General features: G+C 37.0%; 1 protein-coding gene across 1 annotated transcript; it reads right to left on the bottom strand.

Annotated features, from left to right (window-relative positions):
• Positions 1-12770: 12770 nt before the first annotated feature.
• On the bottom strand, positions 12771-60425 carry LOC149804605 (protein-cysteine N-palmitoyltransferase HHAT-like). Its single transcript, XM_089942345.1, has 11 exons — positions 60131-60425; positions 56717-56894; positions 48419-48483; positions 43081-43191; positions 36444-36638; positions 32182-32598; positions 24358-24680; positions 23408-23443; positions 21883-22084; positions 16511-16655; positions 12771-13528 (listed from the first exon to the last, which is right to left on the bottom strand). Exons 2-11 carry the CDS (start codon positions 56862-56864, stop codon positions 13416-13418), a joined length of 1755 nt encoding a protein of 584 aa, XP_089798471.1. The 5' UTR covers positions 56865-56894; positions 60131-60425; the 3' UTR covers positions 12771-13415.
• Between the last annotated feature and the right edge of the window lie 11664 nt (positions 60426-72089).

Here is a 72089-nt window from a genome sequence, read left to right as displayed (position 1 = left end):
TTCGGCAAGAATATTAGGAATTTCCTCGTTGATTTTTTTTATTTTCTCGCTGAGATCGTCATGCGATGTTTGATCGGCTTTTTTATCTGATGCGAAGGAAGTATCACTGGATGTTTTTATATTCTCGTCAAATTTTTTGCTAAATTTATCTAAAACATCGTCAAGTTTTTTAAGGTCGTTATTTAGCCTATTAAGTCTTTTTGTCATTCTGTCCTGAAGATCGTCGTGTAATGCTTTATCGGCCTTCAGGGGTAACTTTGCTATAATATCGGCGATATCAGCAACAGATTTTAATACCATCTCCGATTGGCGAGTAAATTGACTAATGTGATCGCGATATTCGTCTCGCTTGATTATATCAGTTATTTTGACGTTGCTAGTTTGTAATCGCCCTTCTGCATTTTGAAATACAGCAACTTCGCCAGGATCCACCTCTGACAGCGATAAAAGATTGTTAATATCACTCTTGGTTGCAAACTTTGATGTATCGATGTCGACTGCGTTTTTTTTTTCTTTCCTAAAGAGAGACCTACCGTAAATGTCAACCATGATATTTATCTACGGTATATTCAAATAAAATTTTGCGATAAGGATTGGATGATTTTGAAATTGCATCAAGGACATTAATTGACTCCGGGCCGCATATTGGTGGATCTGCTAATGTTTGTGTTGGAAGTGTTGAATACCAAACCGGAAGTTTTAGTTTTGACACGTATTTGATAAATTCATTTGGCGGTGCTAATCCGTATGAGTCAAAGTAAATGATTTCACGAGGATTAATCGCGTAAGCAACCCAGTGAGTGCCAGGACCAGAATTTTTATCGAGATTTATTATTCCTGTCTCGGTGGGATTTGGTTTATCTGGTAGTTGATCTCGCATAAATACGCCTCTGAAAAATTTTATTTTCTTTTGTTTTGCTTCACTGATTAAATCTAAATTTGAGGCTGGTAGGCTCGACTTAGACCGGATCCGTACGGGGGTCGTCTTAGGTAAAGGCCTGATCCTTGTTGCGGCTGCATCAATTTTGTGAGAAGGGGGAGAAGAGGGAATATCCCTCCCTTTTTTTTGCGATATCTTCCTCCGACGATCTTCTTTCCTAATACGGTACCCATCCCACTAAGTGCACCTAATCCTATTGTTTTTGCAATCATGGGGGCCGCTGCAGCTATCAATCCTGGAATAGCGGCGAATAAAGGAAAAATACCACCTATTTTGATCATATCTCTGATTGCGCCTATTGAGAGATTTAGACGAATACCAGTATTTGCTGATCTGGCTCTGGTGAAATGTCCATGTTGATTTTTAGTTAACGATAGTTTGTTAGGTCCACCGTGAAGTTGGTCATTTTTCAAAGTTAAACTTAAACCGTGTCGCGCTGTTGTTGCCGATTGAAGTTTTTTCACCTGACCGGGAGTCAGAGTTACGCTGACGTGATCGTATGGCATATTAATAATCACTTTATCTAAATTTAGAATTTATCACATGTTTTCTACGGGAGCGTCGATGACTCTCATTCTACCACTGATACCTTCCAGGATCATTGTTCTATCACTAAGAATAACTGCGATGGCTCTTGCATTTCCTCCTGTGTTAATTCTGGCCTTAAAATGAATATCAACAACTGATTGTTTTACCAAATCGAGATGTTCCAAGGAAAAGTAATAGATAGGATAAAATTTATTAAAATCCAACTGTGATATTTGCAATCCGGTATCAATATTTTGATCGCGTCCCATAAAACTTAATAATCGATGATAAGCTCGTGCCGTAGAATATTGGGCAAAATTGATGGCTATTTCTTCAGTTGGTTCTTGTTGACCGTTTATTCTCAGCGAAACGTTTGTTGCCTCGAATTGATCAAATATCATGTGACTATGTAATTGATCGTATCTATTTACGTCCTGGAGAACTACAAAGATGTGTCTGGGTGCGGAGGAGCCCTGTTGTGAAGCAATTCGCCAGGTAAAAATTCCGTTAATATCAATATCAAGGGAGTCGGTCATTGTTGTCAACCAAGACATAACGGATTTTCCTCCTTGATTCATAAATGACAATAATTTTTCTTCTATGATCATCGACGGTGTTATTGCTGGCATCCATAAGGTAATTCTTTCAAGGACAACTTTTCCAGCATCTGGACCAGCTTCTCGCCATAGGGCTCTATCATCATTTGCATCCCGAACAAAAATTATAGTGTGTTTCGCTCCGTAAATAACTTTTCTAAAATGTCTGCAAAATCCAAAAATATGAGATAACGGAATTGCACAGGAAAATCTTCGTTCACCTCCAACTAACATTTTATTTCGTGTTGCAAATCCAAGGTTGTAATTGTCATTGATGCTAAGTGCTACAGGGACGGCGGTGGCGGGGTTAGCAGCAACAGCAAGATTTGGTATACCAAAAGTAATTGAAATATCATCAGGATGATCACTGTTATCCTTGGCGAACATCATGCCAGGGCCGGCTGATCTGGTAAAATCATCCGAGTATCTTGCTAGTCCTATGATCGTCGTTGCTAAATCAACGTTGTTCGTGATTGATTCAATCTCCCTTCCATCGATCATGTAAGTGGCGTTCTTGAATAATGCCATGATACCATTGTTAACAAATCCTATCTTATAAGCCGCCGCAAAGTTGGTATTGTCGGTTTTTACAATTCTCCCAACAAATTCGATATATGCCTCAGATGGAAGAAAATATCTTGTTGTATCGTGAACTTGAATTTCCTTCCGATTTCTTGAATCTGGCTCAATTGTATCGTACGAGAAATACTGAAAATCTCGCACTGATGTATCCCTACCTACTGGTTCATCCATGTCAAATACTTCATTTGACACTTGTGTGAACATTTATTATTAATAATATCGTCTAAAACGAAGACCATCACCTGAAACAAAACTTGTATTTGCTAGATTTGTATTAGCAACATTCTGCGCTAGATTTGTATTAGCAACTTCCTGCGCCAGATTTGTTATAGCAGCTTCCTGTGCTAGATCATTTATTTTTTTATTTGCCGCATCATTTATGGCCTTACTGACTTCAGGTGGCATTTCGCTGGTAATGGGTAATTTGACGGGTTGCTTTTTACGTACTAAACTTAATATTTTATCTTTGATAGCGTTGAAGCCTTTACTGGCCAAATTACCGATACCAGAAACAGCAGTCTCACCTATCTTTCCTATCGCTTTCAATCCTAGTTGTTTTACCATTGGTCCAATTTTAGGTATTACTCGCGTGACAAGACTTCCAATGATATCGCCGAATCCATTGCCGTGAATATATTTGTACACTGGCAATCGAGAGTTTACTATGCGGACCTGATTAGGTCTGCGCTGATGTTTATGAATAATCATATTATTTCAATTGTGTTGATTTAATCGATGAGTTCATCGACAAACTCCTTGTAAATGTGAGAATCGATGATACCACCACGGAATAATCGCTGACAAATATCTGATGCTTCGTTGACTATCTCACGGGAATTATTTCCGGCTCGCTTTCCTCCGATTAATACTTCAAGGCGAGATACATCGTTGACAACACTGTCAGGGCAAACTGAATATCCACTTCCTGTTTTTTTTGTTTCTGGAGATTCCAATGGCGTTACGTAGAATACTTCATCTGACGGCGTTGAAGATGTCCCTGATGACGATGACCTTGGTGGCAAATCCCCTATAGGAATATCTTGTTTAGATTTTATTAAAGATAATGCTATTGCTTTTCCCTCTGATAACTCTATTCTGTAATTACCAACATCCGATGAAAATTTCGCAAAACCTTCATCAGAATATCTTACTGGTTTTCCTAAACTACCAAAATACATTATCGCATACCAATCAAGTATGTTAACTTTATCAGCATTAATTTCTTTTCGTAAAAAGAATCTTTTATTTTCCGTAGAATCATTCGCAGCCATTTGAACTACTGAATCATAGTGGCTAAGTAAATAAAATCTTCTTGGATTCAAATAATTATCCGCTGTTACACTAGGATCAATTTTAAACACACTACTAGCCGGTGATGATTTATATTCGGGTACAACTATCGATTCATCACTCTGATCTTTTTTCTTTTTCGATTTTCTTTCTTTTTTCTGTGGTGGAATATCTTCCTTTGGTCTAGCTCCTAATTCCTCTGGTTGAAATATTGGCTCCTGTGGTTGAATATCTTCCTGTGGTATTACTTTTCTTCCTCGTGTTTTAGTTTTTTCTTTTGGTCTAGCTCCTAATTCCTCTGGTTGAAATATTGGCTCCTGTGGTTGAATATCTTCCTGTGATGTTTCTTTTCTCCCTCGTTTTTTAGTTTTTTCCTTCTTCTCCTGTTGTTTTCTTTCTTTTTCCAGTTGTTTTCTTTCTTCTTTTTCCTGTTGTTTTCTTTCTTTCTCCAGTTGTTTTCTTTCTTCCGCCTCTTGCTTATTAAATCTTTGTGTATCTCTTGCTGTTTCTAAAAATCTTCTGTAACGCGGATCCGTTGTCTTCCTTATTGATGTTGTTTGTGTGTAAATTTTATATACCATATCGTACCAACTATCGCGAGTTGCATATCTTTTTTTTCCCACTGCAGTCAAATATTCAGTTCGACCACTAAAATATTCCTCCGCAAATTGGCCAACCTCATCTATGTTATACAATGTCGAGAGGGGCTGCGATATTATTTCCCATCCCTCATCGGTGAAATTTTCTCTTAAATTATCGATATTAAACTTCCCTTTTATCATTGAGATTTTTCTTCCTCCCGGTTTTCCATCTCCAGGTTTTCCTCCATCAGTAATTGCAAGTTGTTGCGCCGCTGCTGCTATTGCTAATCGCTCGGGTAATGTTCGTGATTGATCCTCAATACCTTTCAACATAGGAAAAATTCCACGTTTTCTAGCATCTGGATCTTTTTCGTCGCCATATACAACCTGCTCAATTGTTCCGGTTACTGGCTTCAACCATTTTGCCGAAGTTTCTGAAATTCCATGTTGCATATCTTCGTAACCACGAACATTTTTCTTAAATAATCGCTTCGTCGGAATGAACTTCTTTAATGCCGCTAATTGCTCTCGCGCTAATCTAGCAGATTGAGGTTCTCCAACTGTGCTAGTTTTCCGACTCATCTTATTTTCAACGATATTGTTTTAATGTGAAATAAAATTAGTATCCGCAGTCCGAATTTGCAATCACAAATAAATTTTACAATACCCCCCCCCAAAAAATGCTGTTTTTTTTTATGTCTGAAAATGCACTTTGGGTCGAAATTTTGCGGATTAATTTTCGTAGGAGGCGTTATTTTTGAAATCTGAGGCTTCTACGGAAAAAGTTTGTTTGGGAGGGTTATTTTAGTCTGTGCCACCTGGTCTGTACGACTTCCCTGCTGCTATCCTACCTCCACCGGGGTACCTTCTAGGGAATGATGGCTGGATTCCCCATTTGAACGATAACCCGTTCTCCTAATTTCATCAGCAACACAGCCTAGGGTCACGTGATATGTGACCCCTATATACGGTTAAGAAGATAGTTATTGAAATCTTCTTACCTATGAAATTTCACTGGCGAATCCAGCGAAGCTGATAGGCTGTGCTGATTGTTTTAAATGGGTCTGGTGGTCATCTGGGCTGCCGACACCGGACCTACCAGATTCAAGGTTTGCCTTTGAGAAGCCAAATCTCTGAGATAAAAACTGGAGAAGGTTGACTCTGCATGCCAGCCAACAGCTTCTATCTCGGATCGAAACATTGCGTTTGAATGCCAGGCTTGCCGAGATTGCTCTAATCTCATGAGCCGTAAACTTTATGAGGCGACTCTGATCTTGTGAGACCTCAGAGTACTCTGAGCGTATAACCCACTTCAGCTATGAAACAAGGGCTTGAGGGGTGATATCCCGTTTACCAGCTTTGACCGGAAGAAAGAGGTGCTTACGTGTGTCCCGACACGCCTCTGTGCGTTTTAAATAGTGCTTGAGTGCACGAACAGGATCTTGCATGGCTGCTGCTCTTGACTTATCTATGGAAGAGAGTGAGCGAATGACGATTCTTTGATTGCCAATGGATGGTAACCTATTTTTGGCTACAAAGCCTGGTTGTGTCAGGAGGGCACCGAATCATCTCATCTGAACTGAAGAAAGTTTGGGTCACTGGAAAGGGCATGTAACTCGCTCACCCTGCATGCTGCAGCTAAGGCTATCAAGAAACATATTTTGTATGATAGTAGCTTCAACGAAGTGTGGGCTAAAGGTTCAAATTTGTCTGAATTGAGCCATGTTAAAACCCAGGACAGATTCCATTTTGGAAACAGGGTGAGGGATTTTGGTCGATTGAAATCAAAATTGGCTAAAAGATCTGATAGATCTTTGTTATGCCCAATATCACATCTACCATGATAGCGGAATGTGTCTGATATCATGGAGCGGTAGCCTTTGATAGTAATTGGGGCCAACTGTTTCTCCTCGAAAAGCCAGAGAAAAAAGTTGGCCAGTTGAGGGATTGAGACACTCAAAGGGACGATATTATTGATATGGCACCAGTCCCTGGAAACACGCCACTTTCCCTCGTAAGCCTTCAGAGTGGAGGGCCTTCTTGCTCTTGAGATTCTCTCCACAATCGAAGGTTTAAATTGTTTGTCTCGCAAGGCTGCCCGAACAAGAGCCAAGCGTGAAGAAGAAGACGGTCCGAGCAGGGGTGGAACACCCGTGACCGCGGTTGTTTGAGAAGATTTGGGCTGGTTGAAATCTTCCTGGGTAGATCTAACGCTAGATCGAGTAGATCGGTGACCCAGAACTTGTTCCATCTGAGAGGGGCAATCAGAATCATCCAACAGTTCTGACCCCTTAACCTCTGGATTATTTTTGGTACCAAAACCGTGGGAGGGTAGGTGAATGCCCACAACCCCTCCCAGCTGATTGACAGAGCGTCCACAGCCCAAGCCTCTGGGTCTGGAACTGGAGAGATGAAGGTGGGCAACTTGCGATACCACCTTGTCGCAAAAAGATCGATCATCGGACGCCCCCAAAGTGTGCAAATCCGAAGAAAGACTGATTGATGGAGTGACCATTCCATGTGAATGACTTGACCTTTCCTGGATAGAGTGTCGGCCAAGACATTGAGTCTGCCGGGAATGTGTCTGATTTGTACGCTGATGTGGAGGTTGTTGCACCAACGTAGAAACTGCCAGATCAAAATGCACAGGTCTGGTGATTTGGTGCCCCCTTGTTTGAGGAGGTAAGTCACCACCACAGAGTTGTCTGACATAATGAGGACAGTTTTTCCTGAGAGTTGATCCTTCCAGAAATGAAAGGCATTGATGACAGCCCTCATTTCTAAAAGGTTGATGTGGAGAAGCCTCTCCCCTGGCTCCCACGTGCCGCTGACTGTAGCGAAGTCCGGCAACAGGTGGGCACCCCAACTGTAGGTACTGGCATCGGTACATACCGTTATCTCTGCTTGGGGCATCTCCAGAGGAATCCCTGTGGACAGCCAACTGGGGTTGTGCCACTGACTCAGGAATGATCGTATCTCGGGCGTGATCATTATTGTTTGATTGAGGGGACTTGAAAAGAGGCGCCATTGTGCCAGTAACGTCATTTGTAAGGGACGCATAAAAAGACGGCCAAGTCGGATCAGGTCCGCCGCCGCATTGAATAATCCGAGGAGTTGCAAGAATTCTCTCGCTGAAATCCACGTCCTGTTGGACAGAGATCGGACTTTTTCCAGTTCACGAGAAAGCCTAGATGATCTAAAAGTGCTAAAAGATCGTTTCTGTCTTTGAGCAGATTTGAACTTACCATATGTTTCTGGAGGATGTCATCCAAGTACACTGCCGTCCCTGTAGATGAAGTCGAGCGGAACAGGGTGACGACGCAATCCATAACCTTGGTAAAAGCCCAAGGGCTGACGTTGAGGCCAAAGGGTAGGACCTGGAACTGATAAACCGCGTCGCGGTAAGCGAATCGGAGAAATTTCCATGACGCGGGGTGGATAGGGACGTGAAAATATGCGTCGGTCATATCTAGACTGACGGCATACTCGTCCCACCGGATGGAAAGACGGATTGATCTCGCCGTTTCCATCTTGAATTTCGGTGGTAAAATGTATTGGTTGAGGCGACTCAGGTTGATGATCGGCCTCAACTTGCCGTTTGCCTTCTGGATAAGAAACAGCCTGAAATAAAACCCCGGCGATTGTGGTTTTTTCACAATCTCCACCACCCGTTTTTCTATGAGCGACCGTATCTCCTGTTGTAGAAAGGTATCCTTCTCCCGATCGGACGGTACGTCCGTGAAGAGGGGAGAGGAGGACAGGGGAGGGGGTTGGATAAATGAAATCCGAAGTCCCTCCGAAATGACCTGGATCACCCAATCGTTCTGAGGAAAAAGGTGGTCCAGTGGTCCTGAAATTGCAGGAGGCGGCCGCCCACAGGTACGCTGTCCGTGGGTGGTGGAGAGGGTATGTCAATTTTTAGAGTTAGGAGGCTTGAAGACGGAAAAACTTTGTTTCTTACCGCCTCTGTATGGTTGCCTCCTAGCTTGATTAGACTGTTGTCTCCTGGCATTGGGTTGGGATCTATACTGCACATTTGATTGTAAGGATCCCTCGTCCCTGGTCCACCAATCATCCCTCCACTGTGGCAGGGGCTGATTTTTTTTAAATGCCTGCGAGGGTTGGGCGGCGAGGTGGAGGGGCAGTTCCTGAGCTGCCTGCTTCCGAACTTCTTCAATTTTTCCTCCAAAGAGTAAAGGCGACCCAAACGGAGTCATCCGTAAAGCCAGAGTATGATGGGGCTTGAGCGACGTGGACCGCAGACATGCGTCACGTCGTATCAGGTCTAAGTTGGCAGAAGCAGTCAACGCATTAGCCATGGAATGGTGAGCTGTCCTGTTAATAACTCTAGCAATCTGGGCCATCGCTTCCCAAGCGTGGTCATTGTCGGATTTTTCTGCGAGTTGGAAAATGGCTAATGAAGCCAAGTCTAACATTGAAGATGTAGCGACTACGTTCCTGACTAGCTTTGACGTGGCATGGAACACATTTTTGTCCACTTTGTAAAACAGTGGAGCGGACATGTGAACTGCTGTCATATTTTTGTCCAGGGCGTCTGAATGAGTTTTGTACCAGCGACCCGAGAACATTGCCGGTACTTGGCTTTCTGAAAAGAACGCCTTAGCATTCCCCGGATCACCTATTCGTCCTGATAGACGATCGCTATCTCTTTAATTTTTGCTGACTGGGGAAGGAGCCAGAAGGATGGCGTCTCTTCCTCCCCGTCAAGATCTACAGACGCCTTAACTCTGTAGTCTTGAGTGGCAGTAGGAGGTGGAGGGCATTCTGAAATTGCCAACACCCTATAAATTTCTTCCACTGCCGCCTTGAAGCCAAACTCAGTCCATTCCATGGTTGGTCCGTGTACGGCTGATTTGCAGGAGTTTCGTCACCCTCACTGTGTGCCGAGTCGTGGTCTGTAATAGCTTGCATTTCTGGATAGAGCATACCAGGTGGCATAGATGACGCGATTCCGTCATCCTTAACACTGTCACTAACTCTCCCTTGTGGATAAGCCGTGAACATATGGACGGCCGGCCCTGCCAGCTGGTTTGTCTGGCTTGTGGTCGGTCTGAATGTTGGCGATGGTCCTGCTATCACCGGTACTGGCTGCTCCAATGGCCTGGCTGGACGGACAGATTTCTCACTAAAATCTCCGCCATAGTATTGGTATGTTGCCGGCGGTACAGCTTGACGGACGGACTTATCACTAAAATCCCCATAAGTCATGTTTGGTCGGACCTTTTTAGCACTAGGGTCCCCATGTTGGGACAGTTGGACGGCCGATGATGTAGAGGTTGTATAAAAATATGGATCCGATGGATCCGGTAAAAACCCCACACGTCCTGACTTACAGACCCGAAAGCCATGCTCGGACATGCGGGGGGACTTACGCCCACTGGGCAGCCTAAAATTGGGGGAACATTCCCCCAAAGAGTCAGAAAAAGCTGTGGAAGTGAGCGAGGGAAATAAGGGTAATATCTGGCCTGATGTCAATAGCTGCGTCGTCGTTTCCTGGACCAAACAACGCATCTGTTCAAAGTTGGACTGTTGTACCCTGTCAACATTATTTTCCTCCATTGCCGCTGATGTTACTGTGGCTGACGGTTGCAAACGACAAACTTTAGGTGGAGGGGGGACCCCGACGTCCACCACAAGGCTCGCAATGGAGGCTGTCTTCGGATGTATACTGAGGACATCAATGCTATCTTTCTTTGACTTATTCCGTCTATCCCTCCCTTCTGCTGCCTTCTGGACTACATCAGCCCATGTTTGCTCTGTCCAAGTATTACACACGCTGCATGGTATAGATGATGTACACTTGGTACATACAATACAAGAGTCATGGTTGTCTTCTTTTGCTTTGAATGTTTTGCATTTCATGCATTTGGTTGACATTTCTACTGAAACGACACAAGAAAAGAAAACAAAGCACAAATTATCAATTCAGCATGTTATTAATTCACTAATACCACAACTGTTACTAACGGAGTAAGCGAAATTAGTCAGTGTCGCGTTAACTCTTAACTGACAACACGAGTTCCGCGATAGCGTGTGTAACATGGTCTTCAGTAAACGAAATCCGTAAGGGTGACAAAGTCACTCAATTTTGAGAAAAATTGTTAAAATAATGTATACAACCTGTAGAAGAATGATTGTCCAACACAATAAATCCAAATTTAACTTCGGATGGTCCAATTTAACACTAAGATGGCTTGGATCGTTTGGAGGTATAATGTACGTGTTATCCATACAAGCGAAGCTTAAAAACTAGTGATACCTGGCGGTGGCAAGGGGAGGTAAGGGGCAAGAGTTATTGCCCTTTGGTCTATATGAGATAGACCGAAAAGACGAATTTTCGTCTTTTAGTAGGGCTGGATTCGAGAGGTAGCAGGCTTATATCCCTAATGTTAATGTGATCGGGGAATGTATTTGAAGGAGAAATTTAGTATTTTAACACTAAACATGTTAAAATAAACAGTAATTATTGCTATCTTCATATAATGTGCATTGTTATACTCTCCTTAAGAGGGCCTCAGTGGAGAATAGTCCTTGACTAATAAGTAAAGCATTATTATTATTATCCTTATTATTATTATTATTATTATTATTATTATTATTAAATAAGTTATCTGTTGAATTTGCTAAATTGTTGGGTTTGCTTCTTTCTGTTGCACATTTTAAGACCATAGTGTGTTTGAGTGTTTGTGTTTTTTTAATGTATTTTTAACATAGCTTTAACAATTGGCAGTTTATAATGATGTCTAGCACTGGGGCATCATGCTGCAGACATGTAGCATCATATCCTACCCAGTCACATTATTCTGAAACCAGGCCGACCAGTCCGAACACTATTCTCTTAATGCTGAGTGCCTAGCGAGGCAGCTATTGGTACCATTTTTGTAAGTCTTTGGTATGATTACGCCAGGGGTTGAACCCACAATGCTCTAAACACTAAACACTAGGTCACTGGAGTGGTCTTAAGACCATCCAGTCATAACATTACACATCACTGCCTTGAACAAAAATGGTTAAGCCATGTGCATTGAAGACTACTTGCAAGTTTGTGAACAGCAGCAACATTTCTAGGAAATTGCACCTTACTCCAAATACAAAACACAATTCATGGTTACTAAAGTTGCCAAAATAGAGTTCCAGTTTGATTAAATTCTGGAGGCAAATTTGTAATGCATTTCTCAAGATTTCTGGAAAGAATAAGTAAAACGAAGCAAACCCCAGCAAAACTAAATGTCAGAACTCCTGATTGACGGAGTTGTACTCTGCGAAGCACACCTGCAATGTAGAGCATGTAAATCTTCGCACATACTGCAAATAAAATATTGACATGTCATTCTGGAGTGTATGACATCCTTTGAAATAGCAGCACCATCTGTTATGTGTCTGACAAACCAAAAACATATTCATCATGCTAACTAAACATTCACATTCACAATTCTCATTATTACTATTTGTCATCTTAATCTTTTTTAAATACAAACTATTAAATGACCCATGTTTTTCAGGATGATGCTAACCATGAAACAGATTGAGTTAACGACCATAATAAGCACTCACAGATTTGCACAGTTTATTTGTGTTGATAAAGTATTAAGACCTATACCAGACAGACATGATTATTACTGCTGTATTACCCATAAGGCTATATTTTGGTCATCGTTGAACTTGAACAATGAACAAAAAATAAAAATCAAGGCCCCCATTAAATCTGAAAATATTAGGTCCCCCTCCCCCTTTCCCCAATGAAATTTTCAGTTTCAAATGTGATGTAAAGTCATTTTTCTATAGAGACAAGCATATATTGTGGTCGAACTGCATTGGATACTAATGTTATGGCCATCCAGTCTTTATAAAGTGCAGTGATGACACTTGCATTACCTTTAAAACTCTTCCTATTGAGAACAGCAAAGCCTGTATCTAATTAAGTCTATGTTTTGTCATCCAGTTGATTTTAGAGAGAAAAACTTGTATATGTTTTCATTTAATTTCAGTACTGTCGTAATCATGCAAGTATTTGCATATATTTGTATAGGGATATTTGACAATGCTAAATCTACCAAATATTTTTTGTGGGTAAGTATTAAATGCTTTATAGAAAACAGACAAGTTATTTTCATTGCCTTTTTTTAGTCATGGCCACGGACCTCCTTGTGATCTCAAGACGCACTTTTTTGAGTCTATAACACCCTCCAAAACAGTCTGGAAATACGAGAAGTATATAGAAGGACTACAAAACAAAATTATGAAATTTAATGGTCTGATAGTAAAATGTACTATTACAAATCTGAACCCTGTGCATTGATAGTAAAATGTACTATTACAAATCTGAGCCCTGTGCATTGATAGTAAAATGTACTATTACAAATCTGAGCCCTGTGCATTGATAGTAAAATGTACTATTACAAATCTGAGCCCTGTGCATTGATAGTAAAATGTACTATTACAAATTTGAGCCCTGTGCATTGATAGTAAAATGTACTATTACAAATCTGAGCCCTGTGCATTGATAGTAAAATGTACTATTACAAATCTGAGCCCTGTGCATTGATAGTAAAATGTACTATTACAAATCTGAGCCCTGTGCATTGATAGTAAAATGTACTATTACTATTAGCCCTGTGCATTGATAGCAAAATGTACTATTACTATTAGCCCTGTGCATTGATAGTAAAATGTACTATTACTATTAGCCCTGTGCATTGATAGTAAAATGTACTATTACTATTAGCCCTGTGCATTGATAGTAAAATGTACTATTACTATTAGCCCTGTGCACCCAAATGGATTATGTGCCAGTCCAAGTAGATCCCAACATTCTACTTTAAATGCTCAGCAATTCTGATTTTGAATGTTTAGTTAGGTTTTCTGGCAGCATTCTCTTCAGTTCTGGTTTGACTTATTCGTCTGAGCTTCTTGCCACTTGTTTATCTCCATGGCATTCATAATGGCACAATAAAGAAAAAAGGTCAAAGTGATCCATGTTGTCAACCATCCTAGAAAAGAAGATAAATAACTATAATAATGGACTGCCAAGGCACAGAAGACAGTCATCAATAAACAAGAAATATATATATTATTATTATCGTGGTAATGCAGTCTTTATTGCTAGATCATGTTAAGTTGTCAGCGAATGGAAGATCTCTATCATTACGAGATGTTAAGCATCAACTCATGATCCAGATTTTCTGATTCTGACAAGTCTTGATTTACAATACAAGACTGAACTACTATGATAATAATATTTTCACTATATACCTGTCAATATTCAGAAATTTTTTTAAAGTCCCAAGACATACCGGTAACTAAAACATAAAGAAATGGCTAAACATTTCCACCTTTCTGATATAAATTTCAACTAAAGTCATAAACTGAATTTAATTTTGAACATCTCATATGTGCACGAATATAAGTTTTATGAAAGAAGCATGTATAACACAGTCACTAATTTTCACTACTACTACCATTAGTAACACAAGTTCTTCTAAACATGGGGTAGCATACCCATACATGTGATTTACAGCTATTGTGCAATTGTCACATTGTGCATCATGGACAATTTCACCAGCTGAATAACAAGAGGCCTGGTTGCAGATAGCTGAATAACAAGAGGCCTGGTTGCAGATAGCATCTGAACTGTTTCTGGCAGGACACTGTGAGAGGCTCCAGTGGGAACCTGGCATGGGAATGATTATTCTGACAGTTATATATAGTAGGATTGAACAAACTGCTGGAATTTGATAAAGATTTGTTAAAGAGAATGCTACACATTTCCATTTGCAGGTCAAGTGAAACTACCACATAGGTATTCACATCTGTTCAGCTGTAGCAAGAAAACTTTTAGGAAAATATAATTCCAGCCTCATCTGAGAGTCTGGTAATACTGAATAAGACTACAAAAATACTGTTTTCCTACTTCTGGGATTCGATGGTCAAATTGCGGCTCTTTATTTGGAAGACAATTGATAGGGATATAATAAATCCAGTTATAAAATCAACCAAAAATTCAGGATATTAAATCTGATGAATGTTTTTAGAAGGTAGAGGAAACTGCATCAAGGTTGATGAAGAGTAATGACCTGATTAATTTTCGGTGAATAACGGCCATCCAACTGAACAGCACTGCTGACTAGATCAGGCATCCCTTAATGGCTGGCATGTTAGTTTTGGTTGATAATAAATTTATCAACTGCTAGAAATATGATGCAATACACCCAGGTCTGCAGCCTAGGTAGATATTATTTTCTGGGGTTGATAAATCATTGTATGAACCTTATCAAAAGTAACTAAATATATGACTTCATATATTACTTGGGTGCTATGTCCAAATCGGGCAATCTTCCTGTGTTAATTCATGTTCCTCTTGAAGGTTGACAATACAATTCTAAATAGCACAGGAATTTGAAGAAAGTAAACAGGGGATGCTGTGGTAAGAATAAATATCAGAGATCAGTAGCTTCCATTAAAGAAATTGTTTAGAAGCCAAAACTATTGCAAGGGAAATCCCAGGCAATTGACTTTTAATGCACCCCTGCCCCGTGGGATGCACCTATATCTATCTCTCAATAGACAGGTACATTTTGCTGCAGAATCAATTATTTTAACACATGGACTACAGCCCCTAAATTCCTGTAGGTGAAAATACTAAATTTACTTGGATATTATTTCTCACACTGTCTCAAAATTCTACAAATGCTATAATTGAAGAATTTTTCAAAATTAATCTTGGAAAATTAAAATGAATGTTTCCCTGTTATTTTTGTAAATATATTTGGAAGTTTTAAAGGATTTTATCTGTCATCAGAGGGGGCCCCGAGTGGCCAAGTGGTCTAAAGCGCTCTCCGTTACGGATCACTGCCATCTCACCTCTGTTTCCGTGGGTTCGAGTCTTGTATTCGGCCAATGTGGGTATGTGAGAAAGCTTGCCAGTAGCTCCTCGTGGGTCGGTGGTTCTTCCCAGGGGTTTTCCCGGGTTCTTCCTCCACCATTAATACTGGCCACCATGCATAGCCTATCGTGTGCTGAAAAATGACGTTAAACCCCATAACAACAACAATAACAATAACTGTCATCAGAGTCCAATGACCAAAAGGGACAAACACCAAGTGAATCACTTCTTCAAAAAAGCAAGCAAATCTGAAAAAGGGACTTTTTTATTGTTTGGAAGGCCAATGAAGGTGTAGAGATAAAGTTATGGATAAACAAGAGTAACCAGTACTGACTACATGACTGTTTAAGATTGTGACACACAGTTCATTACAAAGCTACTCAAAACTTTCTCAGATAATCACTAAATGTCACTTGCCAAGATTGAAATCAGATTGGTGTGTTCTAACATTACCACGAAACATGCAGGAATTATCAAACAATCATTTCTGGTCATCTGCATCCAGAACGGATTATTATGATATTGGTTACAATTTGTGGAAGAAAATACCCACAATTCAATGTCATTGCAGTACTCTGACTCTAACCATAGTGGTAGTGTCAAGCCTCAGGGTGGCACAGCATTATGTAGGCTACACCAACATGATAGCTCTCTATTTTAGACAAAGTCCACTGTCACTTGGAATGCCCTTAGGTTTTTCTCAAAAAAATCGATCAACAAAATACTCTGATGGAGTAATACAGCTTAAAACAGGAGCAATTTTTCAAAAGGGCCCACAAAAAATCAGTTTACACACTAATGTATGCAAGATAAACTTGTACAACATACAGAAAATAACTGCAACATTGTCTTAATTTGTTTACCCTTATAATTGTTTTTATATATACATCATCAACCCACAAAAATCATATGTATTTCTTGTGCTCTTATTTTCTGACAAAATCCTTTGCTCTCATTAAAATTTGGCAATTTTTAGTTCTTAAGAATAAGTGTAGGTTTATAATTAATATTTTCAACCATAATTTATTCATGTCTGGCAAATGATAATGAATAAGTATACAAAAAATTGCAGACAATATGTTACACCAACCTTTGATAATCAGGCGCTCAAAGAAAATGTATCCCACTGCACGACCTCCAAAAAAGCAGAAGATGGAGAAACAGGATATAAGGAAGACAGGGACTGCCAAAAGAGCATGAATCCTTTGAACTGTGGCTGGTGACAATTTTTCTGTCTGTAAAATAAGCAGAAATGATAAAAGCATGTTTTATTTGTCCCTGAACTTTTCTTTGAAAAGTTACAACTATACACACACACACACACATTTAGCTAAATCTATCAATTTAATTTTTTAACCAAAAATATTGAATTTTGAGTTTTGTGCTATGACTGATATGGCTTTTTAAAATAGGCACATCCATAAGCAGTGTTGCACCTGTGTGGAGCTGTCAGGACACTTTATGTACCTCCTATAATGATTAAGACATGGAGATATGGTAAACTTAGGTAGACCTGGTCAGATTGGGGTGGGAAAACAAGGTGCCCCACTGTGTCTGATATCATTTCTTTGCTGCAAGCACAGTTGCATGACACGTAATAATTGATTTGAAACGTAATGCCTTTGATAAACAACTTTGTCTTGAATAATGTACAGTGATTTCAAGTAAATTTCAAAAGCTTAATGTATAACTAACTCTATTCATATGATATTGAGAGATGAAATAAAATGACAGAAAAAAATCAAATAAATGTATTTTTACTGGTAAACTTTGATTTGTTTTTCCTTATATAACTTTGAATATCACCATACTAATAAAAACTGTACCATATAAGAAATTTATTATTACTTTATTAATAATATTATTTATTATTTCCTAATTTAATAATGATCATTTATTCATTCTTGATTATTCTTGTATTATTTACTTATATAAATTTTCATATTTATTGTGATTCTATGTTCATCTTAGGAAGATTAATGAAGAACAATTATCTCATTTAAAAAATTGAGTATATTAATGAATGAACTTATTTTTTTCAAACTATGTCATTACCATTTGACAAAAATATAATGGTGTGCAATGTATGTGCTCTGTGTTAAATATTCAAAAGATGTGTTTATTTCTGGCCAAAATCGCATTTTTCAGCATTCCTTCAGCACATTACATCAAGTCAGTGGCACAATGTAGTATAATTGTTGTTGTTGTTGTGGGGTTTAACGCCATTTTTCAGCACACGATAGGCTATACATGGCGGCCAGTATTAATGGTGGAGGAAGAACCCGAGAAAACCCCGGAAAGAACCACTGACCCACGAGAAGCTACTGGCAAGCTTTCTCACATACCCACAACAATGTAGTATAAGCACACTTCAGTATACATACATTGTAGTGTAAGTACACTGTAGTATAAGTACATTGTAGTGTAAGTGCATTGTAGTATAAGTACATTGTACTGTAAGTACACCATAGTTTAAGTACACTGTAGTAGAAGTACATTGTAGTATAAGTACGCTGTAGCATACATAGACTGTAGTATAAGTACATTGTAGTTTAAGTACACCATAGTGCATTGTAAGTACACTGTAGCACAAATACATTGTAGTATAAGTACATTGTAGTATTAGTACATTGTAGTATAAGTACATTGTAGCATTAGTACATTGTAGTATTAGTACATTGTAGTATAAGTACATTGTAGTATTAGTACATTGTAGTATAAGTACACTGCAGTATAAGTACATTGTGGTATAAGTACATTGTAATATAAGTACATTTTAGTATTAGTACATTGTAGTAAAAGTACATTGTAGTATTAGTACATTGTAGTATAAGTACATTGTAGTATAAGTACACTGTAGTATTAGTACATTGTAGTATTAGTACATTGTAGTATTAGTACATTGTAGTATAAGTACATTGTAGCATTAGTACATTGTAGTATTAGTACATTGTAGTATAAGTACATTGTAGTATTAGTACATTGTAGTATTAGTACATTGTAGTATTAGTACATTGTAGTATAAGTACATTGTAGTATTAGTACATTGTAGTATTAGTACATTGTAGTATAAGTACACTGCAGTATAAGTACATTGTGGTATAAGTACATTGTAATATAAGTACATTTTAGTATTAGTACATTGTAGTAAAAGTACATTGTAGTATTAGTACATTGTAGTATAAGTACATTGTAGTATAAGTACACTGTAGTATTAGTACATTGTAGTATTAGTACATTGTAGTATAAATACATTGTAGTATTAGTACATTGTAGTATTAGTACATTGTAGTATTAGTACATTGTAGTATAAGTACATTGTAGTATAAGTACACTGTAGTATTAGTACATTGTAGTATAAGTACATTGTAATATAAGTACATTTTAGTATTAGTACATTGTACTAAAAGTACATTGTAGTATTAGTAAATTGTAGTATAAGTACTCTGCAGTATAAGTACATTGTAGTAAAAGTACATTGTAGTATTAGTACATTGTAGTATATTGTATGTACACACTAGTATAAGTACATTGTAGTATTAGTACATTGTAGTATAAGTACATTGTAGTATTAGTACATTGTAGTAAAAGTACATTGTAGTATTAGTACATTGTAGCATAAGTACATTGTAGTATTAGTACATTGTAGTAAAAGTACACTGTAGTATAATTACATTGTAATATAAGTACACTGTAGTGTAATTACATTGTAGTATAAGTACACTGTAGTATAAGTGTGTGTGTGTGTGTGTGTGTGTGTGTGTGTGTGTGTGATTTGGATTTTTAATGTAGCTTTAACAATTTTTCAGTCATATCACTATGATGTCTGCAGTGTGGCAGTTTATAGTGATGTCTAGCACTGAGGCATTATGCCGCAGACATGTAGCATGATATCCCACCCAGACATATTATCTTGACACCAGGTCAACCGATCCTAACACTAACCTCTTAATGCTGAGTGCCAAGTGAGGCAGCTGTTAGTACCATTTTTGTGAGTCTTTGGTATGACTCGGCTGGGGATCGAACCCACGACCTCCCGCATCCAAGGCAGACACTCTAACCACTAGGCCACCAGAGCGGTCTATATTTTAAGTACACTGTAGTATAAGTACACTGTAGTAAAAGTAGACTAGTATAGGTACACTATAGTATAAGTAGACTGTAGAAAAGTACCCTATAGTATAAGTACACTTTATTATAATTACGCTGTAGAATAAGTATACTTTAGTATAAGTACACTGTATTATAAGTACATTGTAGCATAAGTACACTTTAGTGTAAGTACACTATATTATAAATACACTAGTATAAGTGCATTGTAGTACACTGTATAAGTGCAATGTAGTATAAGTACACTTTAGTATAAGTACACTGCATTATAAGTACACTGTAGTATAAGTGCATTAAAGTACAGTGGAACAACACTATAACACAAGAACTGGAGTCCAAAAAATTGATTCACGTTAGAAGCAGGGTTGTGTCAGTGTGGGTTTTTACAGTATTTTACTTTTTTCAGAGAACAGCGCATTGGCACATAAACGTTTATTAATGTCTAATGTACATCATGAATAGGGTATCAACACCATTTACTATTGTGCCGTCGTGGCATGCAATTCATCCATAATGTATGTAATTCCATTGAAAAATCGAACACAGATTTAAAATATTCAATAATTTTTTCACAGATCATTGTGTCTGAATTCAACATCTAATAAATAGCATCAGCAGAGTATTAACACCATTTACTTATCATCTGATATCATACCGTCATGGCATGCAGTTAATCCATAATACATGTAATTACATTGCAAAAATTTCATACAAATTTAAACTATTCAGTAATTTTGTCATAAATCATTACGTGTCTGAACTCAATGGGAAAAATTAACAGCAAAATTAGGTTAAGAAAGAACGGTTCATTATGTTCCAGGGTCTATGAACAGTGTCTTTACAAATTTCATCCTGCTAAAAAAATTATCACGTGTTTATGTGACCTTCTGTCTATTGTAAATTTCCAATAATTAACACTTGTATGCCTATTAATTTGAATGACTACAGCAAGAATAATTAACAAACAACACATGCTTTCAGCATGCATATAACTTTTACTTCAGATTTTGTGAATATCGAAAGAAACATGTGAAAAATATTTTTATAAAGATTTTTAAGCTGAATGCATGTACAATTTCATACCCATTCAATTTCCAGCTAATAGTGTGGACATTATTTACTGGTCAACTGATTGCTTCTAATAACACCGCCAAGCCCAGCAAACATGTTGGCAGCTTTCGTTTTTTGATGTTTATTAAATTGTTAGAATCTTTCATCAACCACAGCATTGTCTGCTGCTTGTTTTTTTATGCAGTTACAGAAGAAACACATGTCGGCTATTGTTTGAGCAACGATTGTATACAGAATAAATTGAAGACAATCACAAAGACGACTTACTGGCTTTACTCATGGATCAGAAATAAGTAACATTTCCGATAATGTTTACTTTGGCAAAACACTTCAAGAATCTGGTGAAATTGTTAAATTTCAGAAGCCACACCATCATCATATTATATTCAAATTCATACGCGATCTCTTCCCCCAAATGATAATAAAAATTTTACACACTATTTCTCATACTTTAAAAAAATATTTTTCTGGGTAAGCAAAATATACATGTACTTAAAATTTCATGAACCACGCCATGCCACGATCATATTATATTCAGATTCATACACGATCTCTTCCCCAAAATGATAATACATTTTTTATACACTATTTCACGTACTTTGAAGATTTTTTTTTTCTCCATGTGTGAATGAATATATGAAATTTCGGGAGCCATGCCACAACCATGTTATATCTGAAATCACATTATCACAGGGCAAGTTATAGCTGGGTCTTACTGTATAAAATAAATCTGTGGTGTTACTAGCTGACATGTGACACATATAACTGTACATGTTTAGGAAGTCTTTCTCTCCCAAGATGATTATACAAAGAGAGTTGTTAGTATAAGCAAAACATACTATTTTCTGCATATAAAAGCTAAAGGTTGTTCTCTGCAACTTTTAAAATTATTTTAGGACAATTCTAGCTGAGACCAGCTCATCGAGGGCAGTGATTAACTTGTTGGTGATGTCATCTGAGCTAAGAAATTTGCCTGGTGAAGGAATGAAAAATACCTTATATCTATCAGCACATTATTATGGTAAATCCATGGCAAATTGGCATAGTGCCTTCTCTGACTCAATCTTCTACTGTACTAATTAAATCATTTATATTCTCTACATAATATGATTTACTTACCACACTACTGTGTTACTCATCACTTATCCGACATTAGGGTTGGTGATCAATGCATTATACTCAAGTGTTCCAAAAACAGCTACATCAAAAAATCCTACTAACACAGAGTCATAGAAATTCATATTTAACTTAAGTATAAATATTTTTAAGTTTTGAACTTACTTCAAACTGTTTCACAAGGGGTAATTCTAAGATAATTCCTCCTAAAACCTCCAGAAATACTCCCACAAAATTGAGCATGGTCCAGAGGAAGATATAGTGTTCTGCTCCATGCCAGTAAAATATGTACAGGAAACACATAACAGACCCCAGAAACTGTCGCAACCGGCCTGCATGAGATCCACCAACTGGGATGTAAATATACCTGTGAGGATAAAGAAATATGACAATTTTGTGAGTTGCAGTAATTTAGCATTATAAAATGCAAAGAACAAAAACTTCTAAAATATCAAACTAAAAAAGGAAGCCAAAATGTCCTCGAGGCTTTGATGTCTTCAGTACACAACTTTCCCTGGAAAGAAATCTGTATATACTACATATACCTCCTAATAAGTCAGGTCCAACAGACCCAGATCTGCTTTCGCATAATGCACCAACATATCTGAGTCTATGCAGATTGTAAGGAGTAATCAGTAGAGTTCTTGTTATGGGGCTTAATGCCATTTTTCAGCACAATGTAGGCTATATATAGTGGCCAGTATAACTGGTAGAGGAATGACTGGGAAAACAAAAGAAAGAATCACTGACCCACGGGAAACTACTGGAAAGCTTTCTCATGTACCCACAATGGCTGAGCCTGAGACTTGAAAAGAGGTGAGATGGCAGTGATCCATAACGGTTAGACCACTCAGCCAACTGGGGCCCCCTAAAATGTAGAACAACATAAACCCTAACCTGCTGACCCAATATATGAAGGCAGATCAGGGATCAGGGTCTATGTTGCTTGCACCTGGACTCAACTTATAAGTGAGAATACTGTATTGGTTATAAAATGCAGACACTCAAAGCACAATACTTAAAGACATGATTCGAGTACACAAGGTGCATTGTCAGTTGAACTGACTGTGTTTCTTACTCTCTGATAGTTGTAGTGAATGGTCCTGAAATATATCCTGATAACACAATCACCACAGACAATACTTTATCTATATTTACTCTTCCCACACATGCATGGGCCATTGAAAAATTCTGAGTGAATTATATATCAATACTTTTATTTTCATGTAAATATCATGCAAACTAAAGATTAATCTACCTGTATAATATTCACCTCAACAGAAATTCCATGTCTTGAATCAATAATGCAAATGGTTTCAAAAGTAATGTCCCTTGATCAAGCCACATTGCAGCCAATAATGAGGCTATATGATTTTGGACTTTTGGGTTTGATCTTTACTTTGGACTACAACCATCTGGAGTATGCAATGTCATGTACAGTTGCGTCGATGCAAAAATCCCATATTTCAATTCAGTAAAATAATAGATGTCATATTGACAATATACTTTTCAATGATCAGTTTAAAGTAGATTATGGAAGTCCTACATTTTTATTTCTGCATTACATTTCTTTCAATAAAGAAATAAAGTTATTTTTATCTAGTAGCATGTTACAAATTTTAATGTCCCAGTAAATTTTAATTATGGTATAGATTATCAAAGTTTATATAAACAAAACTGCAAAACTTACCTTTTCAAAAAGCTGTAAAGGCCTTGATCAAAATACCTGCAAGATAAACACAAATAAGAATAAAGAGCTGAAAGTTCTCAATCTTTAATTTCCATGTAGCACAATGAACTTTAGGTTAGAATGTCAGTCATTTATTTATTAACTATTTATTTATTTACCAACTTATTTAATATTTTCTTATCCATTTATCTGTTTATTTATCATTATCTATAATGTTAATGAATGCAAATCTATATTAGTTGCTAACCTCTTCCCAAATATATGACACCAGATATTTTAATATACATGTAGTACATCTGTGTAATATCTTTTAGTCGGATTTAAATGACTAATGTTGTATTTATAGGGTTTCAACGCTATTTTTCAGCACAAGATAGGCTATACATGGCAGCCAGTATAAATGGTGGAGGAAGAACCAGAGAAAACCCCGGAAAGAACCACCAACCCAATGAGAAGCTACTGGCAAGCTTTCTCACGTACCCACATTGGCCGAATCCGAGACTCAAACCCATGCAGACAGAGGTGAGATGGTAGTGATCCGTAACAGTGAGTACTTTGGACCACTCGGCCCCTCAAGGCCCCTTCAATGAATAAACAAATACATTTGTTACACAATTAGCTACCTAAAACATAAAAATTCTTTGCATTAAGAGGAAGCAAGTTTAGTAATATTTCTTTTTGTTGTTCTTTACAGTTTCTTTTGAGTGGTGGGGTTGGTTTGAGTGGTAATATAGAGTTTTTAAATTTATGCATAATCAAAATAAGCAAACAATCCATATACAAAGAGAAAGCCAGATTGCAAAATAATTTTCACAATTTTCTGTAATTATTTATTTTGTTTACTGAGGGAGGTTTATGCAATGTTTTAGCACAACCAAAAACCAGCAACAATAAGAAAATAAGGATAAGCCAGTGTATGCAAACAATTTGACAAAATAACGGTTACTTACTTCCACATATCTGAATACAGATAAATGTAAGATATGCATCTTGGCCTAGGAGGAGGATCAATTCCATCAATCCTTGCAAATCCGGCTGGGAATCCAAACATGACCACATATTTATTCATGAAAAATTGTCCCTGGCAATAACCAATGCCAGCTAAAGTCCATAGAGATACTGATTTTATCACAGTCTCATTGTGCTGTAGAGCACTAAAGTAAAAGTAGTGCAATATGAACTCATTGACGAATGCCCAGAATATCATCCTGATGGTGAACAGCCCATGGGAGATAACTCTTGTCCATGGCAATGGGACATCTAAGGAGTTGAACTGAAATGAATCATGATGATGACATACAAAATTATCATTATATTTTAAATGGAAGTATATGGCAGATATTTAACTATCCCATATTTACCTGGCAAGCCAGTGAAACTTTTGTATATTTTACCTGTAAAATCTCTACAAGAAATGTGTAAGACAACAAGACAAAATATTTAAAAAATATTCAGTGTTGCAAACGGATCACATGCTCACAGAATACCTGCAATTTTTTTTCCATGTCTATCAAAGTTTGACCCTCTTTGGTTGACATTTTCATCCAAAAAAATACAAAAAATGCCTAAAACTTTCGTCAGTGGACGTCAACCTATATCTACGTTGGTTTTATCAATGACTGAAGTTGCAGAAGGTGATAAAACTGATAACAATGGATATCAATATTAGAACAATACATCTGACAATGAAAGCATTCACAACATTAGTGTAATGTATTTTTGAGGCTGAAGTCACTCCTATGACAAAGATGATTTAATTTATTTTGAGGTTGACAACTAAATTCATGCAAATACACAATTTGTCATGTTTTTAATGAATTGTTATTTTGGAAAGAAAAGTAGTTCAGAACACCCATGTATTTATTAAAATAAATGCTGGTAGATAATGAATGTACCCTAAAGTTAAATGAGAGAGCAAGGTCTGGAATGGAAAATTCCATGGTGCAGCTCATTGAGGTTTACCAGATAATGTTTTGATGATTTACTTGTGCACCAGATAAAACTTTCATTGCAGTAACATACGTATTCAAGGAAAATAAGATAGTACAGTGCAGACCATACAAATAAGGTGACAAAACTGTTGAAGCAACCAAGATTATCACATTTTTAGTGCATTACATACTATTATTTTTATGTGTCCCTCTAACATGGTGTATGTCCCTCAGATCTGGTGGATGGGGGTTATGGTGTCCTCTGCACTTGGGATCCTATATGCAACACTGAATATTATTCAAGAAACCTTGATGGTGCCAAATAATCCTACATAAAAATCATTCTGAGTCATTAATAACAACATTCTCTGAGAATACAGCGCTACTCTATCCCACAGGAATAACGGCTTTGATACCTCTTAAAACCAGTCTTATCAGAAAGACAAGATTTTTCTCCTTCCCGTCTACACATTGAATATATGGAGAAGAAACTCTTATCCATTACTTCCTTTTTCCACCACTAGGTGGCTATTCACCACCTGAATGTCACTTTAAGCTGAGGGGAGGAGTCGAGGATTAACAGTAAAGAAATCATCTGAGTATTCTCATAAAAACATGATTTACTAAAAAAGTGTACTTTCTCTGTCAAATACATTCCCTGATCACATTAACATATGGAAAAAATGTAACAGAAGGAAATGCATCAACATCTAACCTCTACTGCAAGTAACCTTCAAGATAAATATCACTGAAATCCCTATATGAAATATAAAACTGCTCTTTAACATGAAGGCAGCTCAACTGATGGTCACATAACATGTTGATACACATATAAATGAAACAAATTGTTTTCTTACCGAGAACCAATCCAGGTGAGTTCAGTGAAGGTGCTAAACTCACACCTGTGATGAGATTATGGAAGCTAGAGAAGGCAGACATTACATTCAAGGCATTATCTTACACCAGGCTGACCAGTCCAAACACTAACCTCATAATGCTGAGTGATTAGAGAGGTAGCTGTTAGTACCATTTTTATAAGTCTTTGATATGACTTGGTCATGTCTTGAACCCGTGACCTCCTGCATCCAAGGCAGATGCTCTAACCACTAAGCCACTAGAGTGGTCATCAGGCTCATGGAAGTCAATCTTATTTTCTAAGCTGAAATCTAATCCTGTGATAGTCCAGAGTACGCTGATTTAATAACTCCCTTTAGTCAAGCAGCCAGCACTTGTGGCATTCCTGCCTTCAACAGTAGGAATGGTCTTGTACAGTTAATGCAGACATTTTCTGTGCATCTCAGTATCATCTGATTCTATTCTGGGTCCTGCAACGTTGCTTCTCTCAACAGACTGATCAAGGAGAGGGAACATATAGTCATTCATTGGTTGATATCAACTTGTTCTTATCATATGTAGCTCTGCATACTATAGTGTTATCATACACTGAAAGTCAAGTATGATAGCTGCTTTAGTGACACAGGAAGACAGTGCCTCAAATTTAATTGAGTTTGGCCATGTCAAAACCTAGGAGAGATTCCATTTGGGAATAACGTGAGTGAGCATGGTCTGGATATGTCATAATTCGACTACAAGGCAGAGATTACCTTGTGGCAAACATCATGTCTTCCATGAACATGTCTGAGATATGGATCATTATCCTTGATTGTGATACATGTTAACTTCTTGTCTTCAAAAAGAGAAAGTAAGAATTTCACTGACAGGGAATGGGTTCTGAGAGCGGTGTGACATCACTGATTTGACACCAGTCACTGACAACACACAATTTCCTCTCATACATCCTCAAAGTGGAGGATTTTTAGCTATTGTGATCCTCTTCATTTATATGCCAATGACCATTCATGTGCCAATGACCATTCATATGCCAATGACCATTCATAAGCCAATGACCATTCATAAGCCAATGACCATTCATATGCCAATGACCATTCATAAGCCAATGACCATTCATAAGCCAATGACCATTCATATGCCAATGACCATTCATGTGCCAATGACCATTCATATGCCAATGACCATTCATATGCCAATGACCATCATAAATCCAGCAGTAAGTGTGCTCCCTGTTGTGTAAAATGGCATTGTAAGAGGTCCAGTGCCACATAAGCCAAGGAGTTATAAGAAACTTCCTCACCAAAACAATGTCTTGTTTGATTTCTCAAATGCATGAGCTATACTTCTGATGTATTCATGTTTCAAGAGTTCCATATCATGAGGGACAAAATGCTGAGAAGTGATAAGGTCCAACTCCTCTAGATTATTTATCAACCCTGAACTCAAAATGAGATAAGTCTGGTTGTTCTTGTTGTTAACCATAAACCCTACTTACCAAATGGATTTGTAGCACATTGTGCAGGAACACCACCTTCTCCATGGAAGATGTCCTGAACTGGGAATTGATATGGTATAACATTGTATTGAAGGTCAAACTTCAAAGTCCTGGTTCATACCTTTCCAACACATAAACAATACTTTCAATGTTGATATGTGTTAAGGGTTCCATATTTAGGTACAAAAAGTGTTTAGACTGTTCTCTACATTGATTATTCACTACACTATGAGGGTAAAGTGAAACAGAAACTAAATTTACCGAATGTTTTTGTGATGTGTCCTGAAGGAGCATCACTGTATCTGTGGCAGAAATCATGAACTATAAGTGAAGTCCCAAAGGCTTAGATTGGAGCCATATGAATCAGTGTATAGAAGTACGCATCGGACATGTCAAAACTGATCACATACTTGTCATGTCTCTATCTCAGGTCTCAAATGCTGCTGGACTTTGCAGCCAGAAATATTATGGAATTGAAGCTCTGTGTGTGCAGTTTTCATTCTAATCACACTGCCATTTAGAAGCAGAAAACTATATTTTCTTGTATAAAATGTCCCTCTTCATGGGATTGCTTGGGAGTTCCTTCAGAACACTAGGACTAAGTGGAGGGGATCAGATAACAAAATCAAGAAACCCTCTGACATGGTTTGGATCACTGATTGTAATCTGAGAATGGTTGGTCCAAATATGGTGAAAAAGAAGTGGTCTGGCACCTCAGGTGGATCTCAGAAGGCATGCATGATGGTGTACCAATGAGGTTTGATGGAAGGCCTGGGTAAGGAGAAACTGTTCCTTTCTCTCCCCTCCCTTCCTGTCTGCGAAAATATGACAGCCTCTATTTTCTTTGGCCATGAGAATACAAATAAAAACCTGCCATTGTTGAGAACCACCAATGCAATTTTTTTGATTACAATCATCCTTACTCTTGTACGTTCCCTAAAAGGGTCATGCTGAGTTACAAAATAGTGCTGACTTGGCAACTCTTGTGCTTCTTGTCTTCTCACATCTTTAATTTGACATCCTAACAAAATTGGTGAAGCAAAAGGGAAGGGGCATATAAAAAAGCCAAGAATGATTGTTAACTGCCTTTTCAGCTAGACGAAAAAATTGTCAGACACACTAAGTCAAGCAGAAAGGAAGGCAAAAACATTTCTGACTAACTCTGAACATTGTGTTAAAGACTTGTATGTGCACTTTATCAGCATCTGTGTGGATAATATATCTCTGTACATGACTTTTTACCAATGGGTTAAGAAAGTTGCAGGCATTGCAAATACCCCAGAGGTGCTGATAGTTTTACAGCCTTTAACTGTGGTGAGATTCTTAATGACTGAATGATAAAATGTCATCATCTCATCATCAGCATTTACATCAAAGTATCTAGTTATTCTGATGGAGACAAAATCCAAAAGATTTTCTCTATCCCTGCCATGAGCTATATACTATCCATTCTGTTGCTGATCATTATGTTCCAACATTTCTATTTCATCCCTGCCCTGGTTATGGAGATTGTCTTCTCCTGTACACCTAGAGTCCTGGGATATTGGGATGCAGCGTTCCATATGGAAATCATGATGAACTATCATCAGCATGCATTCTCACTTTGCCCATTGGACATGCCATCACTATTGACCACATTGCTGTGTGGCTCAGTCAGACTGCACTCTAAGTGTGCTATAAATATCATAGGAATGGTCAGTCCAGTCGATCGGTCATCTGGCCAACTAGCTATGGAGTGTGTCTGGGCAGCCAGCCATCTGGCTCACAAGCTGGAGATAACTGACTGCTGACCACTGTAATCAATATAGCTCAATCATATGGCTGGACTGGTTTGTCAGCAGTTGGAACAGCATACCAAAGAAGATATTTGCCTTGTGATCCGATCAGTTAGTGCAGTATAGTCTATTGCAAGCCTTCATGTCTGGCTTGTTTCTTAATATTTATGCATTGATGGGGTAAATGATATTTGTACATGCTCATGGATGGGAGACAAATCTGCTTTAACAATCTGAGTCATATCACTACGATGTCTGCAGTTTGACAGTTTATAGTGATGTCTAGAACTGGAGCATCATGCCTCTGACATGTGGCATCATGTCCCACCCAGTCACATTATCCTAACAATAGGCCAACCAGTCCTAACACTTACCTCTTAAATGTTGAGTGCCAAGTGAGGCAGCTGCTAGTACGATTTTTATAAGTCTTTCATATGACTCAGCTGGGGTTTGAACTTGCAACCTCCAACATTTGAGGAGGACACTTTAACCACTTAGTCACAAGAGCAGTTGGGAGGGAACTGTTAACTGCATGAATTGCCTCCTTTGTCTGCAAAATATATAGACAGAAAGATGTTTTTCATCATTCTGGGAGTGCTGGATTCAATAGTAGCCAAGAAAAGTATCCTTATGTGATCAGGTTATGTATTTGACAGAGTGATTACTCAGAAGTGTAATATATGTAGTTTAAAAGTATAGTGCCCAAAAATTTCACCGGTGAAAATTAATGTTACTCAGACAATAACACAATAATAAATGGTGTGATAAATACAAAAATATTGAATAAATCCACAGGAGTTCACAAAAATGTTGATACACCATATACAATGACATTCTGATGAACTATACCACTGAAAATAAAAGATGAATAACAAAACTGATGTACAAGATGAAAGGATTCTAAGGTAAAAATGGTTACATATGAGTATAACCACTTAGCATGTAGTAATACTCACTAGATCAATACTTTGGTTGATGTAGATGATGATGATGATGATGATGGCATTTTGTCATTCAGTCATTCATAATCTCACCTGTATGTCGAGTTGCTTCCCTTTGCCTACATAATATAATGACAGAAAGACATTCTTCATCTTTCCAACATGGCTGAATTTGGAAGGACAGATAAAGTGGTCCTAATGTAATGTGATCAGGTAATGTATTTCATGGTGAAACATCAGAGTATGAAATTAAGAATGAAATGTTTATTTGCTCCAGTACCCGAAAACCGAGTGGCGATATATGTTATTAAACGACTTTTAAAACAACATTATCACAAAACTTTAATAAAAGATGTTGATGTGATTAACAATTGCCAACCATGAGGTCCTCACCATGGGGAAGTTAGCTAAAGATGCCTTAGTGCTTAACACTAACATGTGACCTCTTGGTTTGGATGTTTCAGGTTTCTGGTAAGGTCTGCAACATTAGAAATTTTACAGGATTCCAGATAGCTCAGATTTATCAATTTTTGAAGTAAAATATGTTTCTTTTTGATAATACTTCTCTGATCATGATATGTTAGAAGAAAATCAACTTCTACACAAATCCACTCCTCCCAAGCAAATATAAAATGTCAGCCAAGTTGTCTGGGCTTGTTTTAGCAACAGAAGTGGTAAATATTTATCTGCTTCCTGGGACTTATGTCAGACAAGAATAACTTCCCCTTGGATAGAAGGGCTGTTACCCAACCCCATCATCAGTTACTATTGGACTGGATGAACATGCTTATCCAAGGATGTGTCTGCAAGGACGGCTTGGAAGTTTACACTTTTGTACTGTTGATATAGGTCCCACCTGGTGGATTAAGACCTTGGAAGGAAAGATCTCTGAGGTTAAAACTGAATAAAGTTGTCTCTGACCTCCACTGAACAGTCTGAATGATGTCTGTTTTGTGCTCATATGTTATGCTTTAAGTGTCTGCCCTAACACCATGAGCTGATATGAGTAAGAAATTAATTGGCCACAGGTCAGTTCTTTGAAGTCTGAGATGATAATACAAAAGGATATAGAATGACAGCCTGAGCATGAATGGTGTCCCTTACTTGTTCTATCAGCAGAAGGCATGATTTTCTTGGGAATCTCAGCTGCTACATTCAAGAAGTCGTAGACTGTTTTAGTTTAGTGGATCAGGATTCCCCAACTTTCTGCAGGACTTTGGCAAAAAGTGGGGCTTGGAATAATTTGTACACTGTATGCAATGAGGCCACATCATTTCAGGAAAATGATGTCAGCTGTTCAGGCTTTCAGATAAGGGAAAGCCTGAGCAGCTGACACCCTTTTGTTGAATCTGCAAATTCCATCCAAACAATGAATCTGCTGAGACAATAATACTGCTTGGGATGTGGTGCATTTAAATATGGATTTGTCAGTGATGACACAACCTGAGAAAACCCAAAGAAGAAGTCACAGTTCAAGGGATTTGGTTCCACCATGCTTTTTGAGGTAATTAGCAACAGTTAAATTGTCAGAAGGACTGAGAACACACAAGATAGTTGGACCTTGTTTGGAACTGGTGATCTTTCCACCTTTTATGACTCAGTCATGAGGATCTGAAATCCTATACCATTTTTTTTAATATCACGGACCTTTGTGCTAAAGTCAGGCATCAAACAAATCAAAGATCAGTCAGGCATCACACAAAGAAATCAAAGGTCAACAATCAACTACAGCCCTCTGTTATCTAATTTTAAATGCAGGAAAAACACAAATTATACCAACCTGTTTTTGAAATGAATTATATGTCAAAATTGGTCCTGTGAAAAAGAGGGGCAAATAAAATATATACACCAACAAATCCATAAAACTGAAGTTTAAACAGATGGTGGTATTGCTGTCATTTGCTAAATTTTCCCCTTCTCCCCTTTTATCCCTCTCAGGAGTTTTCTTTTTGACATCATCAATCTGTGTTTTTATCTGCACCTCATCTTGACTAAGAATCTTTTGTCCTAACTCGTGCTCCACTTTACTATCCTGTTGCTTGTATGTCTGTTTGTTTGTCTGTCTGTGATCTGATAAGTCTCTCTGTCCCCAACATTTCTCCACGCAGAAACTTGTACAGCGAATATTAGCCAGGGCCACAGTGAATACCATCAGATAGAACCAGCTTTCTTCTTCATCCTGTTCCACAAGAGTTTTCTGAGAAATAATAATAATAATAATAATAATAATAATAATAATAATAATATATCATTCTGCTAGGTCTCAAATTTTCATAGTTCACAGTTAAATCTATAAATATTCTGTACGCTTCAAAAGTCATAGTAAATTCACAGTAATAATCTATTAACAATGTCTAGAGGAATGGTAAGTAATCTGCTCACATAAATATTAACCTGTGTCTCCTAATGGCAATTCCTTGCAATCAAAATAAGAGTCCCTCAAAGGACTGAAGCTCTACTGAATGGAATTTTTTTTCCAAGAAGTCAAGATAAGAATGAGTGTTCAAACTATCTGATACTCTTCAGTGATAACATGAACTAGTGATAACAAGATTTTCAAGTTAGCTGCTGTGGTGGAAAAATTAGATGTCAGCTTGGCACTATTTTCATTAAAAACAAAGTAGACATTATCAGAAATTGTTTGGTGAAAACCCAATGTCATGCTGATTATCAATTCAGGGTGAGTAGTGACAACAAGATTTTGAAAACAGTTGTCACCATTGTGGCAGCCATACTGGAGGTACAACTGGCACCATTTTCATTTAGGACCAAGAAGGTATCATCTTAAGTCTATTGATGAAAACTCCATGTTGATAAAGCCATCCATTTAGAGAGGAGTAGAGACAATAATACAACATTATAGTGGCCACACTGAGGATCAGTCATAATATTAAGGACCACTAAAAATACAGTGGATATAAGATCAGCACTTTTAATTTTGGATAAAAAAACCACATCAGAAGTCTTTTAGTGAAAAACCTATGCTGATATGAACATTAATACAAGAGAACTGGTGACAACAAGATTTTCAAGCTGGAAATTGTGGAAGCCTTATTAGATATCAGATCAGCATCATTTTCATTTCGAACTAACAAGAAATAAAAAAATGTCTTTTAATGAAAACGTCACTTTGATACAACCATCCATTCAAGAGAATAACAATATTTACAAGATGGTCATTGTATGGCAGCCATATTGGATGTCAGATCAGCACCATTTTCATTTAAGATCAATGGACTTCATAAGAAGTGAAAACCCCACATAAATATGACTTTCTGTTCAGGTGGAGTTGTCAAAACAACATTTTCAAGATGGCTGCCATGGATGATGGTGATTGCATCTTACATTTTATCAGCAACAAAAGAAGTCTTTTACCAAAAAGAAGAAGTAGCAACAACAAGATTTTCAAGAAGGCCAATGTGGTAGCCATAATGGATGTCCAAGAAGCACCATTTTCATTCATGGCCACTAGAACATGGAGTGAAGGATAAGTAATGACAACAAGATTTTATTATAGTTTATTGTGCAATCCATACTGAATGTACAGACTGCCAGTCCATTGATAAAATTCTCATTTTTATAAACCATCGATCTGGCAGGAGTGGAGGTACTATTTTCAAGAAAGCAATCATTGTGGCCATATTGGGGGTTTCATTTAGGATCAACTAGACACCATAACATAGTGAGAGGCAACAACAAGATTTTCATAATGGATGCCATGGTGGCCATCTTGGACATCAGATCGAACTCTATTTTCATCTGACCAAGTAGACATCATAGGAAGTCTTCTAGTGAAACCTCCATGTTGATATGCCATCCATTCAGGAGTGATGGCACCGTTTCATTTAGGACCAACTAGACTATGGGATGAATATGTGTGCAAAGTTTCATGACAATCCTCCAAAACATTAGGAGTAGAAATAACAAACTTGTGCTAACTGATGGATGAAAAAATGATGAATGAAAGACCATCACTTAAGATCTTCTGGTATATGACCAGACAAGTTAATATTGATTCTAGTGATTTAATATTTAGGAGGTTGTGCTGCAATCTGCATATTTAAGCCTTGAAGCTGCAGACATCTGCTAATGTATTTTAGAGATTGTACTGTAATTGGTACATATACACAATGAAGTCACTGATGAATTCCTACCACAGTGACTGGACAGGATGGGTAACACAATATGTCCCTATCACATTTATGTGCTGCATCATAAAAATCTGTCCTGCCCAAAAGAGTTAACCTGGAAAATAATAGAACTCCACTGGTATGAATTAAACTACAGACTCCTCAGAGCTAATATCTCTTCACATGATGCTAACGGATCTATGGTGACTCAGTGATCTGCATGCCGAACTCATGATCATAATGGTTCTGGTCTGAATCCTGGCCAGACCACTAATGGGTTGGCTGCCATGTTGTGTCTCAGCACACAAAAAACTTTCATGTGTAGATATGCCATTAAACACCAAAGTTCTATATGTGTTGATGTCATTAAACACCAAACCTTTCATGTGTTAATATGTCAATAAACACCATATGTGTTGATGTCAATAAACACCAAACCTTTCATGTGTAGATATGTCATTAAACACCATATGTGTTGATGTTGTTAAACACCAAACCTTTCATGTGTAGATATGTCATTAAACACCATGTGTTGATGTCATTAAACACCAAACCTTTCATGTGTTAATATGTCATTAAACACCATGTGTTGATGTCATTAAACACCAAACCTTTCATGTGCAGATATGTCATTAAACACCATGTGTTGATGTCGTTAAACAGCAAACCTTTCATGTGTAGATATGTCATTAAACACCATGTGTTGATGTCATTACACACCAAACCTTTCATGTGTTAATATGTCATTAAACACCATATGTTGATGTCATTAAACACCAAACCTTTTATGTGTTAATATGTCATTAAACACCATGTGTTGATGTCATTAAACACCAAACCTTTTATGTGTTAATATGTCATTAAATACCACATGTGTTGATGTCATTAAACACCCAACCTTTCATGTGTTGATATGCCATTAAAAACAAAAATCTGTATGTTGATGCCATTAAAATTTTAAAAAAAACAATCAGATTACAATGCTGCTATCATACACCAGTCAAGCAACGAGTCCTAAATTTAGGTTGCTTCTAAAATTCATTTCTTAATATAGACACAGTAAAAGATCTCATCATTCTTATATCATCACTAATTTATCAATGAGAGGTAAAGTTGGTCAACATGTATACTAATAGAGTAAGAAAAGTACCATCAGACTATCCAACAAAATACCACAAGTATGAAACATCCAACAAGCCCACTTCATATTCATTGAGGAAGTACTCATGTTAAATATTCTTGGCTTTTCTACTGGTTATCACATAGACTCACTTATAAGTCAAATCCAACTGTAACCAACATAGAATCTGATTTGCTGTCACATAAAACTAGTAGATCATGGTCTGTGTTGTTTGTTCTCCTGATTAATCGTAACAATAAAAAAAAAACTGCACATACCCAGATCTGTCAGTGCATTATACAGTACATATGTGACACTAGACCCAGATCCGTCAGTGTATTATACAGTACATATGTGACACTAGACCCAGATCTGTCAATGGATTATTAAGCACATGTGACACTAGACCCAGATCTGTCAGTGTATTATACCATACATATGTGACACTAGAGCTGCAATAGAGTTATTAGTCTTGACAAATCAAAACCACTTAAAGATGGCAGCTAATATGCCATAACATCATAGCTTACAGCATAATCTGTTTGCAGAATAAATAAATTACACCAAATTTTTGCGTTTTAAAATAACATGAACTCTTACATTCTTCATCAGGACCATGATAACAAGCCAGATATAATGAACAGCAATCTTAACTGGGTATGTCAGAATTATTTAAGGCTTCAATTTTTTCCAGGCATTAATGCCAGCAAATTTATATGGTTGTAGTGGTGGTATTCTAATAGGGATAATATGGGTATCTAGTTTTTAATGTCAATGTCAGCTTAAACTTACCATCAGTGTGACTGTAACCTCAACATTAATTGTAGTCAAAAGGGCCAGTGAGACAGACCACACTCCAACACAAGATCCCAGGAAAGTGGATAAATAAATGACCACACAGTGACCAATGATCAACAAGACTGGTTTCCATCCCATTATCTTGCAAATACTGACCAATGACAGTGATAGGAATGCAACTGTCTTCAGCTAAAAAGACAATGAAATTATGAATCATGTGTGTTTGTGTGGTGTTATGTTAGTCAAAAGTTTTTTAAACTACTCTTAAACTCATGCATGACATAAAGTAGAGTTAAAACTTAATATAAAAACTAAACGATAAAAAAAGAGTAAAACAAAGTACAACTGTACATAACCATAATTAATTTTTAAATAAAGTACAGATGTACATAACTATAAGTAACTTTGAAATAAAGCACAACTGTACATAACTATAAGTAACTTTGAAATAAAGTACAGTAAGAACATACCCAAAAGTACATGCATGGATCAGTAAAAAAGCAACTGAACAGTGCAAATATTTAGACTACACGTGTACTCAAATACGTGCCTCAATCTCATTAACACTAGGGATTTAAATATGCTATCTCCTGAATCCAGCCCTACAAAAGGATGAAAAGTAGTCTTTTCTATCTAGCTCATATAGGCAAAGGGCAATAATTCTTGTCCATTACCTCCCCTTACCACAGCCATGTGTCATTAGTTTTAAATTGGGTGATATTACCAATAAGAGTGCTTGAACGGCCAGGTGGTTGGAAGGATTTTTAAGTAATGTGATCGGGTACGAATTCTCAGAGAAACACAATTTCACTTTAAAATCTCATTCAGATATGTTCCTCAGTATAATTAAAGGTAGAAGCATACATACCAAGTTTCCTGGATTCTCTGGTAGTCTCTTGATTTTAGACCCCATCTTTTGACCAACTGATATGCCAGCAGAAACTCCAAGAAATAAAAAATCTGCCAAGCTTAGGAATTTCCAGCTAAAGCAACTTCTGCCAAGCTTAGAAATTTCTAGCTAAAGTAAAATCTGCCAAGCAAAGGTATCATGCTACATGTCTGTGGCATGATGCCCCAGTAGTAGACATCACTATAACTGTCACACTGCAGACATAGTAGCGATATGACTGAAAAATTGTTAAAGCTACGTTGAAAAATCCAAATCACATACACAAACACACACACACATGCAGACATGTAACATGATGTCCCACACAGTCATATTATCCTGACACCAGGCCAACTAGACCTAACACTAGCCTTTTAATGCTGAGCACCTAGCAAGGCAGCTGTTAGTACCATTTTTATAAGTCTTTGTTATGACTCTGCCAGGATGCAAACCTGCAATCACCTGCATCCAATGTGGACTCCCTAACCACTAAGCCAGTGGAACAGTCCAGACATGATAGAGACATAATATTGAAAATGATTATAAACTCCATACCCAGATGGACCAAATACTGTGATGATGGAGACTGGATTTTCCCCAATTCATCAGAAAACTGAGATGATTCAAAAGAAATAAGAGAATAGAACTTACAATAAGTTTTTGGAGGAGACCATACAGATATACCACCATTGCTTTGAGGAACAGGACGACATGGCCATCATAATTTGGTAAAGAACTAAAAGTTGATATTTAGACCAAACAAAGTGACTAGAAATTGGCAAATTTTCTCAGGTTAAGTAAACAGAACAAATGTTCACACTGCCAGGTGAATAATGACATGAACTTAGGCATCTGTGAGATCGAGACTGATGGCATACTCATCCCCTCAGAAGGAGAGTAGTATAGATCTCACTGTCTCCATCTTAACTTCAACAAAAGAATGATTTCACTTGGGTGACTGAGTCAATGATCAATCTCAACTTGGCCGTTTGGTACAGAATGGAAGTGAACAGAACCCCGAGATTGTGGTTTTTGTACAGTCTCCAATGCCTGTTTGTCAATTATCTCTTGCTAAAGAATTTCCTCCCTTTCCTGATCTGATGACATGTCCACTGGAAGGAGAGGAAGACTGAGGATAGGGATGGATAAGTGAAATCCATAGCGTCTGCCAAATGACTTGGATCACCCGTTCATTTTGCAGCAATAGGTTGATCCAATGTAATCAGAACTGCAGGAGTCTGGTACCCCAAGTGGACTGTCTGTGAGCAATGAGGGTATAGGAGAAACACCTGGTACCTGGTATATCCCCTCGACAACATCCTTAAAACTAAACTCCATTCCTCTCCATAACTGAATCATGGTAGGACTGTTGTTACTCAGAAGTATCTTCAGGGTCAGTCTCCATTTCAGGGCAAACCATTCCCTGTGGCAATGATGATGCATTGCCAACATCTCTATGTAATTCACAGCCAACTAACTGTGGGTAAGCAGAGAAAAAAAGAGAAGCTACATCTGGCTGTTGATTTTTTCACTGGTCTACTAGGAGTATGGCACAGCATGCTTACCCGCCATGTAGAAGTTGGTCTGGTTTTTGCCAGTACCAGCCATACCATGGGCATGGTAGGACAAATGGATCTATCACTAAAATCCTCATCATAATGTGACTGTGTAGAATTATACAAGGCAAGACAGACAGATCTATCACATGGATATCTGAGATGATGACATCAACCTGGCGAGATGGAATGATGTATCACTAAGATCCCCAAGATTGCAGTATATAACCATAGCATGGTAGTGTGAACATGTCCATCAGTAAGATCCACGTAACTGTCAAAAGATGAAACCTAAACATGGAGGTACATTCCTTCACTGTATCATAATTACTTGTAGAAATTTTAAAATTTGCATTGGTGTACCCCTCTTTCTTTGGCTTCTTTGACCTTTGCAAAGTAACAGTCTAAACATTCTCGTACCATATGGTGCACACACTGCTTGGTACTGACAAAATACATTTTAATCACGCAAAGCACAACTTGTGCATGTCTTCTGTTGCCCTGAACTTGTTGCATTTATTACACTTAACTGACAGGTTTACCCGAAATGACAAAATAAAACAAAACATTTATAAATTGCTGATGCAGCATGTTAATAAATCACTAGAACAACACCCATTACTAACAAGTAATTGATAGTGTGCATGACACAGTGAATAACAGCATACATCAACCATAGCATATTGTACCATGGGTTCTAAAATTTATTTAGTCTGAAAAAGTGAAAAATTTCAAAATATATTCACAAAAATAAAACATTAATAATAATCGCCCCAAAAAATGCAAACTTCTGTATAGATGGTCTGAATTTAATACAAATTTAGTTTGGATTGACTGGAGATGTCTTGTACAATGTTGTATTATGGAGGCAAAACTTAAAAACTAGTGACATCTGGTGGCAGCAATAGGATAATGGGCAAGATTTATTGCCTTTTGTCTATGAGATATGGTATAACGGTACCAATTGCGCAAGTCCAGGTGGGCGGAGCTTAAGGTGTATGGAACATTGTATTCAGAATTAAAGAACAAAACTAGCTGTGATTGGTGCATTATGTAAGACTTGTACTTTCTGTTTGGCTTAAAAAAAAGTTGAGCCTCTTGGCAACATGTGAGTTTGTGTTAATTTCTATCTAGATCATATTTTGTATTTTTTATGATTTTTTTAAAATATGGTACACATGACTGAAAATGTGCTTGTTGTGACTAGATAACTCTTACCCCTGTCTAGTTCCAGTAGAGTTATCTCTCTTAAATGCAATGGAGTACCTGGTTATGTCATTGTCAAATTGACAATCTAGCATTGTTCTATATGACAGCGTGTGACATGCATGCCCAAGTAGGACAGAAAGTATATTTATTTCACAAAACATTAGCATTGAGGTATATGGAAAAACAATTGGTACCGTGATACCATATACAAAAAAGACAACTCTTTGTCTATTTAGTATTGCTGAATTTGGGAGGTAGAAGGATTGTATCCCTAACATTATTGTGATTGGGGAATGTATTTAAAGGGAAAACCAATTCATTTCATAGGTAAGGAGTGATCTACTAACAACTGAGTTATTCCCTAAAAGACAGAGAAAAGAATCAATGTAAAAAGCCAAATATTGACTCAAACTGCTTTGATAATATTATGGCTTTGTTCAGCAAAATGTGGAAATAGCATATATCATTCTAACAGTAAATCTCTCCATCCCTACAATTTAAATAGTTTTATTCTAGTCCACATCCAATGACAGTTACAAATACAACAATACCCTTAGCAATACAATAACAAGTGATCTGTGTTTATCAGTGATGTGAAGCTGATGTCTGAGTAAACCGTAAGGAAATAAAAAAGAACTGAGTCAGAATTAAGCCCATGGGTATAGACATATGACGACTTCAGAACTCACCAGAAACACATAATAAGGGGTGGAGTGAGGGTACATGCATCTGGTACTAACCAAATCAAAAGTGCAACAACAGTCAACTAAATTTTTATCACTGCAGAATTTTTACACAAAAAATACCTTATTCCACTTATTAAGGGATTTACATTGGGACTATATTTTATTTTTTATCAAAGGACAAACTGATTATCAACTGTCGGTTGACTGATCAAATGATAATTGGTTACCAGTACAGCTAAGCCCCATGTGCATGAAAGCGGCTTTCAATTGTTTGCAAAAAAAGCTGTGTTGGTTAGCTTTAATAACAAATTGCTGCAGGATTAATGTTGATGATTTGCAATTACGGTATAGGTAGGTAAATTAATTGATCAATTTGGGTGATGAGCTTTCTTCAAACATGGCACTGTTTTGTACATGGGTGTATATACTGATTGATTGTTGATCTATTGTTTACCATGTATTTTAAGACAATCTGCATTGAATGCAGACACAGACAAGAATTATTAGTGTTACTGTTGATAGTTCAGTACAAATTAGTGAACATTTTTTTAAAATTTGCTATCACCAAAATGCAATGATGGATTACTGATATATATGCAATGACCATTCATAAACAGGAATTTATGTCATTTTATTTATTTTAAACAAACTTTTTCCTTATAGAATACAACACATCTCATCAGATTACCAACTCACAAACTCATTAACTTTGGCAATCAAACATTGCAATAATTTAATTATCTTTCTGATAAACAGTGAAAATGTTATAACCATTCAGAAGCCACACCACATCAACGCTGTATTAAAATTTGTGCTATAACAAACCGTTATAGCAGGATTTCACTGATATGCATATCCAGATGGGCAGGATTACTTAATCACTGCATATCTTAACATAGCACAGGGATAATTATCCTAATGACTTCTACGATAATTGTGATCCCCATGCAATTACTTTTATTGGATCTGAAAAGTGAAATAAATTTTAGATAAAGTAAGTTCTGGACAGCAACAGGCCATCTGAATGAGGCAGTGAAAATGATATACCTATCATTCTTAAATAGTTAAATAGCTAACAATCCAAATGCTAAAAAACAAATGAATCATCAACTTGTAGATTTTACACTTCATAAAGCTTTTAAATGCATGTTAACTCATGGACAAATGAAGAAAAAAATACTAAACATTTTGTAATTTAATTACATAGCACAAATCTAATTATTTTCTACAGCTTTATTACAGTAAGCTACCAAACATTTTATGGCATTTTGGAAGTGGTACTATACTTAAAACCACATTCTATACATTTTGAAAGTGGCACTATACTTAAAACCACATTCTATACATTTTGGAAATGGTACTATACTTAAAACCACATTCTATACATTTTGGAAGTGGTACTATACTTAAAACCACATTCTACACATTTTGAAAGTGGTACTATACTTAAAACCACATTCTATACATTCTGTAAGAGGTACCTTACTTAAAACTGCATTCTGTACATTTTGGAAGTCGTACCTTACATAAAACCACATTCTATACATTTTGAAAGCTGTACCTTACATAAAACTACATTCTGTACATTTTGAAAGCTGTACCTTACATAAAACTACATTTCTGTACATTCTGGAAAGTTGTACCTTATTTAAAACTACATTTTGTACATTCTGAAAGTCGTACCTTACATAAAACGACATTCTGTACATTCTGAAAAGTCGTACCCTACTTAAAGCTGCATTCTGAACATTTTGAAAGTCGTACCTTACATTAAACTACATCCTGTACATTTTGAAAAGTCGTACGTTATTTAAAACTGCATTCTGTACATTTTGGAAGTCGTACCTTACATAAAACCATAGTCTGTACATTTTGAAAGTCGTACCTTACATAAAATGACATTCTGTACAGTTTGAAAAGTCGTACCTTACTTAAAACTACATTCTGTACATTTTGGAAGTCATACCTTACTTAAAAACTGCATTCTGTACATTTTGCCTCTTGTACTACTTGTCATGGCTAAATATTACAAGGATGAAATAAATAGAAGAGTATACTTATAGAGGTACACTTTGGTATACTTATACAGGTATATTTACCTGTTTGGTATACTTATACAGGTATATTTACCTGTTTGGTATACTTATACAGGTACATTTACCTGTTTGGTATACATATACAGGTACACTTACCTGTTTCATATACTTATACAGGTACACTTACCTGTTTGGTATACTTGTACAAGTACATTTAATTGTTTGGTATACTTATACAGGTACATGTACACTTACCTGTTTGGCATTCTGATCTACAACTCTACTCAGTACAACATGAGCCAGGTACCAGGGCCATAATATCCAGAACATCCCATACCAAAAATGCCACTCAAAGTTTGATATATCCTGCACAAAGATAACAAAAATTATGATAACTAAGCAAAGTTGTACAATCATTTATTTATAACAACCACAAGTATTCTTTCTTTTTTAGATACAAGGAAAGATTACTATACCATGACTTCTAGCATCCTGAGAGTCCTTACATCTTATGTAACGTATCATGCATTCAAAAATCAGTTAACTGAAGAAAAAAACCATTTCATGTACAGCTAACCCCTGCATTCTCTAAAGTGGTTGTGTAACTCAAAATATTTGGTTTCACTGCCTTTAATTTTCACTGAAAAAATATGTAATTCTATTAACTTGAATACGATTCATTTTAACCATTCATAAATCCTATTTTTTTTGCAATAGACAAATAATTACATCATATTTTAGAATTCACTCAAAACAATTACACTGACAAATTTCATATTAAATCATTTTAATGTGACATTTGTGCAAGTCAAAATCATGTAAGTCTATGGGGGGGGTGATTTGGTTTTTTAAAACAGCTTTAACAATCTAAGTCATATTGCTATGATGTCTGCAGTGTGGCAATTAATAGTGATGTCTGGCACTGGGGTGGGGTATCATGCCACAGACATGTGGCATCATGTCCCACCCAGTCACATTATCCTGACACCAGGTCGACCAGACCTAACACTAACCTCTTAATGCTGAGTGTCATGTACCATTTTTATAAGTCTTTGGTATGACTCAGCTGGGGTTCAAACCTGCAACCTTCTGCATCAAAGACAGATGTAGCAAACACTTAGGCCACCAGAGTGACTGTAAGTCTGTGGATATCTGTATACCATACACTGTACATAACAAGGAATAAAGCCATGGGTTTAAATGACATGGTGACTAACTGAAATTGATGTATGAAATAAAAGAAATAATTCAAGTGCAGTGACTACATAATAATTATTCACTTCTTTCATTTTGAACCACACCATGGTGTGTGTGTGTGTGTGTGTGTGTGTGTGTGTGTGTGTGTGTGTATATATATATATATATATATATATGAAAACTGCCAAACAGTTAGCATAAATAAATAAGCACATGTGTACTCACCAATCAATCACAGTGCATTTGAAACAGTGAATCCATAATTCCCCAAAAGTGTGAAAAAAGAATCAAAATTCTGAAACATTCCATCATAGATTGTGAACTGAATGCAAATAAATATTATTTTAAGAATATCAAAGAAATATACAGTATAATTATGTTTCATGTGTGTGTGTGTGTGTGTGTGTGTGCGTGTGTGTGTGCATGTGTGTGTGTGTCAAGGATACTAAGCAGTACATATTTTAAACCTCAGGTATTTTCCTCTCTAGATTCTATTTGAATCCAAATATTTGCTAATAAAGTCAATCATATGAATTAATATATATCAGAGCTTTCAAAATATCCCTAACTGTCATACAGGTGCAACTAGACTTATGCTTTAATCATAATTAAATGGCCAAAATGCACTTTCTGGAGTATCTAACACAAAAATTGTACTGTCACAATTTTGAAACTCATATATTGGTAATGACCTCAGTAGATTTCCATTTTAACTGGTGTGAAACTGCATTTATGTGTAAAAAGAACCTTGTGACTAATATACACCACTCGCTCAATAACTCGAACCTGGATGACTCTCAATACCCGCATATAATATAAGGTCAGTCATGGATCCCATTTTCTAAAAACTAGTAAATATGAAAAATATTGACCCAAATTTCTTGAACATAAAGAAAATCATTATCAAATTTGGAAAAATTAAACCTTTTATTATCAAAAGTAGTAGTCAGTACCAGAAATTTTGAATCAACATGATGAAATTGTTAACTTTTTATAAAAAGTCATATATTTTATTAAATTTTCATTCCAAACATCAGTTTCAGAAAGTATAAATAACATTATTTGACAAAATTTCACTCAGTGAAAATGTTGATAATACCAACCGGTGTAAATACTTAAAACATAAATACAAATAAAAAAGTCTTGTTAAATTAAATTTTAGTTCTAATTTCGTTTCAGTTTAATCATCATAAATGCAATCTGCCCTCTTGTGTCCAAACAGGAAAAATGACAATCTACTGTCTCAGTTATTTCTACATGTGTTTCTGGGAGAACCAAATTAAGCGCTGACCATGTTCTGATCTCCAACTTGCTGAAGTATTTGTTGTATGGTAACATTCAGTGAAAACCAGAACTGCTTGTATTAACATGTTAATTATGTCTTTTGTATCAGATCGAAAAATAGCGGAGATGAATTAAAATGAAAGTTTAAAGACATGCCAATCCTACCTGCACAAGAACAGTCACTGTCATGTGGTAGATACACCCATTGCAATTAATCAATTGAAAACTGTTATAAATATTATTATCTAAGTAATATAATTAAACTACCTTAAATTAGCATACTCATTCACAAATGTGATCAAAGATGGCATAGCAACCAAGCAAAATGAGTACTTAGTTAAGAAAAAGCTTTGTTTCACAGAGACAATTCATCATGGAGAAGGGAGTTCCAGAACTCAGAGTTTTCCTCAAGGATGTTATGTTTCACTAGTACTTGCAATAAAATAATGGCATCAATATTTTACTTACAGAACAATGAAAAAATATTGAGTTTCAAAGCTGATGGTTGTTTCATTAAAATATATAATATGGTCATTCCTAACACAGACATGATATCACATGATTAAAACAATACAGCATACATGATACAAAAGCAAGTTGCAAGACCTAGTGTCTGAGGAAGGAAGTATATGTCATAAAGAAATATACCAGGATGGAAAACAAAGGGACCAGCTCCAGCGACATTGAGAGTACATCATAAAATAAAAAAATGCAAATAGCAATGAGCAACCCCTGAACAAAAATAATAAATGATTTGTTTCTTCAAAATTCCTTTTGATTTTTTACAGAAAAACAAACACCCACATTATGGGGATACAGAAACTCATTAAAGCCTTTCAAGTGCCAACAAATAAAACAGTATACAGCTTATCGTTCATAAAATAACTCTGATAAACGGTCCAGCTATTGTGAAACATGATCAGTGGCTAATAGATATGTATGACTAAAATATGCAATTAAAAAATGGAATGCAATGGAAATAATATAAGCAATGGAAATTATTTTTGTTTTTAATTTTTTTCATTGAAAAAATCAAAAGAAGTTTTTAATAATCAGATGCATATGTATCTGTTTGAATTGCACAACAGAAAATTGAGTTAATTTTCAAAACTGACAATAATAATTGTATGAAACATGCCCTTCTGAGAAAGTATGCAATCATCATAAGCAAATGGAAACTATCACATTAAAAATAATGTTGATTGCAGAATTTTAGGATAGTATAAAGCTTTAACGCAATGGAAATAAAGTATGCAGTGCAAATTATTTATTTTAGTTTTAAGTGATTTGTTTGATTAAGGAAGGTTACCAGAAGGATTTCATCATCATGTGCATTTTGCATTATACAGAATGTTGACCAGTGGCAATTCCTATTGGAAATACTTCTCTCACAACCTCCATACACTAAAGAGCTCGAAAAGAAAGGGCAGATAATGAGGTTACTGAAAGAGGCTATAGTACAATATATGGTTTTGGAAGACAATGCACACAAGTTATTGAGCAAGAGGTATACCCAATTTTGGAGTGACTATTAGATTTCATAGATAATGAGAAATCTACAACAAACAGAGCCATTCTATTAGAGAGGAAAGAATAAATTAAATGAGCCCAATATTAACTTAAATATATGTTGATAATTATGGCTTTGCACTGACACACTTCAAAAACAAGGAGCAGTACACTTGACTACAGCAACACACCTCTCCACTCCTTCAACTTACACTGGTTCCTACCAAAATCAAGTGCCCAGTGACTGAACATGTGACTTATAATTGTCATATCCACTGAAAAGATGAAAGACAATAAATATCTTATCTTTAACTTAACCTAGCACGATGATAACATTTAGTCCTTGTATATCAGAGTGACCAGAAAATGATATCTGAATTTCTGACTACATTTGAGAGAAATGAAAAGAACCAAGTCGAATATTAAGCATATGATGGGTTCAAAAAATATAAAAGAAAGACAAAACATAGAGATCATATTTATATTTGAGGAGTTAATTTAAAAGGTATAGTACAATGAAGAAGTAGGAAGTGAGGCTACATGTATGTAAAAATCACCAGAACGGCATCTATTAAATATATAAATCACCAGAACGGCATCTATTAAATATATAAATCACCAGAACGGCATCTATTAAATATATAAATCACCAGAACGGCATCTATTAAATATATAAAAACAATCAATGACTAGGGTGGTTTTCTACTGGATGTAATACACAAAATATCTCATTTCAGTTATTTAGAGACAGACATCAGGGAAAGGGTTTACTCTTTACCAAAGAACTGATTCACTTTCAGCTGCTAGTTGATTGTCCAAAGGAAGACTGGCCAACAACATGGACAAACACGTTTGCATAAAGGCAGGTTTTATTTTGCAATTTTTTAAAATTATTATTTGCAAATAAAGCAACTGAATTGCATCCATTTACTGTGAGATTAATATTGAAGATTTGCAGTTACCTTATTAGATAGGTAAAGTAATTAAATCATCACTTTGTGTGATAAACTTATTTGAGTAACAGTATTTTTGGTGCATGGGTGTGTATGCTGGTTGATTAAGCAAACTTGGGTGGTGCTTTTCTTTGCACTGGAGAGAACAACAAATATATGCAATGCATTTAAGACAAACACAAAGAATAATTATTATATCTATTGCTGAAAGTTCCATGCAAATTAGAGTAACAATTATAAGTTTATATTTTGAGAGCTGGTATGTTTAAAACAAGATAACACAAAAATCCAGTGATGTCATATTAACAGATTTACAATGAACATTTTCAAATAGAAACCTGTAACACCTATATTTATTTAACAATTTAATTTCTTCAAGAATACAATACATCTTGCATTATTAAACAATAAATAAATCTCATATTTACTGTGGCATTTACATTTTTTAGTAATGACAAAAATAAATCAGGAGAAATAGGTGAAGAATTTGTAAAAATTTGGGAGCCAAACCTTGACCTTATTAGATCTGAATTTGTGTTATACTTGCATAGGGACTGAACCCAGGCCTACAGTGGTGAAAAGTGAATTTACTGTTACCCTCACCATCCAGAGCAGACATATAGCACAGTCAGTATCATTTGTTTCCTTACCTTTTCTCTTCCAAGTAATGGCCAGCCTTGTTCAAAGTCATACATATTCAGGATCCCATCATACCCTGAAACAAACAAACACACAGGCAAGCTTTCATAAGAAAGGACATAAATCTTCACATTTATTATATACATTACAGAAACAGTCCTACAAATTCAATATCTTGCCAATAAACAGCTCAGTTATGGACATTATACTAAAATGTAAGCCCAACACCCACTTTGAGAAACTTATAGATGGGATAGTGTAAAAGTTGGGATTCATTCAAAGGTTTTTCTTTAAACAGAAAATTATATTCTATTTAAATATTTCCTCAAAATGGTATATAATGTTTTACTAATTCCTTTTCAAAACTTTTGTGCAAAACATAATTAATAGTGAAGTAATACAATTTGACTGCAATATAACAAGGTCATATACCTGAATAAACCCATTCCAATTTTTGGACAAAATTCCAATGAATAATTTAAATAATAATTCCACTCATATTGTATCTGAATAAAACTAAATGATTCCATAGCGTAATCCTAAAACAGTAATCAACAATTTATTAACCACTTTATATACAAGTTCTGGAATTCTAATGGAAAATTCCACTAACTCATAAACATCATTTCCAGTAAACGTCTTGTTTAGTACTTAAACCATGACAAAAGTCAGCTAGGCAAAAACTATCCACTGGCCTCAATCACAGAAAAAAGTCAAGCACACAATATACACAACAATTAAGAATTATCAAAACAAATGAATAAAACACTGTCAATGCTGTTGCTGTTGAGAGTTTATGCTTTGGATAGTGGATTAATGATAATCACAAAATTTTCACTGAAAAGTTGGAAGATTTTATAGGTGTCCACATTCCCATTAACTGCTGCTCCAGGATGACCCAGAGAAAATGATTTATTGGTTTACATACTGAAATTTACACAATACATACATGATGTACTAAATAAATTAGTATTACTGTAAATTATCTGAGGTCAAAGCCATCATAATAAGCTTACGCTAAAGATCCCATTAAAAAAATCAACATAACATATATGTGCATGTTAGAATAAGCTCCCTTTGTCTATGCTGGGAATTTCCTATTTGGAGGCACATTGTCTATTCCAATATGGTAGCACCAAAATAAAGCATAAGTAAGGTTTGTTTTATATTAAGTGATGAAGAGACACCAGGCATGCCTAGTTGTAACTTACAACAAAATCATGATGGCCTGAGGAGGTTTTAGGTTAAGTGATGAAGAGACAACAGGCAGGCAAAGTTGTAGTTTACAACAAAATTATGATTTCCTGGGCAGGTTTTTATGTTAAGTGATGAAGAGACAACAACATAGTTGTAATTTAAAACAAAATCATTATGTTCTGGGCAAGTTTTATGTTAAGTGATAAAGAGACACCGACACCAGACATGCATTGTTGTAATTTACAACAAAATCATGATGTCCTGGGCAGGTTTTAGCAGCCACCCCTCCACCAATAATAAGTTTAGAAACGTGCCCACCAAGGGAGTATCTCATGATTTTTTAGCAAAATAAGGGATGTACACTTATTAAAGCATGAATTTGTCAAATACAGAATGTTGTTGTTGTTGTTGTTGTTGTTGTAGGGTTTAACGCCATTTTTCAGCACACGATAGGCTATACATGGCTGCCAGTATTAATGGTGATGGAAGAACCCATGAAAACCCCGGAAAGAACCACCAACCCATGAGAAGCTACTGGAAAGCTTTCTCACATACCCACATTAACCGAATCCAAGACTCGAACCAACGCAGACTGGGGTGAGATGCCAGTGATCCGTAATGGAGAGCGCTTTAGACGCTTTAGGGGCAAAACCTAAATTTGCATTCATGTTATTGTAGCTACTCAAGATGGCTGGCAGATTATAAAAGTTTTACAAGGTTTTTTGTCTGAAGTTTCCAATATTTTGAACTTGTCTAATATACTTAAATGTGAAAAAGAAACTTTGTGGTAACCTTGTCCAAGATTGCAACTATACAAGTATGAAAGTTCTCTCTCACTCTCTCTCTCTCTCTCTCTCTCTCTCTCTCTCTCTCATCAACACTTGGTAGATGAAAGAAGCCATCATTATTATTGCAATCTGCTATGCCAAGTAAGAAGATTTAGATAAGGAAAGAAAAAAGAACTGCAAAAAATGGAATGAATTGTATTTTGTTTATGTATGACCACTACAAGTAGCAAGGGCTTAAACTGGACATTTTGTTCCTTCATTATAATTACTGTTTAACAACTGTCCAGTATCGATTAACTGACCCAAGCCATTTTTTATCTCCTGCATTCATGTACATGTAATATCCTATAAGCATTTAACCTTAGATTAACCTTGTAACAGTATTAACTTTGCTTTTAACTCTAAGTTCAGATTTAGTGACTTTCAACATGGTTTTGGTTCCCAAAGATTCTACATTATTTGGCTAATAAGAGACTCTGTTTCTGTTATTTCACAGCATTGCTTTAATTGCTATAACCTGTCCAAATAATTGCTTTCATACATATTATTCATTAATAGTTTTTTTATTTGCATTCATGCCAACATCATAAACAGGCTCATCATTCAAAATATAATAACTTAGTAAAACACTAGCAACTTAACAGAAAATATAAAAAATTCAGAACCAAAGTATTGAAGTATGTGTCACATGGACTGGAAGATCTACTGTAACCAAAGTATTGAAGCATGTGTCACATGGACTGGAAGATCTACTGTAACCAAAGTATTGAAGTATGTGTCACATGGACTGGAAGATCTACTGTAACCAAAGTATTGAAGTATGTGTCACATGGACTGGAAGATCTACTGTAACCAAAGTATTGAAGTATGTGTCACATGGACTGGAAGATCTACTGTAACCAAAGTATTGAAGTATGTGTCACATGGACTGGAAGATCTACTGTAACCAAAGGTAAACCATATCTGAATCAACTTTCAATAAGTAAGCAAGTTTAACTCCTACTCAAAATATTGAAGTTCTGTTTTTATCATGACTTTCCCTCACAACTGAGTCATAATCATCTTGGATGCCCAAAACAGCAGTTGTAAGTGTATTTTTGATGTTGTTATTGTTGTAGGGTTTAACGCCATTTTTCAGCACACATAAGGCTATACATGGTGGCCAGTATTAATGGTCAAGGAAGAACCCGGGAAAACCCCCGGAAAGAACCACCAACCCACAAGAAGCTACTGGCAATCTTTCTTACATACCCACATTGGCTGAATTCGAGACTCGAACTCACGCAGACAGAGGTGAGATGGCAGTGATCCGTAACGGATAGCACTTTAGACCACTCGAGGCCCCTGTATTTTTGAAGCTGTTAATATAGTAATACAGAAGCACGTGCAAAGTAGGGTCTTCTTATTAATGCATGTAGTAAGCATGCCTTAAATCAAAACTTGTGCCTATTACTCTAGCTCAGTGGTTCCCAACCTGTGGGCCATCTCCCCCCCCCCCCCCTCCGTGACTGCAGGGTTATTCCAAATGGGCCACATGGTTATTCCAAGGGGTATGTATTTTCTCCATTATAACAGAGCCAAAAAGCATAATTATAAGCATGTGGGGGTCTGTAAAATTTTGCTTGAAGTTAAAAAGGGGTCCTCATATACATGTACTTGGAAAGGTTGAGAATCATTGCTCTAGCTCAGATCTTGGGAAAATATGTTGCATACATGCATGTCTGGTGCAGAAATGCTACACTGAGACTAAACATGATGATGTATATTGGCTAACAGCATGTGTATTTCATTGTCCTGTAACATGTTAAACACAAGACTGTAAAGTGGCTTTCAGGAAAAAGAAAAGATAACTGCATTTATTCTTTATTGTTTTTTTAAATGAATAGTCCATGTGCAATCACGTTCCAGCTGCTTCAATGTCTTCTTTCTTCCTGTATCAACCCACCTATATGTGTTTCATCTTTTAAAAGAAGAATCTCTCATATTTTCAAGTGGACTGTCAGAATGACAAATATGCCAGGTACAAGGTGAAGAAAGCATGGATGGATTAAATGTCCACTGCAACAGTGTACATTTATATGCCTGTCCTGTTCATTGACTAGATCAGAGAGATCTACGTCACAGTGACCCAGAATAAAAAAGTTTTTCATAAGAGAAATTATATTTTTGGTAATATGCTTGTACACACAAATTAATAAAAAGCAGCCTCCATATTTAACTTCATGTACAAAAGTTCAGCTTGGCCAAAAATAAATTTGTAACTAATAACAGGACATTTCATTCAAAATTCAATTCATCCCAGGGTTGTTTCTTGTTAGTTCATTAAACTTTTTCACAATTTTTACCTTTTATTTATTTTGCTGTATTCTTGTTGTGTAAATCTGAATGAAGAGAACTTGTGACAAAATAAGACAAAATGTTAATAAAAAAATGTTGAAACCAATAGGAAAATAAGTGCACTGAGTATCAATATATCAACATTTTACCACACACAAACACTTATATATATATATATATATATATATATATATATATATATATATATATATATATATATATATATATATATATATATACAGTGTGACCCCACTATAACACAGTGGTTGGGAGCCATAGAACCTGACCATGCCATGTTATAGACCGAACCATGTTATAAGCAAACAGGTCAGTTAGCTGAAGAAAATTATGCATGTACCATAAAAAACTTGTGGGGGTGGGTAGGTAATAAATGCTGGCACAAAAATATGTGCTTCATTGGCACTGCTACCATCTTAACTTGATGCATATTAACTGAGAAATACTCCTGTAGTGAAAACAGAGAAGGCATGTATAATATTTTACTTTATTCAGAGACCCGCATTGGTACATGTATGTGTATACTGTTTATATGTGTATGTCTAATGTATATCATGAACAGAGTATCAACACCGTGTACTCACTCGCGAATCTCATCACATAATCAAATCGACAATTCCATCAAAAATATGCACACACAGAGATTTGAAATATTCAATAATTTTGTCACAGGTCATATAGGTCTGAATTCAGTGGGGAAAAAATAGCACAATCACATAACGAATGATGCACATTCACTTTTCACTTCTTCCCAAGTCGGTAAAAGTTAGTTTGCGTTTTTAGCCACCATTGGTAGCGTTCATAAGCATAAACTTTTTTCCTGCAGAAATGAAACTTTCATGGCACAGGAAATGTACTACAGTCACATTGGAAAATAAAACAATCCATCAGATTCCATTGCTTTTATTTAAGTTTGGTACTGACATCCTTTGAAGAAAGGTTCTTTGTTTTTATTGAAGATTGAAGGTGGCTTTCTTTGATGAAGGGTGCATGCGTTATTGAAGTCCCAGCTAAAGAACAGCTTTGGGAACCAAACAAATACCCGTCTCTTATTGTGGTGGCAACACCAAATAATTGTACTGCATGATTGAGACTGAATTTTTTTTCCTTTGCTTAGTATGTTTTCATAACAATTGGTGCTTCAAAGATAATCTGTTTTCTTTGAAACGTCAGCAAACTATTTTATCTGGGTACATTAAAAAAAAGGAATTGGCCGTCGTTTGATCAATTGTAGATACTGTACCTCCTGCCTATTGAATAGTGCAACAAATAAGATTGAGGGTGGGTGTCTTTTGTTGTTGTTTTTTTACATTTATTTTTGCAAAGTGATGCTGCCTTCCATTCAATCATCAGAAATTTAAAAAAGGGTCAACGATCAATAGAGACGCAGGTGTTCTGGTGTGATGACAACGATTACAACAGATAATGCAAGTGTTCAGAAGGATTTAATTCTGAGTGAAAAGAAGATGAATTTTACTTTCCACCCAAATACAAATGTCAGTCTATTTAATTATGTTAATTACTAACGAGTGGCAGAAAATCCAATTAAAGATAATGAGGTAATGCCTCATCTGGTTTATCTCTGCTACCAGAAATGTATTAAAAAAATGGATATCTCGCAACATACAGTACTCGTGCTAGATTTCAACATAAGCAAATTATGATATAACAATGCACTGTTAAGATGGTTTGTCAATATGAACAAAGAATTTGTTTATGTAACAATAGATAAATTTCACTGCATTTTGTATCAAGTTTGTGGTTTCTTTCACGGGGACTCTGAATTTCTCCACTCCAAACCAATGGTTGTATATACAAGTTTAAATGGCCCACAATGTCGCCAATAAAAGAAGAAAAAATCAATAACATCCCTTAGAAGAGCATGGTACAGTAACATCCTTAGAAGAGCATAGTAAAGTAACATCCCTTAAAACAGCATGGTACAGTGACATCCCTTAGTTCTTTTTTCTCATTTTAACTTTGTATTATAAGGGAATAAATTATTTGTAACATTTTACAAAGCTTGTTGTCTTTCACTCCTTTCTGTTACTTATTTTAAGAGCACAGACTTGTACCAATCTTCTAAGATATGTTACAGTACCATGTTCTTCTAAGGGATGGTACTGTGCCGTGTTCTTCTAAGGGATATTATTGTACCATGCTCTTCTAAGGGATGTTACTGTACCATGCTCTTCTAAGGGATGTTACTGTACCATGCTCTTCTAAGGCATGTTATGGTACCATGCTCTTCTAAAGGATGTTACAGTACCATGCTTTTCTAAGGGATGCTACAGTACCATGCTCTTCTAAGGGTTGTTATTGTACCATGCTCTTCTAAGGCATGTTACTGTACCATGCTCTTCTAAAGGATGTTACAGTACCATGCTCTTCTAAGGGATGTTACAGTACCATGCTCTTCTAAGAGATGTTACTGTACCATGCTCTTCTAAAGTATGTTGCAGTACCATGCTCTTCTAAGTGGTGTTACGGTACCATGCTCTTCTAAAGGATGTTACAGTACCATGCTTTTCTAAGGGATGTTACTGTACCATGCTCTTCTAAGGGATGTTACTGTACCATGCTCTTCTAAGGGATGTTACTGTACCATGCTCCTGAAATGGGTTTTTACCATACTATGCTCTTCTAAGGGATGTTATAGAACCATGCTCTTCTAAGGAATGTTACTGTACCATGCTTTTCCAAGGCATGTTACGGTACCATGCTCTTCTTCTAAGGGATGTTACTGTTCCATGTTCTTCTAAGGAATGTTACTGTACCATGCTCTTCTAAGGGATGTTACTGTACCATGCTCTTCTAAGGGATGTTACTGTACCATGCTCTTCTAAGGAATGTTACTGTAGCATGCTTTTCTAAGGCATGTTACTGTATCATGCTCTTCTAAGGCATGTTACGGTACCATGCTCTTCTAAAGAATGTTGCAGTACCATGCTCTTCTAAGTGATGTTATTGTACCATGCTTATTTAAGGGTTGTTACTGTACCATGCTCTTTTAAGGGATGTTACTTTACTATGCTCTTCTAAGGATATTACTGTACCATGCTCTTCTAAGGGATGTTACTGTACCATGCTCTTCTAAGGGATGTTACAGTACCATGCTCTTTGAAGGGATTTTACTGTACCATGCTCTTGAAATGGGTTTTTACCATACCATGCTCTTCTAAGGGATGTTACAGAACCATGCTCTTCTAAGGGATGTTACTGTACCATGCTCTTCTAAGGGATATGACTATACCATGCTCTTCTAAGGGATCTTACTGTACCATGCTCTTCTAAGGGATCTTACTGTACCATGCTATTGAAATGGGTTTTTACTGTACCATGCTCTTCTAAGGGATGTTACAGTACCACGCTCTTCAAAGGGATGTTACTGTACCATGCTCTTTGAACGGCACAACAGGCAACTTTTAGCTGGGCTGGCAGTCTGATTTGATGAACACGTGCAATATGCAAAGGATACAACCACAGATGTAAACATAACTCCATCCCGTTATTTGCACATAAAATGCCAGAAACAGCCAAACCATCAATGTTTTATTTTCAAACACAAAATTAAAATGCATGATTCGACTAAGATGCATATTTTGCAGTCATAACTGCATCATCATCTGACTGCATCCCCACCCTGTATGATAATTATGATGTCTCAAATAGTGCTTAGTAATCCAGACAGTCTATCTGTTACATGTACATTTCAAAGGCAGGAGATATAACTCCATGTATGATGCAGTGAAGACCATATTCTTTAAGCATCATTCAGTTTGGCATCTAATAATCACTGCAGTCTATTTTCAAAAATATACAATCTTCTGACATATCATTATTGAAAAAATATTTACTTCACTGGATCATTGGTTTAAAACAAAATGACTTTCTTTAATTTCATTGCTCTACTAAATTAACTCAAAATTTTATGAAAAGTCTATGATAAAGAGTGATGTTATGACTTACTAATGGAGTCTCTGTAGACGCAATAGCAGATGTAAAACACTGCACCAATTGTCACTGATGCATAAAAGTATCTCTCTGGGGCTGGAATCACATATCTTGAGGCCCTTCTTGAGATTGATCCCTTTTTCTTGCCACCCATTGGTACCATTATATCACTTCCTGTCAGGGCTCCAATTGGCTAACATAAAGAAAACAGATTTTTAAAACTATTTCAGAAATGAATTAAATATTTTGGATATATAATGAAATGTCATCAAAGATTTAACTGAACTTAGAAATATTCAAATTAAAATTATTCCAAGGCATGACCATTAGGGATAGGAAATATAATAATGTTGACACGTATACAATTAAAAAAATAAGCTACAAGATGCTTCATTATCACTAAATAACAATCAATTAGTTAAAATAAACCTGGCCAATATTTTGAAAATAATTTCTTCCATGTTACTACTTTAAACCCTGTTGTGCACCAATGGAGTTTAATTAAACATTAAGAAATTAGTCAAAACTTTACTCATATAAATGTATAAATGTACTGGAGCACAATTAGGAACATAAATGTTATATATTTTACTGTTACCAATTTGATTAGGCATCACATAACATCACACAGTGACTTCCTGCTTTCAAGGGATGCAAGATGGCAAAATTCAGCAACTTATAAAATTGTTTTGTAAATCTCATTTGTTCTTTACGAGATACCAAATAATCTTCTCTGTGTATTGAAACATTATTAAAAAGAACCACTTTCAAATGTACAACTTGCATACGATTTTGTCATACATATATGATGTAAATTTGCTATATTATTCCCCAATTTGTAGCAGTTATCTGCCTTAGTCAACAAGGCCACAATGAGTAGATATAGGATTGTCAGGGGACACAATTGTTTCTAGCTCCCTGATTTCTCTTGCTGCTTAGGTTCTAGAACAGTTGTCTGCTTTCATGGCATATTTTTATATAAATTTGGACATTCTGAAATGCTGAAACACTGCAACCTGACAGAAAGAACATCCAGATACATATTTATGTTATTAAATAGTTTATAGATTCAAAAATAAGTTTTATTGAGAAGATTTATTTCTGAATTTTTATTTTAGGCAGTAATAATCAAAAGCATGAAAGGTCTTGAGGTGCCAAACCTTTTGAATTTATCCATGCATGTTTCATATTTCTGATTAAACTCTATTTATCATATGAAGCCTCGATTCAGGATTCCTACTTGGTTGTTTCTGTCATATGCAAATGACTGGTGCATAAACCAAGTTATACCTCATATTTATTGCAATGTCTGTCACTGGCATTATTGTGTGAAACTCATTTTATAATTTTCATGAAGTCATTTTGTATATATGATGATTTTCATTGAGATAAACGAAATTGTGTTCATGTTTTTTCTCTGGAAATTAATGCATTCAATTTATTTAACTGAAACAGTGTCACTGCAAGATCATACCTGTACAAATTTCATCATTTAAGCTGCATCCAAAATAATACATATAAACAATAAATGGAGTAAACAGTAATTTGGTTTGTTTCACATAGTTCCAATTCATCTCAATTAAAAGCCTTCCTTTCAGATTGAAATGTCAACAAATATAAATGTATACCATCCAAGCAATATTTATTTTTGTACTGAAGGTACCAACTTGAACACTTAATCTGAGTAAAGCAGTAGTTACATCGGATAAAGTCAGATGATGACGAACCATTTTTTAAACAAAATTTATGTGCCACCTGCTAAGGTTTTTTCTTATCTCAATATGTTGCCAACAGTTTACTTTATTTGCTTGTCTGTAACAGAAAATGTCCACTGAATTATCTCCCTTTTATTGTGATCACTGTACAAATACTTGTTCATTTCTCTAGCTTTAGTAGCACTTAAGCATGGATATATTCTACTGAAACAAGTTTATAAACACACATGAAACAGCTGTAATGAAAATCAACAGTTTGTGTTAGACTTCATAAAAATAACTATGGGGTAGAGAAGAGGTTACATGTATTCACAGGGGCTGGTAGCACTGCTAATAGTTTAACTATCAGTCATACATGTACTACATATATAATAATATATAGTACATGTATGACAGGTACATTGTATAAGCAACAATACGAACCCCTGTGCATGTATTCCTCAGATGCCTGTAGTCCTACATGTAAGACCTCAACACTGATATTTATGTTTTGGGCATCAGAGTCTTACTGCCTAACTAACGGCGCAGTGTAGCGTGTTTTGATGTCGACTAACATAGTAACAGAAGTAAAATTTTCAGGAATATCTCACACAACTGGCAACTAAAATAACGACACTTTTCTACAAAGTAAAGTCATAAAGTTTTTGACAGACTTTACTTACTCTGATGTCTTTTCTCTAATAAATTCAAATTCTCACAGAAGAAATGGACCTGTTTTCAAGTTTCGTTGGCCTACATTTCAGCTGGCTGGAAAGTGATGAAAGCTGGGAATGCCAAAATTGGGTTAAGTTGAAATATTATTCTTTAATGAAATGAATAAAAATATATTATGCCTACTGGAACTGTAAGCAATGTTTCGTTTTGTTCAAGAAACATATCCCCTACATGAACCTACCTGGGTACACCTCAACTACAAATAGCATTTCAACAAGTTCAAATGTATGTTAACGGAACATGAAAATGCGTCCATTTGCTAGTGTCAGATTTGGATTCCACCAGGATAAAAACAGCACAGTAAGTATATTATTACATATCAATTTGTGGAAGAGTATTGATATGGGCTGCCAAGTATGTGAGTTATTCCTGAAACTTTGACTACTCATTCCTATGTCAACCAACATTGGAACACGATACACAAGCCCATTACTTGGAAAGTAAGACATAGCACTAAAACAAAAATAACGTGCTATGCCTTACACTGTACGATAACAGATACCTGCTGACAAGTGTTACTTACTTTATCTTTCATTCTTTTACCTAATTAAAACTGAAATTATAAACAATATATCTGCACTATTTAAGTTACATACTAAAATCATTGTCATGAAATAAATTGGGACGATATTTTTATGAAAACTGTTAAAATGCATTTTGGGAACTGAGCACCCCACTGCTTTCATGTCATGAAATCACGCCAAGTAGCATTAAAGATAGAGTTCATACTTTGCATTTTTATGATTATAAGATGCATTTCAATTGAAAAATATGTTGGGTTTTATATTTTATTTTTCTTTATTTTTTTTATTTTTTTTATTTGTGTGTGGGTGTGTCTGTGCAAAACCTGTAACGAGCCTGTTAATTCATTATTCATGTCCGTTACCTAAAGCGAGCCGGTATGGGGCATCACAAGCAAATTCGCTATTGGAAAATCCATTCATATAATAAATTGCTATACCATTTTTAAAGCTACCTAAATTAGCCTTTTACAACTTACTTTTTATTGTAAGTTCTATTACACCAAAAGTGTAATTTGGATCGAACATATCGGAAATAGGGTTGTTTCGATGGGTGCGGACGTTTCAACCGTGTTTGCAGCAGCCCCTGCGGAAAGAGATTTATTTTATGTCAGTCAATTAAGTGGTATTGCTCTTCTTCAGAAAACTAGCTTTGACATTTGCAACCACGGTTTCAATCAAATATTGTCATCGATATAAAGTATCTTTTAAGTTGCAGTTAAGAGCAGCAAGGGAACTAATTCCATCAGTACTGATTTCAACCAATCTCTTACCGACACATCGTTCATCTGTTGCTGCTGTAATGTTAGTTCAGTGGATATATAACACTCCTTCTGGTCTCAAAAAATGTGATGTTTGAAATGCAGAAAAGAAAGAAAGAAAAAGAAAGCAAAAGAAAATATAAGAAAAAGAAAACTTACACGAAGTTCTCCTCCACAAACTATTTATTTAATTCGCTTAAGCAAAACGAAGGAAGCAGTAAACTGCATTCACAGTCACTGGGTGAATATTTGTAAAATGTGCTTCTCGTAAATTACATGCATACCTCAATTCAGACTTTAATCAAATATATTTTTTGTTTTGGATTTTCATGCATACACATTTAATGTAAGTCCACCCGAATTCCATGCACCACCGCATTTCTATGATTAGAAACGAGTACATAGTTCTAAATATTTTTTTAATATAGTATCGAAATAGATTAAAATCTGTGCTACTAGGTGAAAAAAAGCAGCACATGACTAACTAAGACTGAGATGCCCCACTCAAATTTAGCATAACAGAAGCCCAAAGCATAACAAGAAGCTATATTAACCAGAAATGGCAGGAGCACTGGAACTCCACTACCTCAACTCCAGTATAAAAGAAACCAATAGGTCCATCAAACCACCCAAAGTGAACAACCTGGACCAAAAATTTGTCAATCGCATCGTAACCGGAAAAAACAAAATTAGCAGGAAGTTTTGGCAAACATCTAGAACCCAACCCTGCTAATATCATTTGCTGTCCCTGCAAAACCATCGAAGACCTGGCACATATATTCAATAGCTGCTCAAAATATCAGGAAGCTAGAATGGAATTTCAAAAAGCCCCGCCCACCCACCCCCCCGGAAAAAATAGGATCCCCTACCACTTACCCAGATTTGCTTAAAAATAATAACCCGAACATAAATATGACCTACCAAAACATAATTAAATTCCTAGACAAATCCAAGCTAAAAGAAAAAATATAAAACACCCTAAAAACATAAAATAAACAACCCGACCTAACTTTAAAAAAAAAAAAAAAAAAAAAAAAAAAAAAAATCCACTAGAAGATGGGCACCCTTGACATGTCCTGGGGGACCTGATTACTCAACAAGGGTGTCCCTCTAGCTTAAAAATAACAACCTGTAAAACATACATAACCCACCCAAATACTCTCGAAAACCAGATTAATATACATAGACAGACGGGCGCTTTTGATACGTCGACTAGGGACCGGAATACTCAGCAAAAGGTTCCCGTCTTCTTAAATCCCAAATATATCCTCAGAAATCAACAAAAATAATATTAAAACAAAAAACAAAAACAAAAATGATCTTCTTCTCTGCTTTCTTCCTAGCCCTAACACGAAAGACAGCCAATGTTTAACTGCGGCCTACTTCTGTGATACAGACCATACTAACACTAAAGCAGCACATAGTTCTCCATCCAATGCAACCTAGCTCATCTTAGAACAATTTCAGACACAAGAACCAAACCTCAAAATTCGTGCAAGTACATCCATTAGACCAGTACCCTGGCAAGAGCGGACTCCTGCCTGCAGATGGTCGCTTGCCTCCCTGCTCACTACCTCTCTTGCCGCAGTCTCGGATTCGGCTACTGTGGGTATGTGAGAAAGCTTGCCAGTAGCTTGTCGTGGGTCGGTGGTTCTTTCCGGGGTTTTCCCGGGTTCTTCCTCCACCATTAATACTGGCCGGCATGTATAGCCTATCGTGTGCTGAAAAATGGTGTTAAACCCAACAACAACAACTTGCCTCAGTCGGACACAAATAAGCATGCAACGCGCGCATGAAACACCTAACATAAATAAAAGCAAAAATAAATGAATAGCGAGTGGCACTTTGGTGTCAGAATCCTTACACAATTCTATCAAGAGGCCTGCATGACAGAGGCGTAGCTATGATATTTTGCGTCCGGGGACGAACTATAAAATTGGCGCCCCAGCCCCCTCCCCGTTTAATCACATTTTTGAATATTACCCTTGTTTACTTATTATAATGTAACGTTGTAAGCCTCATTTTGGCGCCCCTGTACCTTGGCGCCCGGGGTCATATGTACCCCCCTGCCCCCCCCCCCCCCCCAGCTACGCCTCTGCTGCAAGAACTACCCAGTCCAGCAGCTAGCAGACGCAGCTAACTACATTTTTACGCTACGCAGCTACCATTTCCCCAAATGTACCTGAGAGGAAAAAGGGCTGCGGAGAAATGTAAAGAAGCAAAAGAAAAACGGGGAAATTTTGCTTAAAAACCCTTCCGAGGGCTCACAATATTGCTTCTTATTCAGGAAACCATTTGGGCTTGGTATCCCGTTTCGATAAAACTATTATGTACACTAAGTTGATCATTCAATCCACCACTTCAAAATTCAAACCTTTTATGACCTAACAGTGACCAAACTTTTTATATGTTGCTCAGACATATTAGTCATTAAAAAAAATTGTGGGATATCTACAACGTACACTATGTACTAGACTTTTTACAATTGTTAGGACGTAGGAAAATTTTACTTGTTTTGATTTGACCCATTTGGACAGGTGGCTAACACATTATTGGCATTTTTTTTTATTGTCCATTAGTACAACTACACAAAACGGACTGGCGTTCTTGGCAGTGCACGGCTTGCCGAGTTCCTTGCACTCTTGCCTCTCTCGGACATCGTATAACGGCGGATATGTGGAACAATTTCCACCTGCCTAAAGCTAGGTGCCCCGATGTAACGTCATCGTTGCGACCAATCGCAACGGGCGTTACATACTGCTTGGATCGACACCTAGTACAGTCAACAACGGACTGAAATCAACTCTTTGATAGTTGGGCCCATTCCCACTCATGAAAGCCCATCATTCAGTTCGTTAGAGACATATAGTACTACGACCTAACGGCTAAATTAGCAGCGCTACTTGAGCACATAAACGCCTGGGGGATGTGGCACTAATTCCTTCCCCCAGGAACATATAGCATCCCGCTGTGCGGAAATAAACCCGTCTCACATGCCCTTTTGGGCGCACGCGACGTAAATCCAAGTAATCAATCAATCAATCAACTGAGAGATGCTACCATGATTACGTCATTGATTCAAAATAGACATATCAGTATGTTGTTCCATAACAAGTAAGACAATTTTGTGCTTTCATGCGTTCACCGTTACGGATCACTGCCATCTCACCTCTGCCTGCATGGGTTCAAGTCTCGGGTTTGGCCAATGTGGGTATGTGAGAAAGCTTGCCAGTAGCTTCTAGTGGGTCGGTGGTTCTTTCCGAGGTTTTCCCATTTTCTTCCTCCACTGTTTATACTGGCTGCCATGTATAATTGACCTTGTGCTGAAAAAAATGGCGTTAATCCTACAACAACAGCAACAACTGACCTCCTTGCGCGACAGATCAAAGGGAAGACCTGAATTATGTGACTATAGTAAATGCATGCATTAAAATAGTTTTAAGTGCTTTACTCTTTGGGTAAAATAAGAAGAATAAAGAAATCTTCGAAATGTACCCCTTTCAGTTTCTTACAACAAATAACGCTTTAAGAACTTTCTATATGTGTTTGAAATGGTGGGCGTGTTCATTTTCAAGAAGTGATACCTGATGATAAATTCTTACCCAGACTTAAGATTAAAGTGAGATTTTAACTCATTTTGATGGCATCAAAAAGTAAATATATATCCAGTGTCCGGTTTCCCTAATTAGTTACATGAAAGAAACGAATTGTGGATTGAAATGTTTTACATCATTTTTGTCTCAACTGTGAATCAGGCGAGTGATGTGGATCTCTTTTGTTTCTTTTTCAGACGGCATTGTTGTCGTACGTGAAGCCATCAACGTGAAGTTTTGCATTACCGTTTACTGTCCTATGCAGAAGCAAGAAACATTTTTGATATATTCATCTTGGAAAGCACTACTCACTACGGGAAAAATAGGCCACAGTGACCTACCTTTACGTGTAAAGACTGCATTTAGTCCAGTTTCTATGACGCTGTTTTACGCACAATCTTGAAATTAGATTGGCATATTCAACATGATGGTACTATTCGCCACATGTCAAACCAGGTCACACTAACCTACTTATATTGCTTAAATCAGAATGCAAGTCTCTGCTTTATTCCACTGCGAAGCAGATGAGACAAAGCATATTGTCGAATTATATTTTGTATTTATTTTTTCCCGTTGTATATATATTGTTTGTTTGGAGGGTTAAAGTGTACTTCCCTTTTTTTACGTCCGAAATAAATCCGCAAAAAATAAATAAAAAATATCTCTGGAGATCCCGAGCACTATGTTATGCTTAAGAATTCTGCAGTGAGTTATTAATCAAGATTGAAACACAAATAGAAACTTGGCTGCATACGAAAATAAACCTCATGGACCGCATACAGCAGTAGTAAATGGGGCACCCTAGCCTCAGTGGGAATTATCATTACAGACAGGGTCCCGGCACTCTAGCCTCAATGGAAATTTAACATGGGAAAATTTCACATGGGAAAAAGTCTTGGGCAATTCTAGCCTCAAGGGAAATTTAACATGGGAAAAAGTCTTGGGCAACTCTAGCCTCAAGGAGAATTTAACATGGGAAAAAGTCTTTGGGCAACTGTAGCCTCAAGGGGAATTGAACATGGGAATAGATGGTGGATATTATAAACATAGATACAACACTTTTTTTTAATTTTTTTTTTTTGAAAGGCAATGAAAGTCAAGGTCTTTTCGAGGCATTGAAGGGGCCCTGAAAAGGGCCTTTGGGTTTATGTTAACATGCCATGCTGTTAACATAGAGGAAATCGTATTGGTCTTCTTCTTGTCCTCAAACTCTGTCTTACTTCAGGGCCGTAAATGAGAACCCTCTTTAAACATCTTTGCCTCTCGACGTATATTCTTCTTTTCCACACACAATAGTCCACGTAGATCGGACGTACATGGGTAAGTCCGTTCTAAACATCATGGAAGAGACAAGAGTTGAGGATTCCACGTCGGTCATTTTTATGCAAGTGGGACAAGTACAGTTTAAAGATTCGATGAGTTAATTGGCCATGCCTTTGAGTCGAATGCCTAAAACGTTCGGAATGACAGAAACGGCTAAAGGGTATTTTCCACACCTTTTTGATACCGAAGCTAATCAACACGCTGTTCTACCCCATTTGCCTGAAGCTCACTATTACGACCCCGACAACATGCGTACCGAACAACGAGAAGCTTTCTATGCTTGGTACCAGGCTCACGCCTCCGACTCTTTAGACTTTCAGGAAGAAATGCTAAAGTATTGTCGTTCCGACGTGGACATTTTACGGAGTTGCTGTGGAAAATTTCGAGAACTGTTCTGGAACACGGAGGGGTTGATCCTTTGAAAGAAGCTTGCACCATTGCCAAAGCATGTTCCTTAGTCTACCGACTACGATTCATGCCTGAAAACACCGTGGCTGTCATCAGTCCTCAAACGACCAACTATGTCAAACGTCAATACTCGGTCAAAGCCTTACGCTGGTTACATTACATGTGCGACAAGGAAGACAAATGGATTCAGCATGTCCGCAACGGAGGGGGCGAAAAGACCATTGGAACGCATTCGGTCGATGACTGGGACTTAGAAAACCCCAAGATCGTGTACGAGTTTAACGGATGCTTATTTCACGGGTGTCCCGTCTGTTACCCTGATCGTAACACTAAAAATCAGTTTTTACATCGAACCATGGGGGACTTGTACCAGGCCACTTGTCAGCGACGCCTAAAGTTAGAACAGCAAGGATACCAAGTGGTGGAAATGTGGGAACACGAGTACGATCACCGTTTGAAAATCGATCCCGAGTTTAAACGCATCGTGGAAAGCTACCAGTTCATGGACCCCCTGAACCTGAGGGATAGCTTGTACGGAGGAAGAACCAATGCCACTTGTTTGCTGTACCAAACCGACGAAGAGAAAGGAGAAGAAATCAAATACTTGGACGTGTGTTCGCTGTATCCCTACGTGTGCAAATATTGTCGCTTTCCTGCAGGGCACCCGCAAGTAGTGAATGGGGTCAGTTTAGCGACAATGGGAATTAGCATTAAAAACCACCCTGGGTCACTTTGGCGACAATGGAAATTTAACATTAACCACCCTGGGTCACTTTGGCGACAATGGAAATTTAACATGGGCAAAAAACATTGGGTCACTTTGGCGACAAGGGAATTTAACATTGGAGAAGGGAAAAAAAATGTCTAGGGACATTCTAGGGACAAAGGCTTTCGAACAATGGAAATTTAACATGGGAGATATTGCTGGGTCACTCTAGGGACAATGGGAATTGAACATGGGGAATAGAGTTTGGGCTTTTCTAGGGACAAGGGGAATTGAACATGGGGAATAGAGTTTGGGCCTGTATAGGGACAAGGGGAATTGAACATGGGATTTTTTTTTTTTTAAATTTTTTTTAAAAAGGGGTAGGCAATGGAAAGTCAATCTCTTTTCGAGAAATGTGGGTGGCCCTGAAAAGGGCCTTTGGTTTCATCATCATCTTCTTCTTTTATTTCCTCCACTTCTGTAGCCATCTTCTAACTTTTGCCATCATTCCTTTCTTCTTCTTTTCTGTTTCCGGTATCCAGTCCGGGTGACCCATGGCTCGGAAATTGGCCTGTATCTTCATCCAGTTGTTATTCAATCTTTCAAACTCTAATTTCTTCTTCTTATTCTCTTCTTCCTTTCTCTCTTTGCTCCATTTTTCTTTTATCTTCATCACTTCTACTTTCATTACCTCTCTAATTAGTTCTTCTGCTTTTATCAACTGGTTACAACCCCACTTTACGTACCACCAGTCAGTCCAATGAAAGCTATTTTCTAGGAAGCTCCTGACTTCTGTGATATGATCCAAGGCTTCCTTTAAAGTACCTACTCTCACGTAAGGTGGGTCAATGAATCCTCTGATTCTTTCTACTTCTTGCTCAATCATTCCCCCTATTTGATCTTTTGCTACTCCAAGATTCTTCACATTGTTCAGGCTACCTTCAAATCTTCCTTCCTTATTCAATCTTTCTACTACATAAGTTCCATCCATGATCCAAAAATAGCTATGTCTCAAATCGTTAAATAATTTTGTCACCTCCATCTTCTTTGTTTATTCCTTAGAATGGTTTGAACGACGAATACTGTGGGTTCTTATAGTGAAAGCGCGGACGTGAAGGAAAACATCCCCCTACCTTCTCATTTCATATAATCTACTATCCGCATAACTGAAGCAACATTTAACAAACCCCAAATCTACTATTTACGCACGCAAATCATTAAAACAAAATCCATAATCTACTATCCACACAATCGTACGTGAGCGGTTACAAAACCCAAACTATACTCTCCACATACGCTAAGAAACAATAAACAACCCATAATCTACTATTCACACAAACTTACGTGAGCGCTTACAAACACAAACACACAAACACATACCCTCACACTAGGAAAAAAAAGAGTCAGTGTTTATATTCATACTACTCTACCTACACACATTGGCAAATCGATTGTTATTTCTTTTCTAGAGTATTGGGTAGCCCTGAAAAGGGCTGTTTGTTTTTAACTCCAGATGCACCTATCTAATGCTGGCACCTTCCTGGCCTGGCGCCACACACACATCTTCTTCCCCAGTCTCTTTTCACTCTTTTTTGAGGGAGAGCAGAGGCGGGATAAGTGGCTTCAGAATCCCAATTTTCTGTCTCTGGGATTCTGAAATTTCTTCTCTCCTTTTCCTCCTCTTCTTTTTTTCTTCTTTCCTCCTCCTCTCTCATCCTTCCCTCTTCGACAATGGCCTCCGCGGCCAGTTCATTCAACAGGCGCCTGGCATATTCCAGGTGCATCTGGAGTTCTAGAAGCTTTACAATTCTGGTATTCATTCTCTTCATCAATCAACAAGGGTAGCTAGACTGCCCAGTGAGTTTCAATTTATACTGAAAGCGCGGACGTGAAGGAAAACATCCCCCTAAAACATAAAATTGATCTTACCTAGATCATGACCAAAACAACGCGCGGACCTAAAAGAAACACTCACTCACTTTTTTTTATACTACCCATTACTATTCTAAAAAAAATTTCATTAATCACTTCAATATACTATCCACATACGCAAAGCAATCCAATCAAACCCCCAAATCTACTCTCCCCACACCTCAAACAGCCAAAAACATGATCTTAATCTACTGTCCACACCAACGTACGTGAGCACTTACAAACACACAATCCTATACACAAACACATACCCTCTCACTATAAAAATGAGTTAGTGTTTATATTCACACTACTCTACCTACACACATTGGCAAATGGATTGTTAATTCTTTTCTAGAGTTTGGGGTAGCCCTGAAAAGGGCTGTTTTTTTTTTGTTTGTTTTTTTTTTGTTTGCTATGGCAATCTTTTAGTTTCTAAGAATGCGACGTCCTCTGAGGATAGAATTTCTGACGATAGGTCTGCTTCTTCGGAAAGAGAAGAAGAACTCTTTGGTGTCGATACGACAATCGACAAAGCCTCTCTCAGGTTCAGGTTCCTGCTGCTGCTGCTGCTGCTGCTGTTCTTGTTGTTGCTGTTGCTGCTGTCTCTGAAGTCTGTACTTCTCTGTCCATTCTTCTTTCTCCCTGTTCACTTCTTCTCTGAAGAGCTCTTCTATCAGGTCTTCAGTGACTTTTAACATTCTCACATTCTCTATCTCTTCTGGCTTCGGTATCAGACTGTGTCTGACCCTGTGCAAATTCACGTAGGCTTCGTTTAGCTTAGCTAGTTTGGAGCACATCTTCGTAGGAGGATGAGTCGACAATGGCTGGTTAGACTGGAAACTGCCCCGGTTCTTAAAGTCAAAGCGCGGACGTGAAGGAAAACATCCCTCCACGGTTTTTTCGAGCCGCAACGTTCAATGAGTGTCATGAGAGGGATAGCAAGAAGTCAAAGAGCATAAATCAACATTGTTATAGCCAAACAAAAGACAAAAGCATTTTTTTCAAAACACAACATTTTTTATTCCAAATCACTTAACACTAACCAACAACTCTAACATTTTTTAACAATAATCCAACCATATAACATCAAACATTTTGTTTTTCAAATCAAAAACATTTTTTTTCAATTCACACTCTACTTTAAACAGGGCTGACAACGTTGTGAATGAAATTGTGATTTCCACTGTTGGAAGTCATTAGGCCATTGATGGACACTACGTTTCCTAGCTTGAGACAAAAGATAAGCATAATGGTCACAAAACCATCGATCTACTTTCACATCGTTTCTTGAAGAAGAACGAGGATCAAAATGAGTCACTAAATGTTCTAAGGAATAGCCCAGGCTGCGATGATGCAGAAAATACACACAGTACTGTCCACACACCAAGGAATCTGTGCCTTGTAATTTCACATTATTGAATCGGGTAGTCTGAGCATTTATTCTAATAAAGTCAATGATATCGTCTTCCAAAGGGGTCAATCCGTACGAATCGAAATATTCCACACATCCTTCTTGAGGAAAGTAGACGGCTACTCAGTGGGTTCCTGGGAGATGACTGTCGTCCGTGTTGATGACATAAGCTAGATGGTCTTGAGGTTTGCGATGAGGGAGTTCATCTTTAGCACAGACGACAGGATTCCAAGAAGCCGTATACGAACTGTGGTTCAAAACGTAATAAAGTTCCCAGGTATCCATGTTTTGTTTTTTCTTCTTCACCGGTAATAATAAGTCATCAATTCGATCCCGACTTTTTGCTTGAAAATGTCTGACATATAGCCGTTTCTTCGTTTCGTCTCCTCACTCTGATTCAGGACAGCTTCGATACGATGGATCTCTTGAGTGGTTAATGGCGGACAAGAATGTTCACGCAAGTCTTTGTACCACTGATGCCACACGACTTCGTCCGAGATGAGACTCCAAGCTTCGTCCAGATACTCGTCCAATTTTTCTTCTTGACTCAACATCAGGCATTTATCGTGTTGAATTTGACTGGGATGATCGTTTTGACATCCATAGCAATTTTTCTTGATCAATTTCGTCATTCTTTCGACCAAGTGTTTGGCAAAAAAAGGAAACTAAATGGGCTTCTTGTTCTGGCCATCTTGACTTCATCATGACAACTTCTTCGTCTTTGTCTTGGGATTCTTCTTCTTCCACAGTCTCCTCACATTCCACCTCCAAAGTTTCTCCACTAGGTAAAGAGGGATAACAGTCTTCCATGGCTTCTAATAATCTAGAATGACTTCTCTCAAACTGTTGATTTCTATGGTATTGTCGAATTCGGCATACAGGAGGACGTTCACCGTCTCTGTTAGATTTGTAGTAAACTGAATTTCCACACGAATCTGGCCAGATTTTATAGGGTGGAAATGTCCCTCGTCGCTGCCTTGGTCTGGAGTGAAATCGAAAGCCCACAAAGCGTAGCCTCCTGCGTAATCCTCGTACGTAATGCCGTGACTGGTGTTGGTTTCTAACTGACCGGTGGCTTCGTACAGGGACAAGTACGACCTCAAAGTGGAAAGGATTTTTAGCCAAAGCTCCGTTGAAGGCTGCATTCTCGACGATACCAAGGATCAAACGTTTGGGTAACGGTCCTTGGAACAGATGATCTTCGATCATGGATCGCAGCCCCGTAGGAATGGTGAAGGTTTGCACTTCCACGCGACGTATGGGATACTTGGCGGTCGTTCTGCTCAACGTCTGACTGATGTCGTTACCCACTTTAGGTAACACTTCCACGCGTCGTACGTAGAGCCTGGCTTCCTCGATGACAGTTTTGCAAGCACTAGTACCTATCAAATGGAAAGCGGCACTACTACGATTCAGTCTCAGGCGGAGATTCACTCCGTTCAGCAAATACTTTTCTTGTAACCGCATGTCCAAATGCAAACGATCCATCAGTTCTAAACTATCTCCACTTTTGATTCTGTCTCTTCGTTCTGCAAATCCCGCATTGTGTTCTTTGGTTGTATTAATTTCGAATTCTTCAAACTGGCCTGCATCGTCAGCTTCCCATACCACACAGGCATTGAGATGAGTGTTCTTGGCGTCTATTCCGTACGTCAAGAGATTTTCCAGGTATGCTCGATAAGGGTAAGTATCCATGCTGCTACTGACTAGTTTGTTATTCAAGTACAAGTCCACTCCACTGAACAAGGAATGCATGAAATTGTTGACGGGAGCTATTATCTCATCACCATCTAGGGGCGTATTATCCTCATCGACAACTTTGACTTTCAGGTACAAGTAACTGCTATTCAGATCGATGTAATCTTCGGGCTGTCCTTTGATTTCAAACTCGATGGGAGCTGAGGCTGTCAAATAGGGACGGGGTGAAATTCCACCCACTGGGATTCTTGCATGGTCATCATGGTGGGGGGCATGGCAAACAGATCCAGTTCCGACTTGGAACAAGCGCAAGATTCTCGGTGCATCATTTTGTTCTTTCTCAATAATCGAAAACGTCTAAGTTTCGAACGGTTCTTCTTTTCTTTGTCTTTCTAGCTTTAGACGTGTGAAGTCTGGTGAAAGGGTGTTTTCTTCGTCGTCTCCTTCTGCCTTGTCATTGCTGAATGCCTGACTCGGTAGCGTGCAGGGCATTTATAGGTGTTTCTCGTCGGCCCAAAAGATCTTTGCCCGTTTGCAGCAAGACATTTTTGCCTGCCCTCATGAAGGCTTCTTTAGGGTTTTGTTTGTCGATGATGACATTTTGGAGAAATTCTTTGCCTTGTG

This window comes from Sinohyriopsis cumingii, chromosome 2, assembly GCF_028554795.1.
Source record: "Sinohyriopsis cumingii isolate HCF-2022 chromosome 2, ASM2855479v2, whole genome shotgun sequence".
Lineage (NCBI taxonomy): Eukaryota > Metazoa > Mollusca > Bivalvia > Unionida > Unionidae > Sinohyriopsis > Sinohyriopsis cumingii.
This window is presented reverse-complemented; position numbering and strand designations above follow the sequence as displayed.

Bases quoted from the DNA above. Each gene is read 5' to 3' on its own strand.
- LOC149804605 (XM_089942345.1), bottom strand. From the start codon at position 56,864: ATGGTACCAATGGGTGGCAAGAAAAAGGGATCAATCTCAAGAAGGGCC. The intron at 43,192-48,418 runs GTAAGGAAACAA...ATCTTTGTGCAG, and splicing joins CATTACTTGGAAGAGAAAAG to GATATATCAAACTTTGAGTG. The intron at 32,599-36,443 runs GTAAGTTTAAGC...ATTATTTCTCAG, and splicing joins AGGTTACAGTCACACTGATG to AAAACTCTTGTGGAACAGGA.